A 72,089-nucleotide genomic window follows, 5' to 3' on the forward strand; every position below is an offset into this window, starting at 1 on the left:
TTCCATCCTTGCAATCAGATTTAACGATCTCATATTGTAAAAATGCTTTAAGTTAACTATATTGTAAAAAATGAAAATGTTGGGACTAAAATGAATCTATAGTTGAATAGCTTACCTTGTCTGAAAGCCATTCTGTCTCCATAATCAACCTGTTCATAAGTCTTCACATCAAAATCAATTTGGTTTCTTGATAAAATTGTAACGACGTTCTNGTGCATGTAATATATTAACATATTTTTTCTGTGATCCAAAAGTTGATAATCCTGTGAAAATATAGATATTTGTTAAGAAACGTTCCCTTATCTAATTTTCTCCAAACAGTTCAAGATTTTATTCTGTAATGTGAATATTGAAAGATTATTTAATATACATATACATATAGATAAAGATTTGTTTTCAATGCAGGTTTAAAACAAGAATATTCTCGCTTTCCATGTTTAGGGGTTCATGAATTATAATCGAACAGACAAAAAGCTACTAACAGAGATGTCTGTTTTATAAATATCGAAATTTTCTACAGTGGTAGGTGATAGTATCAATACAATGAATACGACTTACGATTTAAATTTTGATTAATATCAAGCTGTTAAACAGCATGGATACACATAAACATAGCTAATTCAAGAGAAGCTGTTAATTAAAAAAGCTTCTCTTTGATTACTTATAAAAACTTGTTAACAATCAAAACTTTAATCGCCTACCACTGTAAAATAAATTTGAGAAAAAATTGTCGTTTCGAATTCAATATGAAGATTCCTTTCTGGATTGTTTTCTAGCTGAAGATCTAGGCTGGGATTGTTCAGTATCAGAATCCTCATCATTTCCCTCAAAACTCCTGAAACAGGTGCTAACATAGATTTTTCCTATATAATATTTTCATTATTTTCTTAAACAAATTATGGAAGAAGACATTCTAAACTATTTACCAATTGTCCTATTTCGTGGGACACCCTGTACAAACAAACAAGATTACTATTTTATATATAAAGATAGATGTACTTAGTTTTCCGTGAGACCTTTATAGTATTTACTATTCTTTAAGAGTGGGTTTAATTATGGTAAGTTATAGAATAAATCACATTATGCTTGCTTATTCACTACAAAACGAAAATGTTTGATGGGATATGCTGTATTTTTCCAACGGCACCTTACAATTAAGAGAGAAACTTATTTTTGAATTTAATAATTCCTAATTGTATTTTTCCTAAAAAAATATTCCCTCGATAAGATTTATCATGATTATATACAGGTAAGGTAATCCATTATACTAAAGTTTATTTTGTCATTTGGATTATAAATCTCAAAAGTGTTCAAAGCTTCATGCGGCCATGCCTGGAATTGTAGGGTAAATACATGTTTGTAATCCCATTCGAGCACAAACAACTTTGCTTCTTAGTTAGGAGAAGACATTTCTCGTACCGGTAACACCATTAAAAATGTTTGATACGTTGATTATTTTGTGATCGACTCTGATCGTATAAGCTACAACATATAGTTTGGTTTGGCAAATACATTTAGAAAATTGACTTTGTAAAGTGTATTACGTCTTTGTTTGGAACTTTAAACATATCGTTGATATGAAGTATCTCTTATAATTATTATAATTAATAACTGTGTTAATCCTATATTTGTTAGATTTTGTATTTTATAATTTTACAGTGTTTATTTAAAGAAGCAGACGTACGTAACAGAAAATAAAGATAATGCTTACCCAGAGGGCATAATAGACCTGGATGCCATTTTTAGATTTTCTGAAAAAAATTTCAAATGTTAAAAATTCAAAAACGTTTAAATTTGTTTTGGATGTTTGGTGTTTTATAACAAGGTATAAAGGTAAAAACACTTTGTAAAAACCCCAATACAAATTATTGAGGTCTTATCAAATCTGTCTCAAAAATTCTTATTTGAAAAAAAAAGAGTTTGGCTTAGAATATAGGCTTAGAAATACACATGCTTGAAAGATTATTGTTTTTACAGGAATCTTTCTTTATTTTACGCTTCAAGCTTTAAAAGAAACAAATCTTGCAGTCTGAAGTGTCTAGCTACCCTACTCTACATTTTAAACATTCCTTTAAGTTTATTTTCTGACAGTTTATAACCTCAAATACAGATCTGCACTGTTAAATGTGGGTTAGTAAATGCAGGCTAGAGGATTAAATTGAACTGTGGATTTATTTCAAATAAAGCATTCAATTCGGCGCATAATAAAAACCACAAAAGTTAATCTATAATCTATTGTGTATTGTTGATGACGATATGTAAACAGATATTGGGCTTCACGAACAATGAGATTTTTTATGACAATTTTTAAACAGATTTTGGATTTTATAAACAATGCGATTCCTAGATTTACGATGTTTTAGACCAAGATTTAAAACTTTTAGATATGAATTTATTACCTGTGTAAAGCTTTAATTTCCTAAAAATATATGTAGAACATATATCTGTTATACAACCGCTGAAGAACCTTTTAATTCTGTTTATTAACAAAACTAAACTCATTTGTTAAATCAATATCATGCTTAGACAGATAGTTTTGCATAATTGTACACAAAAAAACTTTTAGTTAAGGTGTTGGACCGGACTGAGGATTATAAACTTGAATACCTCGATAAGGCAACTAAACAGTTTACAAATGAAACTCGCGGATTTTCCCAAAATAGTTTGCGAAATTTGTTTCAAACAGTTTTACAAAATTTTTATACGTTCTTGATTTAAAATGTGTCAGAAAACATAAACTTTAACGTTGTATCTAAAAAAATAAACAGCGTGTTAGTCTAGAGATCAACATTGTTTTGAGGTCCGTTTTAAACCTTTACGGGTGTTTCTTTAATCAATCAAAACGATATTAGTAATAATTTTTAAATATTGTTTTGAAAAATATCTTTGCAGTCAGAGTAAAAATTAATATAATTTAATGTTAACAAACTTGTCATGCATACAGTTTTTAAACAGGATGTACAACTCAAATTCTTGTAGAGCTCATTAAAAGTTGAAAACTTAAAAACAAACCTGAAAACGATACACACACACTGGTCACATTTCTATTTGAAATTGGATATTACATTTTACAAAAAGGTTCTTAAATGATACCAAACAGAAACTTTTAAAATTTGATTAACCTTAATGTGCTTGCTACTTTGTAACATCTATATAATGAGCAGTATTTTCGCATTTTTAATGTTATTGTAGATCTGTATAGGTAAATGTCTAGATTTCAACTGCTCTGTCTGTGGACTAAGTATCACTATAAATGCACCTACAGATATAAAAGAAAGAAAACTAGAACGTGAATTCAAGAAGAATTTGGGTTGCTAGGGGGGTTCACAAGGGTAACTGGCATAACGCCATTTTATAAAATATAAGACAAAGCGAAGGAGAAGTTATATAAATGCAATTATATACTTTAAAGGAACTGTAGACGTAATGTATGTGGACATCTGATTCGTCCTCAACCGTGAATCGGACATGCCAGTTTAAAATATTTCAACGTTCCCTGCAAATCGAAAATTTATGATTCTGTTTGTGTACTTTTAAAGTAGTTTTTGCCTTTGAAATAGTTGTTTAAAACAAACTCTCTTTTAAATTTGAGATTTGCAATTGCACACAAGACGCAGATTGTTAAATTTAGTTTAAATGCATAACGCCATGCAGACCAATTATCGTTTTCAAAATAACTAATTGTTTACTTAAACTCTCTTATTTATACTATATCTTTGCAACGTGATGAAATAAGACATATAAGCACAGAATGGCATTATCTGTTTTCTTTGACTTCAACATATTCAAGCGAAGAATTCTGCGAGCTCAAAAATGTCATAGTTTGAAAAAGCATAGATTTACGCCATTAAACTGCAAAGATAAAGAGAATATTATGTATAATGTGAGGGAAGTGTTAAATATTGTAAAAAGAACCTAAATTTCTTCCATATTATATTAGTTTGTTACTCAGAGTAGCTACAAGGTTATCCATAAAGGATTAGACTGTAAAGACGACTCAAAACTCTTTCAATATGACGAGCCCAAGTTTAAAAATGTCTTCTGTCTTGAATGCTTATTTAATAATTTGGGCTTAGACAGAAAGAGTTTAGTTGGAGGGAATCATGAATATATGAAATAGGCATTAAAATTTCCCCATAGCCGCGCCGTCTCTGAAGCTTCATTGTTTGTGGGTAACCCTGTAGAGACACTCTCCTGAAAAGTGGCTTGTTCGTAAAAGCTATGTCTATGATAGGCTTGATTTAAGGCACTAAGTTTAATTTCAAATGACCCACATGCAAAGATTATAACATAAGAAAGTATGAATTTTATCATGTTCGCTCGAGAACTCATTCTTTCTTCTGAAATTCTAAAAAACGGGAGTTAACTGTCAGAAAGGTTTCATAGGTAATATTGTAAAATTTAATTACTTTTAATTTTAACAGATTTATAGTCAAGTCACTTAGTTAAATAAAGTTTTTATTCTGTGTAAAATAAGTGTGTGTGTGTATGAGCAGGTAGGCAGCAGCTGGTAAACTGGCCGGCCTGTACTAGCCGGGGTGTCAGGTAGACAGATATCTCAGATACAATTTAACACTACAAGGGAGGGGGGTGCAAGGACGCCGTGAGCTCGGTTAAATGGTCTCGAAGTCTGTAAATTTGCAGATGTCTATCTAAAACGACCTGGCGCTTCCTTGATCCTAAAAAGTAATCTAAACAAATTTTAACAAATGTCTTCGGATATTAAGGAAACACTCTATTAATTCTTTTTAAATATTTACTTTAAAAATTTAATTTTTAATTTCTTTATATATTCTAACGTCTAGGGGTAGCGCCAGGTCATTTAAATACTAATCAGCGAATATCGAGGCTTGGAGACCAATTTCGCTGCCCAGCACTCCCGGCCTCCCTCAATCCCCTCAAAGTACACAGGTAGAAATCTATCAAAATCGTGATATAATATTACTTCACAATACTCCAAGTTTATAAATTTTAAAATTGTAATATGAGACTGTTAAACCAACACTAAATAAATAGAAACATCTCGTTCAGGAGGACCCAAATAATCGTGATGGGAAGCGACGGAAAAACAAATATGATTTTAGATTGCATACATCATTACATATAGCCATGGACATAACTGAAGGGGAAACGGGTAACACGCCCCCATTTGTTAATACAAAAGGGGGCGGGGGCCCCCCCCCCTGTTGGAAATCTAATACGATTATAACTCACGCTGCTGTAAATGGACCATCAGGTTTCAAGTCAAAACACCAACTTTTTCTGCAGAAGATGTTAATAATATTGATATGGAGTTATAACATCAATTAATAAAATGCCACTGAGGGAATTTTCAATCAAATTTATTTTATATTTATACAAGTGCATTTACAGGTCTAAAATAAAGCGTAACTTTTCATGAAGAGTCAAAAAACATATCGAAGTAAAAAAATCAAAGTCCAGAATCAACTCCTTACTGACTAGAATAACTAGATACGGCCTGAAAAAGTCTTCTTGATTTACACAAGGAATCGAGTTTTAGTCACAAACTCTGCATTTTTAATGTCTAATAAACTATGAATTCTGTATGATTAGATAATTCATATTTAAAATATCAAAGGCTTTTATCAGGTTGCACAGATTATAAAGTCTACAATTATATGTTCAATTATTTAACAATATCTGCCTTGTTCCATTTTGCAAATCTGTTGAATATTTTTTGTTTTTATATAGATGCCGTTCCTTCCATAAACTACATTGGTCGACAACTTGACGTCTCCTATTTTGGGCGTGAAATGTACGGAGACATATCTATCTGATAAGAATTTGCATGAGACATCTAGCGGCCAACATATCGTCCCCCAAAGTACGTGAAATACACGACCACTTTCTATTGAGAAAACGGGCTCTGGGTGTCCCCCGAAACATTAACAGTTGGTAAATAGTTAAGAATGTCTTCTTCCACAAGTTGTTTAATACCAAAGACAATAATAAAAATATCATAAAGGAGTCATATTACCGTAAAAGTAAAACATATTTTAGCAAAATATTTTTTAAACGAAATAAACTGCTAACAGCCTTTAATTTCTATTACAGTGCATGGAAGAAGACATTTATTTACCAACCGATATGTTTCGTGGGACACCCTGTAAATAAAAAACCAAATTGTTTCCAGATCTTCCAGATATTATTGTTCATTTAAACTGCTGTGTTCATATTTAAATGATATGAAATTTAACAATGAAATGATTGAAATTAAGTAGTTAAAATTCACGAATTTAAATTAATTCAGATCGAAAAATCAAAAAATTTCTTAACAAGGGGGCTTTGATCACCTGCAACCCCCTCGCCTCGTTCACAAGTTTCACTCTATGCGTCCCCCCCTTAAACTAATCACCCAATTACGAGCCTGACATTTACATTGAAAAAAAGTCTTTATGTTTAAGTTGGCAGTAGAATATTCTCTCAGGTTAACACTCAAAATTATAATCTTAAACAAATTTATTTCATATCTTTATTCATATATTTTACCAGTGGTTTTTTGTCTCAAGGGATTTCCCTTTCAGTCTTCAGGTTTGGCTAAAATAAAGCCATTGTCAGAAGAAGTTGGTTAACTTCAGTCAAGAAAATTTATGCTTTTAAAGAAGTCTTGCTAGTTGTTCCAGAGCTAAGTTTCTTATCGGTTGGTTTAATACGACGCGGCAGACTGGGCATGAACGAAGACGACTGCGACAAGATCCACACATCACGTGTCCATGCTCACATTGATAAACGTTACCAAGTGAAGTCTTGTAACAAACTGGGCATTGAAGGCTGTCAACTAAACTCCTAAACAGGTATATTTTTAAAAGAAGTCCAGAACAAGATCTCTTTTTTTTTTACCTGACTATGTCCTCTGAGCACTTGCAAGAACTAGTGCGCTTCTTTATCCGATTGTCCAAGGAATTCAGTCGCTCCTGGAGCATTTATTCTTTGTTTCGAGAAAAAATAATTTGAAAAAATTGTTCAAGTTTTACTTTGAAATGTTCTAAAATTATTTCGAATTTTCTTAATTACCTAAGAAAAAATTGCACCTGCTATGGGTGCTTGCTTCAATAAACTTTCTTACGGACAATTCTATTGAAATAATTAGTATACCTGGATAAAAGTATCAACTAGATCAAGATGATCCTGATTAGATGATTCAGCCAGTGTGTATAGATGAGCAGGGTACAGCAAGGAGGGTTCAATATCCTCCAATAGGTTAATAGATCTGGTATCATAGTCATCTTCTGAAGCAAAAACCTGTTATAAAAGGTAGAAACTTTTGTTCCACCAAAATGAACTTGTCTGAAGTACGAATCTTTTCAGCTAGATAAATAGCACATGGAATAGTCGGAGATGTCATCTGGAGGAACTGTGCCCAGCCATATATTTAGGATTGAACATGAAAAAAAATTTTCACGGACATGATTAACTTGAGGTTTGTACCTGTAATATGTAGAGATTATACCTGTAATAAATGTAGAGATTGTACCGGTACCTGCCATATCTGTAGAGATTGTAGCTGATAAATATATGGAGAGATACCTGTAATATGTGGAGATAACATATAGGATTGTACCTGCAATTTTATCTGAAATATATGTAGAGATTGTAACGGCAATATATGGAGAAACGTACCGGACATTTATGTGGAGAATACATGTAGAGATTGTACCTAGAATATATGTAGAGATTTTACCTGCAATGTATGTAGAGATTGTAACTGCAGTATTTGTAGAGATTGTACTTGGTAATGTATGTAGAGATTGTACCTGTAACATATGTACAGATTGTACCTGTATATATGTAAAGATTGTACCTGTAATATCTGTAGAGATAGTACCTTGAACATATAGAGATTGTACCTGTAATATCTGTAGAGATTGTGCCTGTAATATATGTAGAGATAGTACCTTGAATATATAGAGATTGTACCTGCAATATCTGTAGAGATTATACCTGTAATATAAGCGAAAATTTTACCTGTAATATATGTAGAGATTGGGCCTGTAATGAATGAGGAGATTGTACCCATTATGTATGTGGAATTTGTACCTGTAATATATGTGGAGATTGTAATGCTGGGAAGAGATTGCTCGAACTCCAATGGCGGGGTGGTTACAACAATGTCAGGAATCAGCCTAATCAAATTATAAATCTGTATTAAGAGTGACAATAGTCTCATATCCATAACAACTACCAATGTCAAAGATAAAAATTGGGAATTCCCCTATAATTTAATGAAATGCACAATGGCACAAGGGGACTCAAAAACCGGCATTAGAGTAGGTTGCCTTTTTACTCCTCTAAAAAAGACTTTGAAAGTGCTTAGAAAGATCATTTTAATTCATAAAGGGGTCTTATACTTAGTGTAAAACTAAGTCGAATATTTGAAAATCTTAAAAAGTTCGCGAAATAATATTGTTTAACAAAAAACAGAGACAAATATCTCCACTCAACCCCTTTTTTCCTGAGACTCTGAAATCCAAGGTGTACAAGTACACCTAATCCTAGGCCGCAATTAATGCAACCTTAAGAGAGGCATCAATTCCGGCCCAATGTTGGCAAAGTGCTCTGATGGACTTAAAAAAGGCCATTTTTTGGCAGGACAATAAATAAGACCTCTTCCGAGACTTTGACGAATATGAAAAAACCCGTACAAAATTTATATGATTATATTCATAATATATTTCATAAGCAGATTTATTTATTACTAAAAATTAAATTTAAATAAATATAAATATAAAAATGTTTAAAATAAAGAAGTTTTCGAATTAACGACATAATTACAAAAAATTACAAAGCATCAGACAAAAAAAATAAAGGTTTATTACCCCATTAAAAATTAACACAACATACTATATAGGCCGGGTAAAGAAACCTTGAATGCTCAAGGGACTGTAAAGGAAAAATAAAAGATGGGTAAAGGCTCTTGATCGCGACCCAAATAGATTATTAAGTACAATAGGTGGCAACAGAGAAATGGACAATTATACGCGACGTCACAAGTGTCAAATATAACAAGGAAAACGAAATTTTATCACATTAGTTGACATGTTTTCCAAGATTAAATAAACAAGTGTAAAAACAGAAAATAAGGATCCAATAAAATTTTAATTATGTTACTGTAAGATAAATACTTTATTCTAAAATTATCACTATTATTCATAATTTGGTCAGACACAAAAACTGAATGGACACAATTGTGACGTCAGAATACAGCTGTACTGAGAGTGTACAATTTTTCGTTGCCATCTATTGTACTTGACAATCTATTTGATCGCGACCCATGAAATTGATATAGGGTCTGTCCTAGTGAACGATTTTTGGACTCCCTCCCCAGCCCCCCGCACCCCCTTCTATCAATTTTGGACATGACCAAATGAGTATTTATTTAGTATTATTCAGGGTTAGGTTAAGACACTTTCTGGGCCGAGCGCTGCGGCTAGGATGGGTTAGGGGGCCGAGCGCTACGGCTAGGACAGGCTAGGGGGCCGAGCGCTGCGGCCACGGGTTAGGTTAAGTTATGACACTTTCTGGGCCGAACGCTGCGGCTAGGACAGGCTAGGGGGCCGAGCGCTGCGGCCACGGGTTAGGTCAAGTTAAGACATTTTCTGTAAGATCCATGTACAAAATTAAATTAAATTAAATCTGCCAAAAAAGTGTATTATTTTATCCAAGAACTAGCCAAGTACATAATATTTCTGTTATGGTATAATAATAAATCCAGATATTTTTCAAACATTCAAATTCAATCTTGACCGTTTCATGAATTAGTTTCATTTAAAAAACATGAACAGAGCTGAAAACTTTAGAATGGGATATCCTTGATCACGATCGGTTATTTAGTCTGGAGATTAACAACAAGAGGAGAACAAGCATTATTTAATCCGGAGATTAAGAAAAAGAAGAGATCAAGCATTAATATCAATATCCACCATTCTAAAGTTTTCAGCTCTGAAAAACAATTATTGAATAATTACAACATTGCAACCTTGTAATTTCTGTAGCAACAAAGAAGAATGTCAAAAACATAAATTCACCATTTAATGAGTTAATTTCGATTAAAAAATAAGTCTGTGGTTACCTCAAGAATAATATATACTTTGAGACCTGATCTAATCCTAACACATGTTTAGAATTTTAAACAAATTTGAGAGATTTCAGCGAACGAAGCGTAAATATAATAGTAAAATAGTTCACTATAAGTACTAAAACTAACCTATCAAACTCAGTCGAATTAACCATATTAGTATCTCTAGGGTTGTCAAGATTAAACTGATTGAACTGGAATGAATTGGTAAAAATATGAAACTATGTAAATAAAAGAGATGTACGGAGAGGAGTGATCAAAACCAGTTCTACTCTNTAAGGGGGGGATGGGGTGGTTTGCAAATATAGGAATGAGGATTCCCATTTGTCCAATTAAAAAGATAATGTTCGGGTGAGGGTGGGGAGGGGGGGGATTATAAATATTTTAAAAACGAAAGTAAGACTGCATTTAATGCCTTGAGGTTGGATCAAATATATATAATCCAGATTTATATCAAATCAAATTAAACAAAACTTTTATATTTTACATTATTTTATAGGTAAAATCTATTCTCCATGATAAAATAAAATTACAAAAAGGAAGAGTGTGAAAATGCCAGAATTTGCTATGGCTGGCCAAACGGCTGGACCAAATTGGCTGACATTTTTTTAAGGAACCCATGGGTACCCCGGATGTGACATAAAATCCCACGGGCAACGCAGAAAACTTCAGCAAAAATCATGATTAAGTACCAAGCACGGGAAAACGGTTGGAGTAACTATGACTATGATTAATAATATAAACCTGGACAACACCGAGCAGTCCAACTAAAAAATGCACATTAGACATAATATAAGACGCTCAGCCTCCAGGAGCTTTTTTTTGTGTGAAATTTGAGGTTTTCAAAATTTTATAAGAAAAAGCCTGACATCTTCAAAGTTAGATACAGGGTGTCCCACGAAACATGACAGTTGGTAAATAGTTTAGAATGTCTTCTTCCATAATTTGTTAAGTTGTTTAATACCAAAGACAATAATAAAAATATCATTTAGGAGTCATATTATAGTGAAATTAACTTCAAAATAAAATATATTTGAGCAAAAGATTTTTTAAACGAAATAAACTGGAAACATCCTTTAATATCGAATACAGTGTATGGAAGACGACATTCAAAACTATTTACCAACTGTCATGTTTCGTGGGACACCATGTAGCTAATGTTTTTGTTCTGGAGAAAATTGCACGTCAGACTGAAATCTGATATATATATATACATATGTATATATATATGGGTTTTTAATCTTAATTCCATTTAAAGAAGAGTTATTAAGAAGAAAAAATGTATTTTATGTAATTGCGTGAAATCAAAATAAAAGAAGCTACGAGGTCCCAAAGTCGTACACATGTAATGTCCCATTTTGTCTTTCTTTTGACAGTTCATAAACTTTGATAATTTCTTAACTAAAATAGAAATAAAACCATTTTAGAGAAGCATATTGTACAGAAATGTGTTGACATTGAACAGAAACCCTGTTTAAAATTCCTTGAAATTATATTTTTCCCAAATCATGAAAAAAAATTGATTTCTGAAGAAAGATTTATTATGACTGGAAACAGTGCGTAGAGTCTATATTCCTGGTATTTTAGTACATTTACCCCATGTGCTTGGATCCAATCTGATTTTTATACGATATATCATGTGGACAAACACGTTCACAACTTATACGTTCACAGTACCGGATTAAAGGGGGGGGGGGGGATTTCAAACATATAACGCAAAAAAGGCTAATTTTTACAAGTGTGCACGAAAACTGAAGCTTTTTAATTTTTAGAAAAGACATCCATCTATTTATTTACAATTCTTATTCGCTTATGATGGGCCAACCAATCAAAACAACCAACTATGGTTAGGCGGGTCCAAACTACATAGTAAATTGTGATTTGTTATTTGTATTATCTCGTGCTTTGTAGTTGAATAAAAATATGAAATGAGATACAGGGTTACCCACAAAGGATGAAACTGTAAAGACGACCGGAAGTTAAGTCCTATGCTTAAATAAAGTATTTTAATGGCTTATCTTATTATTTGGCCAAGAAAGAAAGAAGTTTACAGTTGAAGGGAATATAAAGAAACAGAAAGAATAAATTCACTATACAGTCGTATCTGAAGTCTCATCCTGTGAGGGTAACCCTGTATTTGAAGAATTTTTACAATACAAATTGTGTCATTAAAAACTTGAATCTTGTTTGTTTAGTAAAGATGACTGTTTGTCATTTTTGCTAAATATTAATGATATTTTTTGAGAATTAAGACTCATTGTAAAATTTAGATTAATTCGTGTAAGGCAGACGTTAAAAGTACGACAGAGTCATTATTTGAATCCCTTTTCCTCCAATACAGAGTGTACCAAATACTGACTCAAAATAGTAAACACCAATATTTCTTGGCCATAGAACACAACGACCAAAACTGTTAAAATATCTCAAAAATGTTTAAATATCAAAAGAGTAAACCCCACAATCTCAGCTGGAAGTCAATTAAAATAATTGTCTTTGTCTTTGTCTTCAGGACAATTCACGCCCATCTTCTATTTCACTTGAAATTGAGGTTCGGTGAGCATTTTCACTTCGTACAGTATAAAACAATAAAAAAAGGTTCGCGGATTTCATCATATTTAAAAATTTTTGAAGAAAAATTATTTTTGAAATTCTGAGCATTCATAAACCTTCCCTGGGGTCATGTAAGGTCCACAACAAATTTGGGCCCGATCGGTTTAGCCGTTTTGACATTTATTGGCTATAAACAAACAAACAAGCAAAGTATCATAGATATATTAAAGAACGACCTGCAGGATTTTAATGTCGTAAAATATTTATACTTATTCTTTAACGAGACACCCTGCATAAAGTACGTCCAAGATAAATGTACTTTATGTTGAGCGCATGTGAAAATGTAAACTTAGATTTCCTGGAATCTGTGAATTTGGGAACATGTCAAACATATTAATAATATTTATTAGCGTCAATAAAAAATGTTAGAAAAAGTTGCCGCTAAACTAATTTTCCTTGACTGAAGTGCATTGCGCTGAGCTCTAAGTACATCAAGAGTATTTGGGACTTTGTGCACGGTTGCACTTTCCTTCTAATAATATCGTTTAAACTTGTAATTGTGGATTTGATAAAACATCTCTAAACAATAACAGTCATGTTTTCCAATTTTACGCAAGTAGCATTTGTTAAATATATATTAAATATATATAAACAAAACAAATCTCGGGAAATGTCAGGTCCTTTAAAGAAAACTAATTGAAATGGACTGTGACCTAAATTTCAAGTGACCTTCCATGGAAAGAGGGGAATGCCAGATTAACGATACTCTTTTAACCTTTGACAAATGTAGGTGGGTGAAAAACGTGTGTTTTAGCTCTAAAATAATGTTCAAACAGTATGCCAGTAATAGTAATTAAATAATTTGAGAGAATCTAAAGGTAATAATTCTTTGCCACAACTTCTAATTTTCTGATCACTATATCTTTGGAACCAAATGTTGTAGACCTTAGATATTTCAAACTATGAATTCTGTTAGATCAAATAATCTGAGTTTGAAATATCAAAGGTTTCCAGCTTCGGGTTCTAAAGATATTGAGGTTTAAATGTTTTATTTTTTTCCAAAGACTCAATTCCTTTCTGCATTTTTAAATAAATAGGAGATAAGATTGATACGTACTTTTTTTTCTTTGAACGTTCTGACTTTTAAATTTTAGGCTTTCAGTTGGATCCAAAAAATCTCTTTTTTCAAGTTTTTTTTTAGCAATGCAAAATGAATGACGAATGAATGAAGAATTTAAAAATGTGTATAGGTAGATAATTCTATTTAATTTTGAAATTTTGAAATGAAAAATGTAGTAAAATTTCAACTTCACTAATACTCCATTTTGAACTATCTTTAAATACTTCTAATGAAGTACAATTCAAGTTTTCTTTTTGCTAATATCGGGATAAAGTCCAATATGCAAATAGTTGCAATTTTCCTTGAAAAACTGCGTCAGTTCGAGAAGTATTCAAAGAACATGTGTCTATTTATATTTTCCCTGTTTTGAAGAATCCAAGTTTTTAGGGGATTTTCAGGCTCCAAGGGGTGCTGATTCTCCCCCCCCCCCCCTGGAAATATAATAATTAAGCTAACCCCTCCAGGACAAAATCCCGGCCGTATACGCCCTTGCCCCCCCCCCTTCCGACGTCTTTCAGATTTGCAATTCAGTAACAAGTCTTGATCCACAGACATCCGAAATGCATTAATTTTTAAGACTGACTTAAGACGTTTGAAGTGTCACAACGCCGCGCCACGGCCTTTGCTTCTATTAGACTTACTTATGTTTACCCTTTTTTAGCTCTAGACATGGACATTTTAAAGTACTTGTTTTCAAGTCTTGTTTTAAAACCAGTTATTGCAAATCAATCTTTAAGCATCACGGTCCCTATAAACATACGATTTTGCCATTTATTGAATTTTCGTGGTTTCAGGTAGTTTTTAGTATAATGTTAAATTATAAAAACTGCATTACATAAGTAATAAAATTAAAAAATTAAATCTCAACGACATTGAAAATTAATGAATAAAACAAGACTGTCAAAGGTTAAATTATATCTCTGTTGTCTGTTGTTTGTTTGTGTGTCTGTTTAATCGGAATATTTCGTCAGATTTTATCTCTCATTCTAAATTTTTTACACAAAAAGCGTGAGAGTCTTTAAATACTAAGAGTGCCTAGCATAACATAAAAGTATAGACCGGGATATCTAGTTTACTGAGATATAAAAACAGTTACCTAAAAGTTCAGTGGTTTATATTGTAAATTATAAAACACTAGCTTGTAAACCCAGTCTTGCTTGGGAACAAAATTTCCCCAAAAAACCAACCCACTCCTATCCAGCCTATTTTATAAAAATAAAAACGTTCCCGTGGTAATACAAAGCAACCCAACCAAGGTTTGAATCAAATCAGTAAAGGGGTTCATGAGTTATGATCGGACATTCAAACAAACAAACAGAGAGATTACTACTTTATATATACATAGATTATCATTATTCAAAGGTTTTATTATATATTTCAATGTAAATTATGCCAGTGTATGTTGTACAAGCTAGGTTTTATGTAATAACATTATTGCGTTCAAGTTAAGCTTACGAAACAGGGTTCAGCCCAGTTCTTGTAAATAAAGTATTAAACACTAAACAGATTTAATTTTTCGCTTTGTATTATTAGAATACGAAGAAAAATGTATAAACGGTCATAATTATTCAATTCAGGTGGCAAGGGTTGAACTGTTAGTATGCAATGATTTAGTCACTTTTCATTTAGAATTATACAAAAGAATTTCAATTTTGGAGTAAAAATCTTTATCTTTAATTATGGTTTATTTTGAGTAGAAATCTATATCTTTATTTATGGTTTATTTGGAGTAGAAATCTTTATCTTTATTTATGGTTTATTTGGAGTAGAAATCTTTATCTTTATTTATGGTTTGTTTAAAGTAGAAATCTTTATCTTTATTTATGGTTTGCTTGGAGTAGAAATCTTTATCTTTAAAGTACAACACGTGGGAAAAGTAAAGCTAGGGGGAAATTTATAAATAATATTGATCAAATATAAAATACCATTTCCAGAGGGGTTGAGCGGTTATTTAGCAACTTTCTTTCTAGTTGTATAGTAACAATTAGTTCGGTCTCAGAGTGCAAGATTCGATCAGTATTTTGCCAACAACTGCTTTTGATCTAAAGTAAGAAACAAGTGCCCCTAGTTCTAAAATAACCATGTAGAGAGCTGCAAAAAGTATATCTGAAAAAATGAGAAAAAAAATAAAAGGTCAAGGCGTTGCATCACCTTATTAAGTCTACACCGACTTTAAGGTGATGCATCTTTTCAGAGCAGCCTGGATCTATGTGGTTTTTTGAGCAGCCTGGATCTATGTGGTTTTCAGATCAGCCTGGATCTATGTGGTTTTCAGATCAGCCTGGATCTATATGGTTTTCAGATCAGCCTGTATCTATGTGATTTTCAGATCAGCCTGGATCTATGTGGTTTTTTGAGCAGCCTGGATCTATGTGGTTTTCAGATCAGCCTGGATCTATAGGTTTTCAGATCAGGCTGGATCTATGTGGTTTTCAGATCAGCCTAGATCTATGTGGTTTTCAGATCAGCCTAGATCTATGTGGTTTTCAGAGCAGCCTGGATCTATGTGGTTTTCAGATCAGCCTGGATCTATATGGTTTTCAGATCAGTCTGGATCTATGTGGTTTGCAGATCAGCCTGGATCTATGTGGTTTTCAGAGCAGCCTGGATCTATGTGGTTTTCAGATCAGCCTGTATCTATGTGGTTTTCAGAGCAACCTGGATCTATGTGGTTTTCAGATTAGCCTGGATCTATGTGGTTTTCAGATCAGCCTGTATCTATGTGGCTTTCAGATCAGCCTGGATCTATGTGGTTTTCAGATCAGCCTGTATCTATGAGATCAGCCTGGATCTATGTGGTTTTTTGAGCAGCCTGGATCTATGTGGTTTTCAGATCAGCCTGGATCTATGTGGTTTTCAGATCAGCCTGTATCTATGTGGTTTTCAGATCACCCTGGATCTATGTGGTTTTCAGATCAGCCTGTATCTATGTGGTTTTCAGAGCGACCTGGATCTATGTGTTTTTTGTCCCAGGAAGCATTGACTTTCGATCACGTTTTTATCTCTTTGACAAAAATACACAGTTTTTATATACTTTTTTAATGAGGAATACATGATAAAGGGAATGTTCCCGAAAAATGAAAGGGGGTATAGACTTACGTGGAAGAGACACCTAGCTTACAAAAAATCGTCGTTTTAAGTGCTTTGTATAAAAAGCAAATATTATCAAATATCAACTATGTACGAGTGCGTCGAAAAAAAATCGATGATTATTGGTTGTAATATCATGATGATTTGTTTGGAATTAAATTAATTTTTTTACGATCCGAGTATAATATTGCAATTTTTGAATTTTTATGAGCAGTTTTTAACAATTTTCTCCTTATAGATGCAACAGATAGAAGTAAGATTAGAAGCAAATACCATCGAAAATGTTTCAAAGCAAGCCTATACCCGCTTTCATTTTTCGCGAACACTCCATTTAAAGAAAAAAGTTTAATAAGAAAACTTCGTAAGTTTAAAGATTGTTAAAATGTTGAATATAGGCAATTGAATTTAAATTGAAGAAACCAAACACACCTTGCCCTGACTGCATAGTCCGGGGTGAAATCAGTTAAAGATTAAAAAAAAATATTTTAAAAATATTTTTAAAAAGTTGCGCATCGGAAAAAAAGACTTTTTATTATTGAGTTATAAGTCAAAAATTTAGTTTACAAACTTTTGAAAATTGGTATATTATAATATGTGCCGCAACAGCAAATATTATTTTTGTTTTTGATAAATTATCTCATTGGTCCGTAGGGCTAAAAATAACATTTAAAAGCTTTTTAAAATGGATATGAAAAGGTGTGGCAATAAATCACAATTGTTTTCTGAACGAAATGTTTTCTTCTTTACGAAGTGCTTTTAAGGAAAAGCACATGGACCATCCCCTGCAAACATTTAGTCTCAGACAATCCGATGGCGAATATAAAAAGTCTAGAATTATTTATTTTTTAAAATAATTCTTTGATTTAGTTTAGAGATACCTAATGAGAAAGCTGTAATCTGTATGAGTTTCGTCTGCTATGTTTACAATTTGTTTGTTTATGTTTTGACTGCATACGGTTCACTGTTCATCGTGCGGAGACATTATAGACACATATATCTTTACAGTCTTTTACCGTTTTCATAAAATAAACTCTAGCAGACATAATAATATTATTGCTTTTGAAATTAGGTATTACAATGCTAATTCATAACAAAGACGATATCGAATTCGTCACTGAATTCCCATGTTTTTGGGACACCCTGTACCAACTTCACCATCGGCACAAAAAGTCGGTAAAAATGTTTCCTGGGTCTGAAATATAAAAATAAGAATTGCCTTTTTTTCAGATTAAGTTCTGGGTAAAAAGATGGAAAATAAACAAGATTTGTCCTTTACTCCTAAATGTTGCGTAGGTTCAGAGTTCAGAACAAAATACCAGGAAATGTGAATATATCTAAATACAAGCGTCTGATCAAAGATCAGTTTATTGCCTCGAAATATGTAAATAATGTAAACGATGAGATTCTGCCGAATTAGCGGGGTTAGAGTAAATGTTTCAGGGGTAGTTTTAGCAGGAGAAAAATTGTTTTATTTTTATTTTTGATGTAGTTTTAACCCTGCATTTGCTTACTTTAATTATATTTTCGGAAAATATTTTACAAATTTTTTTTTTATGAATATGCAAAAGCAAATTATATCGGGGTTATGATGATATATATGCAAAAGCAAATTATATCGGGGTTATGATGATATATATACAAAAGCAAATTATATCGGGGTTATGATGATATATATACAAAAGGTGTCCCACACCATATTGGATCGTGTATAGCTCTAAATTGCGATTTTTGGGCCTAGAAATCAGAAAAATTTAAGAGAATGAATCAGTTAAAAAAATTTGTAAAGCCAAATATAAAAATTTGTATGCAGAAAATACTAGTATTTTATGCTCGTATTTTGGCGTTAAAGCTTCGATATAATCCAATTGACATGGTACGCTCTGTATTTTTACATTCAACCTTACATTAAACGATTTTTTTTTTATCTTATAATTTATACAAATATATTTTACTGTCTTACTGTTGATAATATCTTTTTATAAAAGCTACTCTTCATTAATTGACGGGTATGTTTGATTTAATTGTGGTCTGACCGTCTGCTTTAGAAAAAATATGAGGGAAATTGTCAAAATTAAAAACTTTTTCAAGCTACACAAACGATGATATATTCCACATTAACAATCAGTAAAGAATTTACAGGGTACCGTTGTGAATCGGGCATTTATCTTTTTAAATGAAAGACACTTGAAATTGAAAAAGATTCCACGAGAAAATTTAAATAAAATCTGTAAACGAATATGGGAATCCGAAATATATATGAAAAGATGTCAATCTTTGTATTTTCTCTATAATAGTAGTAATCATTTCAAGCTCAAATAAAAGATAATTTACCTAGAAAAACATGAGTCTTATTATTTTTCTAAAATTTTCATTGAATTTTTAACTAACAAATTTCATGATTAGAAATATAAAATGTTATAAATTTTAACTCTTGCCAAGGGACATCGAAATTTCTATTTTAAAAATTTATATAAAAGAAAGTTTTTGAGGTACTATTTGTTGTACTATTTTCCGCTGTAAATATACATTTTATAAATATATTCAGAAAATATATTATTCTAAACAATTAAACAATTCTTAAATCAAATTATTTTCTTATTAACAACTGTATTTAAGTAAAACTGCATATCGTGTACCTACAGTCAAAACAATTTATAAAGGAATTGAGTCTTTGTCACAAACTCGGATTTTCTATTTCTTATATCTCTGCAACCCAATGTCATAGACCTTAGATATTTCAAACTATGAATTCTGTTGCATCAAATTATCTTAGTTTGAAATATCAAAAGTCTACAACATCAAGTTCCATAGATATAGGATTAGAAAATTTGAGTTTGTGACAAAGACTCAATTCCTTTGTATCACATTCTATACATAGTAACTGTATTTTATTTTATAAAAGTGTCATGTCCAATTCACTACAGTACCCTATCCACTACCTGCATAAGAATCAGGAATATTGACGTGTTTTTTGAATAGTGTTTAATTTTCTCAACTTCCTTCTTTGGCGTTGCAACATTACTCAGCAAGCAATTTTATAGGGACCGTTCACTAATTTGGGTGATTAAACTTGTTTTTTGAATATATTCCCATGACTATTGAAGGATAATTATGAGGTTACATCGCTTGATTTAAGTGGAAAAGGATTACAAGAAATAGGTATAAAACCATTGTGTTTCAAAAATATAGACATGTTTATCTATTTATTTACACAATTCAAAACTAAGTATTTTTTAAATTAAAGTTTTACTTAAATGCAGGAAAATGTTTCTGAGTATTCACTCGATTGTTTACACTTGCAGGCGTTCGTTCAAGTTCTAAATAGAATTAAGTTTTATTATTTAATTCAGTTTTATTATTTAAAAAAATAAAAATAACATCAAGAGTAAAAGTTTAATGTTTCTAGATAAACAAATTCTCTAAGCTGGAATATTCTACTGTTTCTAGATAAACAATTTCTCCATGAATTCCCTTATCTAGAATATTTCAATGTTTCTAGATAAACAATTTTCACTATGAGTTCCCTAAGCTGGAATATTCTACTGTTTCTAGAAAAACAGTTTCTCCATGAGTTCCCTAATATAGAATATTTCAATGTTTCTCGATAAACAATGTTCACTATGAGTTCCCTAATCTAGAATATTTCAATGCTTCTCGATAAATAGTTTTTCCATGAATTCCCTAAGCTGGAATATTTTACTGTTTCTAGATAAACAGTTTCCCCGTGAGTTCTCTATTCTTGAATAATTACTGTTTCTAGATAAACAATTTCTCTTTGGGCTCCCTAAGCGGGAATATTTTACTGTTTCTAGATAAGCAATTTCTCCATGAGTTCCCTAATCTGGAATATTTTACTGTTTCTAGATAAACTGTTCCTCAATGAGTTCCCAAATCTGGAATGGTTAGATCTTAGAAATAATCATCTTATTGCCTTTCCATCAGGAGTACAACTCAGGTATACACACCCTTTTGAAGAATACTACCCCTTTTTTTGAAATATACTTAATGGAGGTATACTTCCCCTTTATTGAAGTATACTTCTCCTTTATCTGAATATACTTCTCCTTTATTGGGATATATTTTCCCTTCATGTAGGTATACTTTTCCTTTATTGATCAATGCTTTTTCTGTTTTAAACAATACCACCCCTTCATTAAGTTATATTTACCCTTTTTTGATATTTACTTCCCCTTTATTGAGCTATACTTCCCCTTAATTGAGTTATACTTCCCCTTTATTGAGAGATAATTCTTACGGAGAAATACTTCTTACAAAGATATACTTCCCTTCATTGAGGTATGGTTTCCGTTTTTTGACCTCAAGAACTATTATTGTTGTAGCTGCAACAATTAATTGCACAAAAAAAATTGTGGAATTCTCTGCAATGTTTTAATATATCATAATTAATAACTTCTCTTCCGTATTTTTTCCCCGGAAATTTTCGCATTCGTTTTTTCGCGAAATTTTTGCATTCCATTTCTGCGAAAATTGTGCAAAAAAAGCGAAAATTTTCACATGTTTATCGAGCGTAACCCTTTCTTCCCATATACACAGAGTTACTACCCTTTTATTGAAAGTGAGTTAAACAAGAGATATCCAAGAAAAATAGTTTAATCGCATTCTATATACACTTTTTTCCAGTAAATTCCTCTCTATATATTCTATTCTTTATGGCAGCACCGTATCAAATTATTATGAAAATATCCATTAACTTTACTCTATATTCCATTTTACCCATCTGTGGAAATACGATTTCTACAGTGTGGAATTTTTCTACAACTGGACATTGAACTTCCATTTGTTTGTAACAACAACGGAATTTGATTGACCCAAATGGGAATATAGGTTTATTAATCTAAATATCCTGCAGTACACTATTTATATACATATAGACAATGAAAATGTAGGAACCTTGAAAAAGTTGCAGAATTTGTCAAGTTTTGGATAAACTTTAAAGTGCTGCAATGGGTTGGCATTTAAATTTACATCACTATAACTAAAATCACCTTTTTTTGCTATAACATTATTCATGTGGCATTTCAGAACTGTAAAGCATGTACATTTCAGAACTGTAAAACCTGTACGTTTCAGAACTGTAAAGCATGTACATTTCAGAACTGTAAAGCATGTGCATTTCAGAACTGTAAAGCATTCAGATTTCAGAACTGTAAAGCATGTACATTTCAGAACATGTAAAGCATGTACATTTCAGAACTGTAAAGCATGTGCATTTTAGAACTGTAAAGCATTCAGATTTCAGAACTGTAAAGCATGTACAAATCAGAACTGTAAAGCATGTAAATTTCAGAACTGTAAAACAAGTACATTTCAGAACTGTAAAGCATGTACATTTCAGAAATGTAAAGCATGTACATTTCAGAACTGTAAAGCATATACATTTCAGAACTGTAAAGCATGTACATTTCAGAACTGTAAAGCATGTACAATTCAGAACTGTAAAGCTTGTACATTTCAGAACTGTAAAGCTTTTACATTTCAGAATTTTAAAGCATGTACATTTCAGAACTGTAAAGTAAGTACATTTCAGAACTGTAAAGCAAGTACATTTCAGAACTGTAAAGCATGTACATTTCAGAACTGTAAAGCATGTACATTTCAGAACTGTAAAGCATTCAGATTTCAGAAGTAAAGCATGTATATTTTAGAACTGTAAAGCATTTACATATCAGAACTGTAAAGCATGTAGATTGCAGAACTGTAAAGCATGCACATTTCAGAACTGTAAAGCATGTACATTTCAGAACTGAAAAGCCTAGCTGTACATTTCAGAACTGTAAAGCATGTACATTTCAGAACTGTAAAGCCTAGCTGTACATTTCAGAACTGTAAAGCATGTACATTTCAGAACTGTAAAGCCTGTACATTTCAGAACTATAAAGCATGTACATTTCAGAATTTTAAAGCCTCTATATTTCAGAACTGTAAAGCATGTACATTTCAGAACTGTAAAGCCTGTACATTTTAGAACTGTAAAGCTTTTACATTTCAGAATTTTAAAGCATGTACATTGCAGAAATGTAAAGCTTTTATTTTTTAAAAAACGAAGATAGCTTGAAGTAGAGTTTTATATAAGAAAGTTGAGAACTATTCTGTTGTCTGGAAACCAACTGAAGGATCTTCCATCAGATTTGTGGAGATATGAACGCCTGGCTGCGCTTCAGCTGACCGGGAACCCGCTGGTTCAAGACCTAAACCAAGCGTATACTCAGGGAGCAAACATAAATTGATTGCAACCAATTTTATAAACATAAATCTTTTAATATTATTCTGGCCATTTTCTAGCTCGTCTGTGACTTTACAATTTCCAATGATCAATACTTGTAAAAAAAAAAAAAAAATTTTTAAATAATCTGAACAGCTACATGTTTTAACGTATTAATTATGTAAATCCATGCTATATGAAAATAAGCAACATTTTTCTATGATTGCTTATCATGTTAGGGGTTGCAGCATTTAAAAGCATATCTCAGGAACTTATAGCAAAACAATTTAACTTAATAAGATTATGGCATGTACAGTGTACACTGTACAGTGAGGGATACATCAATACATCAAAATGTTCCCGTGAAATACAGGAGGTTTTTTTAAACTTGTGTTTTAAGTTTGAATAAAAGATCTTTACAAATTTTTCAACATAGTGGGATGAGAGGTTTCTCAAAAATGAGAAGTATTTATCAATTATCATAAATAGTGCCTAATTATGACTAATAAAGTTGTATATAAAACTTTAGACATTTCTGACGCACAAAGGAAGATATTTGGAGAAATATTTCTGGAGTAAACTTTGTTTGTTTGTTGTAATCTTTGATTTAAACAATACATTTTTTTTGAAAATTTTTAATATTTTAATAAATTATATAAATTTTCTAGATTTAATTTGAACTATAAAAAAAGTAACGCCTTAATCAAAGATTATAAAAGATGAAATTAATTTAAATTTAAATTTATTTCTTTAAATATTTTCCTATTCATGGAAAAAATGTTTAAAGTCTTATATACAACTTTATTTGTCATACTTAGGCACTATTTATGATAATTGATAACTACTGAGACACTTGGTACAGATCTTGCCTAAGGCACTTGGTACAGATCTTGCCTAAGGCACTTGGTACAGATCTTGCCTAAGGCACTTGGTACAGATCTTGCCTAAGGCACTTGGTACAGATCGATCAAGAGCTAGTTTGATAGCCACTGCTTGTGTCCCTGTGTGACATTTAGAGCTCGATTAATAGCTTTTCTGATAGCTACGCTTATGTCCCAGTGTGACATTCAGAGCTTGATTAATAGCTTGTTTGATAGCTACGCTTGTGTCCTTGTGTGACATTTAGAGCTCGATTACTAGCTTGTTTGATAGCTACGCTTATGTCTCTGTGTGAAATTTAGAGCTCGATTACTAGCTTGTTTGATAGCTAAGATTGTGTCCCTGTTTGACATTTAGAGCTCGATTACTAGCTTGTTTGATATCTAAGATTGTGTCCCTGTGTGACATTTAGAGCTCGATTACTAGCTTGCTTGATAGCTACGCTTGTGTCCTTGTGTGACATTTAGAGCTCGATTAATAGCTATTATTCATATTGACATTGAGAGTCAACGAGATCGCGCCTAGTGGTAGTGGCGTTGATAGTTCACGAAATTGTAGCCGTGTGCATCCTGTCCTGTTTGACTTTGATAGCAGACGGGTTTTACCTGGATTGATACGTTCGAGGACTTGGAGTAGGCGTTTACTACAATATTACTGCATATGTAAAATAAGGTTCTTATTACCTGCTGCGTAGGTTAAAAACGATCATAAATACACGTTAATAAAGTAGATATGGTATTTATATCAACAGCAATATTTTTGAAAAATTTGGAATTGTAAATTTGCGATGTATAGAGATAAAGAGGAAAAAGAGAAAGAGGAAAAAGAAAAAATAGAAAAAGAGAAAGCTCTCCAACTTTCTTCAGTTCTATCTATAGACAGTGGCTTTGAAGAAATTAGTTACGATAATGAAAACGAAAAAGAGAAAGAAAGAGAAATAACTTGCAACACAGCAATAGACAACGGAAAAAAAGTTACAAGAGCAAATAAAAAATCGTTCAGTTATTCCGAATTTTCGTTCGACACAGTTGTGCACAAATACCAGGCTGGTAGATTCCATAGCTCACTACTTAACCAGGAATTTCATGGATTCACGCTCCAGACAATCTTAGAAAAAACTGCGGAAATGTCGACTTTAAAAACCAAACAATTGGAAAATATAGACCTAGAAAAAAAGTTACAAAAAGTGAAAACTCGGAAGAATATTGAAAAATGGCGGATGCATTCTAGGAAACTGCAAAAAGAATTAGAACAAAGAAAGATGAATGGAGAAGAGATTAATCTCATGAAGAATCCGCCATTAGGGATAGATCCAGACTGGAATATAGAAACAGGTCCAAAATTAACCCCCCCCCCCCCTCTCTCTCTCTCTCCTCAAAAGAGAGTGCAGAGTGCAGAAATTATGGATTAATTGATCAATGATCAATGATCAATGATCAATGATCAATTATAAATGATTAATGATCAATGTATATGATTTTTTAAATGTTTGTTTTCAGGTTCCCTGGGAGAAAATGTGAATAGAAAAACTGTTAGATCTCAGGCTGTATTAAAGGTTCAAAGGAATTAAATCTTTGTAACAAACTCTGATTTTCTAATACCTATACTTTTCAACCTGATGGTGTAAACCTTTGATATTTCAAACTTAGATTCTTTCATCTAACAGAATTCATAGTTTGAAATATCTTATGTCTACGGCATTGGGTTGCAAAGATATAGGATAAGAAAATCATAGTTTGTGACAAAAACTCAATTCCTTTATTTACAAAATAATGCTTATCTTTAATTCACAGTAAATGACTATTCTGTTCGTTCTTCCTTTTGATTATACAATTCTGCAAATAATTAATAAGTGGTTGAGTATTTTTAGATAAATAAGTTACAAATTATGACGTTTAAGAAAAATGAGTTATTTAAATCATAAAATTTTTAGACTAAAAAGCTACAAATCACGACATTTCAGATAAATAAGTTACAAAATATGACATTTTAAGAAAAATGAGTTACAAATCATGACATTATAGATAAATAAGTTACACATCATGACATTTTAGATAAATAAATTACAAATAATGACATTTTCAGTGACATTTAGTTGTTAAAAGAAAAAGAAGACAGCAATCAAAGTGATAAAATTATTATTTTAGGAACGAGAAATGATTGAAGAAATGATCGACCAGGAAGTTTCGAATGTTATCACAAGGACAGGCAGTCCCTCAGGCAGATTTCAAATATCAAAATATTAGAATTGTTTAAAGAAAAGTATCGACCTAAAATTTCATAAAATACATGGTTATCAGTCAGTGTGGAAAAGCTGGGCCTAGTAGGTTTATTGCAAAACTGTCCATGAGCCCTAGGTAAAAAAGATTTGGCTCGAGTCTTTGTAATTCCTTAGACCCAGGATTGTGGCTAATTCTTATTCTATTCAAATCCCTCGATTTCGCCACCTCCGGCCAAGAAAATTCACCAAAATTTAAAAATTAAAACGTGCCTTAATTTTCCGAAATTTTTTTTCTGAGCTAGTAATTTTTGAATCGAGGGCTCTGAGCTAATAATTTTTGTATCGGATTCCATACTTAGATGGAGATATCGTCCCGTAATGCCGTAATTGAAGGATTTAAGATTTAAAGGTTTAAGACACCTTTAAAGGAATTGAGTTTTTGCCACAAACTCAAACTTTCTGATCCCTATATCCTTGCAACCAAATGGTGTAAACCTTTGTTATTTCAAACGTAGATTATTTGATCTAACAGAATTCCTAGTTTGAATTATTTTAAGTCCACGACATTGGGTTAAAAAGAGATAGTGATTAGAAAATCAGATTTTGTGGCAAAAACTCATTTCCTTTGTCGCTGAATTCTTAGATTTAGTCTTTAGGCGGATATCTTACACACAAATTCACAGTTCAGTTTAAACAGTTAATGATTTTCAATATACACAACCATAATGTTGCCGACCCCCCCCCCCCTCAAAATATACCCAAGTTGCGGCAAAGGTCAACATTTTTCTTCTGATATTTCAAGTCTGATTATATAGGAGTACGACCGGAACTTACATCTCAGTGTATTGATAAGATTCAGAGGTTGGAGGGGAAACTACACAAGATGAAGATATTAACAAAAGCATAAATGTTTATAAATATTAAAATTATAAAAGAACTGAGTCTTGCCACAAACTCTGATTTTCTATTCCCTCTTTGCAACCCAATTTTATATACAGCCTTTGATACTTCAAACAAAGAATTCTTATAGATTGAAATATCAAAGGTTTACACTGTCAAATTGTAAAGATATTGGGATTTGAAAATTATAGTTTGTGACAAAGACTATTTCCTCTATTCAAACTATATACATTTTGTACCGTTAAAAATGATAAATTCTCAACAGTTTTAAAATGTTGAGAAGGATAGTTGAATAGTGTAAAAATTGATAAAATCTCAAACCAAGGGATTATAGCACCTAGTAATGTGCCTTCAGTTGATTCTTTGTTGGCTCGTTTTTTACCTAAATTCTCTTTCTGGGTCTTTGACAAAGTGTAAGAAGGGATAAATTTTAGATTTTCTATTTGAAACATTTACTTTTCTTACACTGTGTCAAATGTTGACTCTGCCAGAAATTATTGTTTAAAAAAACGAACCAGAAACGAACGTACTGTAAAGATCGTTTTTGATTCGTTTTTCCATTTTTTCTCGGGGGGGGGGGGGATTGCATAGTTTAATAAAAACAAACTCTAACATAAAACATTTTTAAAAACTTAGAATTTCTCTCAAATTTAAAAAATATTAAAGGAATTAATATGATTTTCTGTGTAAAATGTTGTCAGAAGCGCCACAGATTTCTACAGTACACGACTTATTGCATTTACGATCTGAATTTTTGAGGAAAATGTGTGAATGACATTATATTCGTATTTAGATTAAAAGTTCACAAGGCTAAATATTGTAAACTTAAAAGTTCATTCTAAGTTAAGTACATATATATATATATATATATATATATATTATGTAAAATTATCGGCGATAAAATAAATGAGTTAAACATTTCACCTGTTTATCGTCTCAGCAGATTTTATCCTGGAATTTAGTTGCCATTTTGTATTAGTCTTTGCTCTCGGAAATGTCGTTAGAGTTTCCTTATTCACATATTTGTACCTTATATAATATAGCTTTTAGTGACAAAAAAGTTATGGCTATTTAATATTTTGTTCTTTACCTATACATTTCTTTTCATGAAAAGTCATAAGATTTTACGGTGATAGTGTCAAAAATAAGATTGCATAGGGCAAAAAAAAACTAGAGGGGGCGGGATTTCAAACGCCCCCCCCCCCCCGCAGCCTAGTTGTTTAGGGTTAAGGAGTTTGATTTTCAGGAGTTTGTCTTTCAGGAATCTGTACTTAAGGAGTTTGTCATTAAGAATTTTTTTTTTAAAGAGCTTGTACGTGCAGTTTTGTTTACTGTTGTCTTTGTATTTAATAAATCTGTATTTAAGAAGTTTGTACTTGCAGATTTACTAATTATTTGTTCACAGGATCAATATTCTTGGAAAAACTAGAAACTTCTAGAATATACAAGAGGGTATGTTTACACAATTTCTGGTAACAGTTAGCCGCTATAAAATAAATGATCAAAACAGGGACAACGTTCATTTCATTAGAATCACATCAAATATGATTTCTATAAAATTGGCGGCAATTTTACATCAGTATAAATACGGGAAAAGTAGAAAACATTTCAGTTTATTACAACCAGCCAACACATCATTATATTTTACAAAGAAAAAAATCATAATTTCCAAAATGATTTTACTTATCCTTGTCTTTATCTTCATAGCCCTGTGCATGATACTAAAGGATAAAAGTAGACTACCAAAAAACTTTCCTCCCGGACCCCCCTGTCTTCCTGTGATTGGCAATGTTCTTTCAGTGGGATATGATTTGAAATCAGCATTCAACACATGGAGGGAGAAATATGGATCAATTGTTGGATTTAAACTTGGAAACCAAACTTCAGTTGTTATCAGTGACTTTGATACTCTTAATGAGGTGTTTAAAGATGACAGATATTCTGGAAGACCTGAAAACCTTCAAGAAGTATTCTCCGCATTCTTTGGAAAAGGAAAGGAGAAATCTACAGGAGGAATAGTATTCAGCCATGGAGACCATTGGAAGGAACAGAGAAAGTTTGCCAGCAGAACTTTGAAAGATTTTGGAGTTGGTAAATCAGGACTTCAGACTTTGATCAATGATGAGGTAAAAAAACTTATTGATGAACTACAGAATGATACTGGAAAACCAATTGATCTGCGTCTGAGAACAAACCTTGCAATAGTCAACACTCTTTGGCAAGTTCTTAACGGAGAGAAATCTGATCTGAACAATCCTAAGATGAAGAGAGTTTTCAAATCTACAACTGAGTTTATTGTCTCTAACTCATTGTCTGGTCCAGTTATGATTATGCCCTGGTTGAGACATCTTCCATACTTTAACTCCAAGTTTGAGGAAGCCCGTAAGTCTCCACAAGAAATGAGAGAAATAACATCAGAGTCCATCCAAAGACACAAGGATTCCTACCAAGAGGAACATCAAAGAGATTTTATTGACTGCTACATCAAGAAAATGAATGAAACAGAAGAGTCAGGTTCATCATTTTATAATGAAACTGTAGAAGGAAACTTACAAAGAACATTAATGGATCTGTTTGGAGCTGGATCTGAAACCACTGCAACTATACTCTGCTTTGCATTTAATTACTTGATTAGGTTTCCATCTATTCAACAGAAAATCCAAGAGGAAATTGAATTGGTGATTGGAAGCAGAACTCCATTACTAGAAGATAGACAGGAAATGCCATACACAGATGCTTTTCTTCATGAGGTTCTCAGACACTCTTGTATTGTGTATACAACTCCACATGCTACCACTGAACAAGTTAATCTACATGGATACACTTTACCCAAGGGAACAGCTGTTTATGCCAATATTTGGTGGATAATGAATGATCCAGAGCACTGGGATAAACCAGAAGAGTTTAATCCTCTTAGGTTTATGGATGAAGCTGGAAAGTTTAAGAAGAATGATCGTTTTATTCCATTCTTAATCGGTAAAAGGTATTGTTTGGGACAAAACCTTGCTCAACATGAACTTTTCCTCTTTCTCACTGGATTATTACAGAAACTGAGTTTCTCTAGTATTTATGAAGACCCTGGAATGGTAAATATCAATCCTATTGTTGGATTTATGCATCAATGTCCTGAATTTCAAGTTGTTATGAAGGAACGGTTATAGTTTATAATAACCAGTTCTATATACTTATTGTACCTTTTTATTTCGCTGCCTGTTACCTGTTTATTTTATAAATTGTTGTTTTTATTGTTGTTATTGTAGTTTTATGTATGATTTATGTACATTGATCTTTAGATCAAAAATAAAATTTTACAATCCTATTCTATTTAATACCAAGTTATCTGTAAAGGAATAATTTAGTAGGAAAATCAGATAAAAACTAGCGAAGAAAAGTAAAATCGAAGTTTTAGAAATTATATAATGAGAATATATATAAAAAGAAATCATTATACAGTTAGCCACAAGAATCTGTAGATTATGAAGCCAAGCCTTTTTGACTTAAGCTATAAAGATTTTGAATTATCCAATAACATGAAATAATGCATTTGTGCAGTTAACACAAATTGGTTTTCAAAGAACTGGAAAAACTAGGGGCAACACATTACTTATAAGTTTGCTGAATTATTGTCTTCCTATTCTACAGTTTTCTGGACCCACTATACTTGAAAATAAAGAAAAGCAAGATGAAGAGAAACATAAAAGAATGCGGACAGGAAGAAATGATTCTAAGAATATCATAGGAACTTGAAACAATATCTATAGAGTAAATATTTTGATGGAAAATGAGAAAGTGAAAGAAAGAGACTGTCCCCGTAGTTTTAGTAAAGCATTGTATTGTCCGATCCTCAAAGATAACATTTAAACCTTTACCTTAACAACAATTAGTAAAATATTGTTATTTTTCTCTCTTAAAATTATCAAACTTTTCTTATAGATTTTTGCTACCAAATCTGCTCGTCACTTTCATAAAGAAACAACAAATAAGAGAAGCGAAAAACATAAAATTGTAAATTTCCATTTTGAAGGGATTTTTCACATAATTCAAAGTGTCTCTTTATCTGATCAAAGAATAGATTTTAGAGGTATACTTGTTTTCTATCTGAAAATTGGTAATTTTTTATTTTGGTTTCTCTGAAAAGGGACTTGTGGATGTATGCAATAGAGAATATTAAGAAGAAATAGATCGAGTTAATCAATTTTAAGAAAGGAAAATGATGATGTCTTCATTGTTTTACTCACACGAAGGTTATAAGGGTACAGTTGGGAATCAGGAATATACCTCTATGCCATAATGGTATTTGAAATTACGTTTTCAAGCATTTTGATAAAGTGAAGGAAATGATTGAAAGAAAAAGAGAAAAAAGAAGGATTTTAAATATACAAAGAGAAAAAGGAGGATTTTAAAGGGAGTGACCGGCTATGTAAGGTAGTTTAACTGAGTATGCCGTTTTGTGGAAAACTTCTTTCGGATTCATTTGAGACATATTCAACTTTATTAAGGTCTGTAAATCCTGAGTTTGAGCGCAAATTCGATGTTCAGAACTCCTACTTTGGGGGTGGAGACGTTTTCAGAATTACTTTTTTTTTAATTATTAAATAACGACGACATAAAATGTAAAAAAGTTCTACAATGTATAGGAACATGTTGAGAAAATAAAAATTAATCTTATTATCGAAAATAAGTAATCTTGTTCAATTATTAGTTTCTATTATCTCATTATTCTGGTTTCTCATTATTCACAAAGATTTTCGCAGATTTTCTAGAATTATTATTGAAAAGACGACATTGGAAGAATTTGAAGAAATCTACGAATAAATTCAGAGAAAATTAGAAATTCAATATAATAATGAAAACGAAATAATCGATTTTAGCATTGATTTATTGGCAAATTTCTTTTCATATGTTTCTAACCATTCAATTAGATTACTGTATAATTTTTACTTTACTTTTCGTTGTCGTTAGTTAATAATTTTAAAAAAATAATTCTGGAAACGTCTCCACCCCCAAAGTAGGAGTTTTGAACATCGAATTTCCGCTCAAACTCAGGATTTACAGATCTTTAAAAAGTTTAATATGTCTCAAATGAATCCGAAAGAAGTTGTACACAACACTGTATACTCAGTTCTACTACCTTACATAGCCGGTCATTCCCTTTAAATAAAAGAAAAAGAAAAAGAAGCAAATTAAAAAAAAAGAGAAAAAGGAGGAAATCAAATAAAAAAAAGAGAAAAAGGAGGAAATCAAATAAAAAAAGAGAAAAAGGAGGAAATTAAATAAAAAAAGGAGGAAATTAAATCGCAAAGAGAAAAATGAGGAAATTAAAAAATAGAAAAAGGAGGAAATTAAATAAAAAAAGAGAAAAGGAGGAAATCAAATAAAAAAATGGAAAGCCAGATACAGATAAGAAATGGTAAATCAAGTAAAAAATATAAAACAAAAGTAATTTTCTCGGTAAAATAAAAGTATTTGACAAAAGTAACATTTTTAAGCCTGAAGATAACTTTCAGTCAAAAGATTGTTAAGGGCTAATATTAGATTATGTGTATTAAAGAGATTGTAGACCTAATTTCATGAAACCCTCGAATGACAAAGTGGCGTATGTCCATTTTACGATTGTACACTTTACGCCATTGTATGATCAAGTTTAAATGAGATAAACTAATTTTTCTAGCTGAAAATTCTTTATTTCCGTTATGTTGTTTCTTGGAAAATAGCTTAGTGTTCCTCTCTTTCTTAGATTCTTCCTTTATATTCAAGTTAATAATAATCACTTTATGAAAAAGGGATTTTAGAAAAAAAATAATTTCTTTTTTACGCATTTCTATTAACATTCCAATTTCTTTTTTACGCATTTAAAAAAAATTTCTTTCCTTCTTCAATTCAGATTCTCCCCTTGCATTGCATTTTCTCCATCTTTTATCCATCTACATACTTTTTTTACATTAAACTTACATTCTTTATCATTTACTGTGTTCATTTCAAAAAGATAAAAATTACGTAAAGGAAAAAAGTCTTTGCCACAAACTCTAATATTTTAATCCCTATATCTTTGAAACCCATTGCCGTAGACCTTAGACATTAAACACTTTGAATTATGTTAGATCAAATATTCTTTGTTTGAAATATCAAAGGTTTACATCATCAGGTTAGAAAGATTCCTCCATTTTAACATTCAAATTTGTCTTTTCTTTATCTTAATTCTTTTCTTTTATCTTTTACTTTTTCGATTTCAATTCTGGTGTCCTTTCTTCAACTCATTTTTCTTTTATTCCGTCAGACTTTTTTATTTCCATTTCAAAATTTGCTGCTTCTCTTACTTATTAGAGTTATAAAATTCAGGATTGTAAAACTTTATTTTTGATCTAAAGATCAATGTACATAAATCATACATAAAACTACAATAACAACAATAAAAACAACAATTTATAAAATAAACAGGTAACAGGCAGCGAAATAAAAAGGTACAATAAGTATATAGAACTGGTTATTATAAACTATAACCGTTCCTTCATAACAACTTGAAATTCAGGACATTGATGCATAAATCCAACAATAGGATTGATATTTACCATTCCAGGGTCTTCATAAATACTAGAGAAACTCAGTTTCTGTAATAATCCAGTGAGAAAGAGGAAAAGTTCATGTTGAGCAAGGTTTTGTCCCAAACAATACCTTTTACCGATTAAGAATGGAATAAAACGATCATTCTTCTTAAACTTTCCAGCTTCATCCATAAACCTAAGAGGATTAAACTCTTCTGGTTTATCCCAGTGCTCTGGATCATTCATTATCCACCAAATATTGGCATAAACAGCTGTTCCCTTGGGTAAAGTGTATCCATGTAGATTAACTTGTTCAGTGGTAGCATGTGGAGTTGTATACACAATACAAGAGTGTCTGAGAACCTCATGAAGAAAAGCATCTGTGTATGGCATTTCCTGTCTATCTTCTAGTAATGGAGTTCTGCTTCCAATCACCAATTCAATTTCCTCTTGGATTTTCTGTTGAATAGATGGAAACCTAATCAAGTAATTAAATGCAAAGCAGAGTATAGTTGCAGTGGTTTCAGATCCAGCTCCAAACAGATCCATTAATGTTCTTTGTAAGTTTCCTTCTCCAGTTTCATTATAAAATGATGAACCTGACTCTTCTGTTTCATTCATTTTCTTGATGTAGCAGTCAATAAAATCTCTTTGATGTTCCTCTTGGTAGGAATCCTTGTGTCTTTGGATGGACTCTGATGTTATTTCTCTCATTTCTTGTGGAGACTTACGGGCTTCCTCAAACTTGGAGTTAAAGTATGGAAGATGTCTCAACCAGGGCATAATCATAACTGGACCAGACAATGAGTTAGAGACAATAAACTCAGTTGTAGATTTGAAAACTCTCTTCATCTTAGGATTGTTCAGATCAGATTTCTCTCCGTTAAGAACTTGCCAAAGAGTGTTGACTATTGCAAGGTTTGTTCTCAGACGCAGATCAATTGGTTTTCCAGTATCATTCTGTAGTTCATCAATAAGTTTTTTTACCTCATCATTGATCAAAGTCTGAAGTCCTGATTTACCAACTCCAAAATCTTTCAAAGTTCTGCTGGCAAACTTTCTCTGTTCCTTCCAATGGTCTCCATGGCTGAATACTATTCCTCCTGTAGATTTCTCCTTTCCTTTTCCAAAGAATGCGGAGAATACTTCTTGAAGGTTTTCAGGTCTTCCAGAATATCTGTCATCTTTAAACACCTCATTAAGAGTATCAAAGTCACTGATAACAACTGAAGTTTGGTTTCCAAGTTTAAATCCAACAATTGATCCATATTTCTCCCTCCATGTGTTGAATGCTGATTTCAAATCATATCCCACTGAAAGAACATTGCCAATCACAGGAAGACAGGGGGGTCCGGGAGGAAAGTTTTTTGGTAGTCTACTTTTATCCTTTAGTATCATGCACAGGGCTATGAAGATAAAGACAAGGATAAGTAAAATCATGTTTATATATTAATAAACTTTAAGTTTGCTTTAGGATTGTTTTTGTTTTAGATTATGTTGCTTAACTGATCATACTAGAACTTACACTTCGTTTTATACAAATTAAAATCCGTTCTTGGAAATGCTGCGTCTATGTTGGCTAAGTACAACGTGCAGACTCATATTTGATCGAATTCTAAAGAAATGGACTTTGGTCCGTTAATCTGATTTTCCCTTAAGCGTACTCCAAACCCCATGTACTTTAGATCATATTATATTTTTATACATATATAAATTTTTCGCGTGTTTAGCTTTAGTTTTTCATAGGGTTTAAGGGCTAGAAAAATCATCAAAAGGAAAATTATTTGAATATAATTTGAACCATTTGCCCCCCCCCGCCATTTTTCTGTAAAATTCTCAATAACCCTAGATTTCTGAGAAAACTGCTGAATATAGTATTTCTTTTCTTGTATGATAAACATCACATGCTAGAGATAAACTTTTTTGGCGAATAGTTTATGGTTGTTTTATGGTTCATTTATTTCTTTTGCAGTTTGTTTAAAAAGAGATTAAAAGCGTACTGTGTGTTTGATAAAAAAAAATCAAGGGCCATATTAAGTTGGGATTTGCACTGGAGACGAATTAAATGAAAACCAAAATTTTTTATTTTTTTTCAAAGAAAGTTCAGTTTTGTTTTTACCTGGCTTTCCAACAATATTGGTTTTACGTCTGTAAAAGTACTTTAAAGTCATAGCTCTAAGATTGTTATAAACGTTTTTAAAAATCAAGCCCTAAATAAAGCCTTTTTAAATAAGTATGTTAAACTTTTAATGCTAAATTAAAGCATAAGAGTGTTTTCATGACCTAAATTATTTTTTAATATTTTCTAAAGTGGGTTTTAATCTTTCCTCAAATTTTACATGGACAATTTTCGTCTTACATATAATATAACTAGAAATTCAAGGCGCTTCGCGCCCTTCTTTTTAGCCTTAGAGGGCGCTTCGCGCCCATCTTCTAAATTAGTTGTGAACATGTTCTCTTTGTGTACATCGTAAAACAAAACAAAAATAATTCGCGGATTTTCACAAAAAATGTCGCGGATTTTCAAAATTTTTTAAAATTTAATGACGATCGAATTTTGATGGAGACAAATATTTGAAATTTTGATTTTTCATAAACCTTCCCTGGGGTCCCTAGATGTCCCACAAAAAATTTGGGCCCGATCGGTTCAGCCGTTTTGACGTTTATTGGATACAAACAAACAAACAGACAAACAGACACCCAGACAGACAAGCCAAATTTATATATAGATAAAGTGTAGGAATCTAAATTTTAGGAAAATCGGTCAAGGGGCTCATGAGTTATGATCAGATATAGAAACAAACAAATAGAGATTACTATTATGTTGTAAATGCCCTACTCCATAAGGGTTTCTCAAACCCGTATCAATCCAGGTACAACTCAATCTCACTTTACTATCATTGTCAAACCTAACACGGTCTATCTTTATCATAAACTATCATGTCTCAACTCGGACACGATCTATGAACTATGAACTATCAATCTTTAAGCTCGGACACGATCTCAGAGACTATCAATGTCAAACACTGGGCATGATCTCATAAGCTATCAATGCCAAACACTGGGAACGATCTTATAAACTTGTACGTTAAACAAGGGACAATTACTTTTTGCACAGTAATCAAAGCGTAGTCTAAATATATTTGGGTTTCTATGTTACAAGTTAACGTTAATCACAAGTTTTACGTCGATTTACATATATAATGTAGTTAGGCTAATCATGTTACATAGTTATTTACAGAGCAGATAAGATAAATCACGATATGGTTTTATGCAAAGGTTTTATTTAGATATTTACAATGTAGATAATTAATAATGTACAACGTAATTCAGGTTTATGGATATAGTGTTACACGATATTCATTACATATAGGTTACTTCATTCACTGTCTTAGACCATGAAACTTTTGGAGAATCTCTAACCTAACCTAACCAACAATTATTATAAATCTATAATGTTTTGAATTATAAATTTGAGAAAAAGAAACCTGTTTTGAATTTCTAATATGTAAACAAACAAATTTGCTACTTTCACTCTTTTGCGTAAAAATAAAGCTACGAGCTACGAGGTCACAAAACAGTACCAGTAATGTCGCATAAATTTGACAAAATTTAAACTAGAAGAATTTATGAAATTTAAAATTGACCGGGGTTTCTTTGATATTATCTATTTTGTATGTACAGTATCCAATGTGAATAAACTAAAGGTAAGGGTGATAGGATTTTTGTACACATTTCATTGTAACATATAATAACGACCATTAGATACTTGTATTTATCAAAACAGCAGATTGTAAATTAGTTTTCTGGGCAGGGAGGGAAGGCTGGTTCTTAGCGGTCCATAATGTGCACAAACCTATCCAACTCACCTTACATTTAATCACGTTGACAATATCCAAGATCTAGTGTTATAGTGTAAACCAGAATGATTCCAACACTTTTAATCTGTAATCTATATACATATATATACATATATATACATACATATATATTTCAGTTTTTAACTTCACATTTTTATTAAAAAAAGAATTATACTAAACATAATGTTTCACGTCTATCATGACGATCCTCAGTAGCTACAATTCTTTGAATACATATATATACATATATACATATATACATATATACATATATACATATATACATATATATACATACATATATACATACATATACATATATATACATATATATACATACAAATATACATACATATACATATATATACATATATACATATAATCTATATACAACGCAGATTGAAGTACACAATTTGATTCTGTTTATTGACCTAAATTCAGGGTTAGAATTGATAATCATAATAATAATAAACTATTTCACAATGGAATTCCTAAATATTTAAATCTTGTTGATATTCTAACTATTGCGGGGTCAGCTAGAAGGGACATGTACTTTAACAGACAATCTATATATCTATCCGACATACAAACATGAACATGAACATGAACATAAACATAATAATGAATATGAACATGGAAGTCTTGTACTGATGGGCATCATTTTGAGGGTCGTTTTTAAACATTTAAAGTATTTAGACTTTTAAGAATCTGAGGTGTAAATCCTATTTGAAAACGACTTTTAAACGCAATTATTAAAATTGTTTTCCGTTTTCCGTTTTGAAAAATCGTGTTGGCGAATATCTTGGACCAGAGAAAAAAATTCCGATAAAAATAATGAAAGCAAATATTGCAAGGGAATTTATAACTGAAATTTTTATCTCAAAACGGATACACAACTAGACCAAGCTAATTAGATAACATAAATTGTGTTTTTTTTTTTAACTCCAACCCGCCCAATTTCCAAGATCTGTTTTGGAACTATAAATGATAAATGTCTCTTATCACATTTCAAAGTTTTTAAAATCATAGTTATTTTTTTCCCAGTTGCCAGTGAGAAAAAAATCGATTTTCGACCGAAGGGTTCCCTCAAAAAATGTCAGCCTATTCGGTCCAGCCGTTTAGCCAGCTATAGCTAACATTATATACAAACTATTATATGTCTCTCAGAAAAGAGCTTTATTGCATAGATATAAATTATATAAGCCCAGATCTAGATAAGGGGAACTTTCGAAAAATAGAAAAATATCCAGATTGTTTTTTTTCAAACTTGAAAATATTTTTTCAAATGAAAATATTTTTATCTCTACGCATAAATCCGAAGAGAGTGGGTGCAGTGCCCCCTCTTCATTAGAGGGAACGCTTGAGGATTGTAAAAACTACACGGGGGGACACTAACTGAAAGTTACATGATTTTTTTCTTGGAAAACTTTTTTACATTGAATGTCTGGCATCAATACAATATAAATAATGTTATTTTTCAATATTAGGGTACAGTAAACATTAAAATATTCAACAAATTTTCTTTCTGCAATTAAATTCAAAAACATTTTTAATAACTTTTTGGATTTGATGACGTTTTTATTCTCAAATACAAAATATACATATATTTTGATTATGTCTGTTTGTTCGTATGTGTGCAAAGTACCTTACAGTGCTTTCAATTATTTTATTTATAAAATATAAATTAATACAAGTTTTTAAAAAGATTTTTACTGATCCCTATTCTTGATCTAAAAATAAACAGCAAATTCCTCGAACCTCAAGATCTGCGCAGAGAGGATCAAGTCTCTAATTCTGAGAAAACTAAATGCATCCATTAATAAGAACTTGGATCCACACTTTTAAACCTAACTTCGACTTATCTTCTCTTCATTCCATTTTCTACTGTTCCCCCATAATACAGCGTGTTTAATCTTTTTATTTGAAAATCATACTTTAGTTTGCCTGTGAGATCTTTTAGGAGAAACAGATAATGCAATTGAATTCTAGAAATTCGAATTCTACTGAAGAATTGGTTTTGTGATATAGTAGACTAGCTCCGACCAAAAATCATAAAGTCAGGGCTGGAAACTTTTGTCTTGAAAACTTATAATTCTGATCGCTTGATCTCGATATCCACTGTGGACACTTAATTTAAGGATCAATTTTTAATCTCTTGATTTCAGGTTACAAGCCAGATTCACATAAATCTTTGCATGAGGAAAAATTATGAAGATTTCCTAATATTTCTTTCTGAAAACTAATATTTTTATCTCGTAATAAACCTTTCAGAGTGTTTTTAAAGGTGTTTTAAATTAACAGCAGTGGAAAAAGAAAGTTAAGATAACTCCGCTAGGAAAACAAGGATATCTTCGTCATCATATATTCTATAACAAGCCTCGTTTTAAATCTGACAAACCACCTTTTAATATTTACCCCCCTCCCCCTCCCCAGTTCTTACCCTGGGGTGCAGTATTAAATATCAATATAATGTATTTATCACATTTTTAGAATTCCAAGAATGATTTTCCTGTTTACGCGTGGATAAAACGTGTATTTTAAGTGTGTTTGATGAAAATACATAAATCACATTATTAATTACACTTATATATACATCTTTATTTTATGTTTGTCTGTTTGTTTTGTTGTCACTTGACCATGTCCGTAGGAAAGGTTTAATATTGAAAAATGTGGCCTTCAAATAAATACCATCTGAAATATACGTTGAAATACGATTTACAAAGAAAATTGACTGCTTGATGAGCTTAAAAGCATAATTTTTAAAGATATTGGAAATCCGGTATAATAACAACAGAAAAATATGCAAACATTTGATAGTTGAATGTAAATTGTCCAAACTGGCAAAAAAAGGTTTCACTCTCACAGGTTGAAAAACTCGGGTTTGGAAATTAATTTCGATATATTTTATATCCTCATCAGTCCTACAGAAAATGACCAAAATTATTACAAATTAAAAATAAAGATAATGTAACAAATACTTGATAGTTGAAGTTCTTTCGAAATGTTTGTACAAAGTTGTAGACCATAAACATAGATTTATCTAGGACCTTTACTGCATTCTCAGCTCAACTACCATGTCTAACGGCCAGACACTCCTTTTAAAGAGGAAAATTAGAAAGGGAGAAAACAAACTGTGTGAAATAAGATTTTTAAAAAAATCATAAATTGGAAATATTTTGGATATTTACATTTCTTTTATTAATACTTTCCTATATCTTTTCAATCTGATGGCGCTAAACTTTGTTATTTCAAACTTTGTCTGTTTGATCATTCATAGCAGAAATTATAGTTTGAAATCTAACTTATTAGTTTATATACAAAATATTGATCGGCAAAATGTTAAAGTTCAAGTCCGAAAAGTCCAAAAGACATGAGTTCAAAAGTTCAGTAAAATGAATTACTACCAATCGTTATTGGGTTAATGATGATGAATGTTTCTTATTCTTTATTTCACGATTTTTGATCTTTTATTTCTTAACAATTGTTTTCTTGTTTCTTGTTCCCGTTGTTACTTCCTTGTTCCGGATATATGTTACTTCCTTGTTCCTTGTTTAATATTCGTTGATCCTTGAAAAACGGAACCAATATTGGTCAGGCCACAACATCGAATTCTAAAGATTCCATTCTAAAACCCCAAATGGACGGACAAAATCAAGAGATAAACATTCCAGAAACACAAGGAAATGCAAATATTTTACTTTTAAAATCTTGTTCTATTCGGAAATATTAAAAAGTTCTAATCATAAAAGTGGGGTTTACCATTGGTTTTAAATAAAGCTCTTCACTCATATACATATACTTGTAGATTAGGATATTTGTAAACGGCTGAACCATATTGCCTAAAAAGTTTAGAGGAAACCCAAAATTATAATTTTTTTTCTTCAAAATTCTAAGTTTTTTTGGTGGTTCTGAAATTCCAAGGGCAACGCTGGGCAATTCAGCTACAGGGTGTCCCACGAAACATGATATTTAATAAATAATTATTTTCAGTCAAACAAATCTTTTGCTTAATTATATATTACTTTGAAATCAATTTTAATGTAACATGACAATATTTTATTGATCTATGGTATCAAACAACTGAACAAATAATGAGAAAAAAAATTATAAACTATTCACCAAATGTCATGTTTCGTGGGACACCCTGTAGTAGAAAAATAAAACTTAAACAGGCAGTAACTTGCTGATTTGATTGAACTTTAAACTTCTTATTAAATGAAGATAATATCCTATGGCATTTTTATGTATCCCCAGATTACAATTATTTTAAATGACAAGATACGTTTTCAATTATTTTATAAAGCAGATATCATTTTTACAAAGTATACAATATATACAATGTAAATATATATATATATACAATGAATGTACGAATCCCACACAGATTTTACAGATAGGACATGCTACATTCATTATCTTTTCCTTTATGTGTGGACAAAAAGATTACAAAGAAGGCAAGTGACCATTTTTCAGACAAACTACAAATAAAGGGAAATAGTCTTCTTGATGAATATGAGATGAAGATGAGGGAGGAAGAGTGACCGTGTAAAAGCCGTAAACAGGGACTTGTCCAGTCAGTAACCCTATTGTTGTAATTTTACTGATATGTATTCAGTTCCTTGTAAAAAAAATGTCTGAATGAAAATACTGCAACTGCAAGAGAGCTAAACATAATTTCAAGGAGTGAAAAACGTCAGGAAAAATAATTTGGCTCTTTTATTGCTGTCATTTTTTTATCTTGTTTTCCAAGAACCAAGGGTGCAACTAAGAAGGGGTGGGGGAAGCACCACCGCTTGATTCTGGTGGTTCTCCTGGTTTTCCTAGAACTCTGATTATAGTGGTTATCCTTATATTCCTAGAACTCTGATTATAGTGGTTATCCTGGTATTCCTAGAACTCTGATTAAAGTGGTTATCCTGGTATTCCTAGAACTCTGATTCTAGTGGTTCTCCTGGTTTTCCTAGAACTCTAATTAAAGTGGTTATCCTTATATTCCTAGAACACTGATTATAGGGGTTCTCCTGGTATTCCTAGAACTCTGATTAAAGTGGTTCTCCTGGTATTCTTATAACTCTGATTAAAGTGGTTCTCCTGGTATTCCTAGAACTCTGATTCTAGTGGTTTCCCTGGTATTCATAGAAATCTGATTCTAGTGGTTCTCCTGGTATTCCTAGAACTCTTATTCTAGTGGCTATCCTGGTATCCTAGAACTCAGATTCTAGTGGTTCTCCTGGAGGAATAAATCGAGAGGATTATGATAAAGGAAGGATTATGATAAAGGATTAGATTGGTAGGATTATAATACAGGCTTAGATTGGTTGGTTTATGATGGGGGGGGTACTGGAGGGAGGGAAAAGAGAAGGAAGAGAGATTTGGACTTGGAGCTTTTTTTCAGTTGTGGAATTTCCTTTTTATGATATTAAAAGCTAATGATACAAATACATTATTGCTGAATAGAATTAAAGGTTCTGTAGAGGTAATCTCAATCGTTCCGTCACATTTTCACTCTTCAAAAATGAATGAAATACAAATTTTGTTCGAAAAAAATTATTTCTTTTAAATTTTGATTTCTTTAAAAAGGTTTGGAAAGGTTTGGAAATAAAAGAGGTTTAAAACAAAATTTGACAAATTAAAAGCGAATTAAAATATAAAAAATACATGGAAACTTACTTTAACCCTCTCCCGATTGGGCTATTTATGTCTAACATAGATTGTGTTGTGGGGGGGGGGTGGTTTCCATTCCCCCCCTCTATAATTTTTCCCTTAGAGTTAGAGATAGAGGAATGTGATACTAGTCCCAAGTCTAACTTTTCAAGGCCAACTCATTAAAAAAGTTAAATCTTCAATTTGAGTGCTTAGGGTGCAAGGTATGCTTTAAAAAAGTTCAAAAATTCGTCAGAAAAAAATGTTGAAAATTACTTTTTTACTCTTTACAAATTGTAACATGTGACACAAGGGTTTAAATGCATTTTTCAAGGGCTTTTTAAATATTTTGGATCTGTAGCTTTATTAATAAAAAAGTTTTTAACTGTTTTTGATTTTTTTTAAACGGAGCTGTCGATTGACCGTCAGCTCCACCTCACCTTATGAGATATCTTTTATACACTCCTTGACTTGACTTGACTACACTCAAAGGCGAGTTTTTCGTCGTCGCTGAGTTCTCATGTTTATTGGGACACACTGTATGTTCTTTTGAATAAATGCTTTTTGTTTTCGGATGAATAGAGACTAGATGGACATTTATGAAATCATTCAAGTTCACATTTTTTAACGACCATATATTTTCGGTCCACAGCCGGGAGGGAAATGTACTTTAAAGTAAGCCCATTGTAATGCATAGAGGATAGGAGGGGGGGGGGGGGTCATGAATAAAGATTTTTTAGTTTTTTGTTCTTATAGTTACATATATTACTACTGCGAGGTGTTTGAAGAGATAAAGTACCAGATTTTTTTTTTTTTAATAAGGAAGGCATTTATTATACCTTGGAGTTAACCCACTTTTTAGCATTTTTTAGACCGTGGACGTTTTATTAAATTTTCTTACAGAACATCAAAGGAATGAAGGAAAAAATTATATAGGTCGATGATCATTTTAACTATGGTTCGATCTATGTCATCTGTAATCTACAAGGTGTCCCTTAAAGCATTAGTTTTCGCTTTTGAATCAAATCAAATATTTATTGCATGAGGACATAATTTTTTTTGACAATATAATTATCACAAATTACAATAAATCCTCATGAGGGAAAAAGAATCTGGTGGGCCAGGTTTTCATCAATTTTCCTGTAAACAGCTTATAGTGTCACTTAGGGAGGGGAGGGGTGGGGGGGGGTCCTGGACGAGTGGACGAGAATGTAGGACGGAAGGACGATAAAATACACAAACATGGTTTTAAACGAATAATAATGCTTAGCCAAGATATCCAATTAAAGAATAGTATGAATAAAAATATGTGTCAAAATGCATTTTTCCCTTGTCTACAGGAGACTAGAATGCGTAGATATAAAAGAGAAGAACAGAAAACAAATGTAGATGATCAGATAAAAAGAAGATACAACAGTCGGGGGACAAAAAAACTCACTGCTCTTTTTAAATTTGTTAAAAATTTTAAATTAAACATAAATTGTTAAAAAAAATATGATATGTACTTAATTGGTCAGAAAGATACTTTTTTATCATGTTCCTAGTTAGTTTATATACATTTGAAATTTTACAAATCTAGGTAATAATAAAAACATCAATTATTATGCTAATGCAAAGTCTTTTTTGAACTGAAAATATGGTTCTATCCGACCTTGCATCACCTAGTTGGGTAAAACTGAAGTACATAAGCAGATTGAAACAAGGTCAATGGATCACCTTCAAAAAAGCATGCCCATGAAAATGTTGGATCGTTACAAAAGGTTGATATTGATAAAAATGCATTGGAATGCACTCAATATTTAAGAGACAAGATCAAGGGGAACAGATACAGATACAGATACAGATACAGATACAGATACAGATACAGATACAGATACAGATACAGATACAGATACAGATACAGATACAGATACAATATATTTAAATGAAAAAAGCAATTTTAGTGTTCAGTGAAAAGTGGATTCAAGAAAAACTTAAATCAAGAACTTTTAAATCCTTTACCAGTGATTTTATATAGTCATTAACCCTTATAATTTCAGATTTAAAAAAGATGTAAAAAAGAGACATATACAAAAATGTTAAAGATTTATTTTTTTATTGTGAGTACATTTTTATTCTATAAAAAAGTGTTCCAAAACTATGCCTTGAAAATAAATGATATTTAAATCGTCATTCATTTTTTTTCAATGACAATATTTGACGTTTTGATGTTTTTTGGGGATTAACGAAATGTTAACGACGATTTTTAAATACAAATTTTTTTGGTTTTTTATCAACTTTCGGAAATTAAAGAAATTTCTATTTTTATTGAGACACCCTTTTTATAAAAAGTATTAGTTTGGTAGGGTTATGATAAAGGATTAAAATGGTAGGATTACGATTAGGATTAAATTGGGAGGATTACGATTTGGATTAAATTGGGAGGATTACGATTATGATTAAATTGGAAGGATTATGATAAAGGAAAAAATCTTGAGGATTATGATAAAGAATTAGATTGGTAGGATTATAATACAGGCTTAGATTGGTTGGTTTATGATAATGGAATAAATTGGGAGGATTTTGATAAAGGAAGGATTATGATAAAGGATTAATTGGGAGGATTATGATAAAGGATTTGATTGGTAGGATTATAATACAGGCTTAGATTGGTTGGTTTATGATAATGGAATAAATCGAGAGGATTATGATAAAGGAAGGATTATGATAAAGGATTAGATTGGTAGGATTATAATACAGGCTTAGATTGGTTGGTTTATGATAAAGAAATAAATCGAGAGGATTATGATAAAGGAAGGATTCATGATAAAGGATTAATTGGGAGGATTATGATTGATGAATTCTAGACAAATGGTAAATATCTAGGTTTTGGTTCTAGTATCTGGTGTTGAACTAAACCGTCTGGGGGGAGAAGAACATGAACATCATCATGAACACGAAGAGGATCATGGTGTTCAAGCACATGAACATGGTCATGAACATGAACAAGAACCCCGAGATGGAAGAGCAGAATTAGGATTGGCAGATTTAGAAAACCAAATATTTAGTAAGTTTCAACACGTTTTTAAAATAACAAAATTTTGTGAAATAAAGTCAGATGAGATTGTGAAATGAAATAGGAAGACGACTTTTAGACTTAAGTTATCATTTAGTAGCAAAAAGTGAACCTCTTAGCTTTGTAACAACGTCAAATACAGGGTGTCCCACGAAACATGGCAGTTGTTGAATAGTTTTGAATGTTTTCTTCCATAGACTGTATTAGATATTGAAGAGATTTTGCAGCATATTTCGTAAAAAAAAATTTTTAAATAAATTTATTTTAAGTTGATATAAATTTTACTATAATTTGACTGCAATAGCATATTTTTTACTATGCATTTTGGTATCAACCAACTCAACAAATTATGGAAGAAGACATTTTAAACTATTCACCAACTATCATGTTTTGTGGGACACCTTGTACATATAAGATTGCTTAAATGTTGTCTTCCAATTCTATAGTTTTATGGTTTCCATTGTACAGTGTTTTTCTTATTTATCAAAAATTTACAGTTGAATACGCATCATCTTCTCAATTATTTTTATGATCAAAATTCAATAACTAATAATTTAGTAAAAAGTAACTTATATAATTATATATGTTCCCTAAACTAAGCTGGTTAAGATTTGCAAGACATTTCATAAGAAAAGAAGGAAAAGAAGACAAGCCTTCCACTTTTATTATGCCTTACCTTCCCCTGTTCACGCCCTACCTTCCACTGTTCACGCCCTACCTTCCCCTGTTCACGCCCTACACTCCCTACCTTCCACTGTTCACTACCTACATTCCATTGTTTTCTATATTTTCTAAAATTTAATGCAAACCGTATATTTTTCAATGCTAAATATTAAAATGGGTTTATAAAATTGCGATATCAATATTTTGTAATTTTAGACTCCGTTAGGACCCTGGATGCTTCATCAAATACTATCGACTTCTCAGGGTAAGATGATTGAATGCTGACCTGCTGGACAGTGGGCCACGTCAGATACAGTGATAACCAGAAAACTGTAGAATTGGAAGAAAACATTAAAGCAATATTGAAGTGCATTCGATGTTGTTACAAAGCAAATAGTTTTGCTGTAAGTTATGTAATCACTTATTAAGTCAAATTTATCTGTTTACACTGCACAATTCATGTGCCTCATGTTCATTCGACTTTTTAAACTCATAACTTGAATCTAAAAGTCGACTTCTTATTCAAGAGTTTCTTGGTTATCACTGTGTATATTTTTTTCGTGTTATAAAGTATTTTTTGTCTATTTTCTTGTGATTTTTACATTTTTCACTATTGATTTTGATGGTTACAATATTGTTAGAACTGAAAAGGTCGACCAAGACCCAAATATATTCTTTCAAATGTGAAACAAACACCTTTTTTAATCTGTGAGGTACGTTGGAGCATCATCAAGACCGAATTTAATATTTTTTTTATGGAAATAAGTTTTTGAATAAAACTACTTGTAAGAGGATGTTTTAGGTATTAATTAAAATAGATGCTTCATTTAATTGTCGAATATATCAATACAACGAAAACGACTGTCGAATATATCAATACAACGAAGACGACTGTCGAATATATCAATACAACGAAGACGACTGTCGAATATATCAATACAACGAAGACGACTGACGAATATATCAATACAACGAAGACGACTGTCGAATATATCAATGCAACGAAGACGGCTGTCGAATATATCAATGCAACGAAGAAGACTGTCGAATATATCAATACAACGAAGACGACTGTCAAATATATCAATGCAACGAAGACGATTTTCGATTTCAATTTTGAGTTCTACCCAGTTCTTTCGAACAGCTTGAATAATGGATATATTTTAAAATGACAACAAAGAAAACCTGTCAACTAACAAATTCTTTTAATGTTGAATGTTAAACTTGAAAAAGCTTGCTCGAAATTAAATCCTAAAATGAAATGTCGTCTTGATTGTTCCTTTTCCCATCCGTAAGGTAACATTATAGAGGTCCATCGAGTAACGATTCTATTTTAACTTCATACTTTTTTCCTAAACTGACATATATTTTTTATCAGGGCTGTTCCAGTATTACAGGCTGATGGATCAACAAAACTTTGTGTAGAGAAACTTGAAACAAGAGAAGAAGTAAAGTAAGTGTCATTCTCAAATTCATAAATTGTTTCAAAAAAATAACCGAACTTTCTTCTTAACTCCTCTCCTTTAAAATTTACATCTAATGCAAAACAAAAATTTGTTAAAAATTCGAAAAAATTACGATATTTACTATTTTTTGCTGCAGCAAGTGATGTGCTATTAGTTGGTTAGTTTTTTGATAGTTTTTTACTATATTTTCTTTCCCGCGGTCAAAATTTGGCAAAATGGGAGAGAAACTATTTTTTATTCAAAACATTTGATTTTCTTCAAGTAATTCAGATGTTGACCCTGGTAGAAGATATATGCAAACTCATAAACGATCCCAAACTGATGCAAAAATGAACGTGGTGTAGCGATTTTTATTGATTTTTTTCTAAAAATGATCTAAAACGATTAACGACACTAGGCCTGCATTAATAATTTTTAGATCAATATTTATTCGAGGAAAAAAAAACTGTATTGAAAACAAATATCTTATTAACTCAACGCAAACTTGTTCATTAAAGGTTACAAAGATATATTTTTCAACAAAATTTGATAATATGCATATAACTGTGCAAATATATAGTTGTATACAGGAATAAAACAAAAAACCTGTTCTCTATAGAAATAAAAAGACTGTCAGATATGAAACAAATCTGAATCCTAGATATCCAAAGGATGTAATGTAACTGAATCCTAGATATCTAAAGGATGAAATGTATCTGAATCCTAGATATCTAAAAGATGAAATGTATCTGAATCCTAGATATCTAACGGATGAAATGTATCTGAATCCTTCATCATTTTAAGAATGTACTCCGAAAGAATCATGTTCTCCGTCTCCATTTCTTCTTTTTCTGATCGAACCTTTTCCAATCTGAAAAATAGTTCTTTAATAAATGCAAAAAAGCTGGAACTGAACTCTTTAAAATTGAAAAATTATTGATAATTATGTGCCAAAAAAACGTCAAAAAGTAATCACATTCGGACAACTATTGAAGATAATTGGCAGAGTCTTCTTTTAATAATTAAAAACGAAAACAAAACATGAAAAAAAGCATACAGTGATAACCAGAAAACTCTGAAATAGGAAGAAGACTTTTAGAATCAAGTTTAAATTGAACAAGTCCAAGTGTCTAGTAAAATGAATAACTTTGTAAAAACATCAAATATTACTATACTATTGTCTTCCTATTCCATTGTTTTATGATACTCACTGTATTACGCTGTCTGCAACTAAACGAACCTTTTTTCCAATGCCTCCACAGTGTCCCTAAGCCCAAGAATCTCTGAGATAAGTTGAGACCTATCCTCGGACTCTATAACCTCGAAAGTTAAATCGTTTGAATCAAAGTTTTCTTTGTATTCTTCTACTTCGTGTTTAAGAGCTTCTTTAGTTCTTGTATCTCCATCTTGTATTGGAATCTCGGTCTTGGTCAATTCTTCGACTTTATTCTCAAGAAAATCCGGGTAATCAACTTTTCTGTCGTCTTCAACACTTTTGGAAGATTTTTCCATTTGATTCTGTGGATTCTGTTTGTATTCCCCGGTACTGGTGGGATGACCTGCCATGTCCTGGAGCTCAACCATGTTCCCCTCCCCAGAGGGTAGTATGGAGTACTCTCCCTCGCTCCTAAACTCTTTCCCAAAGTGTCCAAAATATTTGAAATAATTCATCTCTAACAGATTTACACCTCAGAGGATGTTTCGTGGACTGGTGTGATTTAGCTTGATAACTTTCTGCGAATTCAGACGGTCATTCTAACCTCAGGAGGCGTAGTTACCCTCCCCCCTCTCTTCCCTAACCAACGCATCCTATGAAACGTCCCCCCCTCCCTCCCTCTTCTCTAATCCTTCGGTTGACTATATTTAATCATCCCGGCCCTGTTCTACCCCCCCCCCTCACAGATTAGTTACATTACATATATCCTTCACGATGAACCCAAGTTTGATGATTTTATTTTTTTCACCGTTGACTTCCGTTGATTTTGAAAAAGATTCAAATGATTGGCAATTATTTACCTACTTTCTTCTTCTAAAGAAATACCCGAACTTGAATAATGTTTTCGTCTAAAAAATGTTTTACACATACTGAGTTTTTTAAAAATATTGGAAGAAAATAACGGATAAACCAAATTGATCAAGATTTCAATCTAATAACGTTATTTTTATTCTTGATCAATATTTAACAAAAAAAAGTGTTATATATATGTGCAGAAACTAAAAATGCAGTTTAGCTTCTATTTTGTTCGTGTTCAAGTTGGCACCATGCGCTAATGTGACGACAGTTCGGATATAAATCTGATAATAATAAAAGTATTACGAAAGGATTTACAGTCAAAATACGATCAATCCTTTGCACTCTAAAATCGGAATTTAAGACCAATTGCGGGTAAACGGCTGGAGTAACGCTGGGTTCCCAAGCAGCCAATATTGTATTATAGATATATATATATATATATATTCTGCTGAATAATGTCAAACATGAAAAACAGTGTCCAGCAATAACCAATCTTAATAAACAATAGAAAATGTTCTAAACTAAGATATATATATATGATTTTTGATTGAATAATAAATTGATAGGCTGTTTATATCATGTAATGTTTCAGGAAAGATCCCCTGCTGGAGTGCGTACATAAATCTGTAGAGAAATGTCATTACACGTACAAAACTCAATTCGTGCCTGTACAGGAACAGGTACAGGAACAGGAACAAGAACAGGAACAGGAACATGATCGTTTAAAGGGACTGAAGAGTGAAGATAGAGATTGACGCGTTCGGTTTTTTCATTTCGTTCGTTCATCGTTCTTGAATGAACCTTTTTGTTCTTTTTTTCAATCGTTCAAAAAATTTATTTTTTTCATTCTCAAAATAATGACATTTTTCCATTTTCTCACTGAACGATTGTTCAGTAAAATCGTTCGTCACATAAATTTTTGTTTTTAAAAGTTCATTTGAAAATATTCGTTCATTATAAAACGATAGTTTTTAAATTTTTGGAAAATTCGTTCTTTCAGTTAAAGGCTATCGTTTTTTAAAGCTGTATTTTTTTCTTTCTTTTTTAAAAAACGGTCGTTTTTCATTTCTTTAAACAATCATAGTCGTTCGTCCATCGTTCCTTTTTTTACTGAACAACACCATCGTTAACGAAAAATTTTGTTCATTAACAAAAATGATGCCCATTTCTAACTGAAGACGTAATTTCAAATGACTCCATTTGCAAAGTTGCATGCCCAATTCACAAAGGTATCATGGATGATTGGATGATCCTAGAATATAGTTGATATTAAATATTAGATATTATCTTGAAGGCAGATCGCATAAAAAATGTATAAACATAAAAAATAATGATCTTAATTATGTTTGCTTACACAATTGTTTACATTTAGGTATGTGATGACAACTATGTGAAGCATTGTACAATTATGTACAAACAAATCGCTACAAACGAGACCTACACTCACTGCTACAAACCCCTTGTTAAAGACTGTACAAAATCGAATGGTAATTAAAATTTTTTTAAAAAAAGAATACAAATTTTTTAATTGTGTTTACTTTTAGAACCTGCGGAGGAAATCTGCAGAGATTATTTTGAGTCTTCTTGTACAACAAAGTAGGTTTATAATTTCATAAAGTAATTTGAATTTGTGGAATGACTGTTGTCCTTTTTTCTTTGGCGAGTTTTACTGTTATATGCTACTAACGATGGGCAAAAGCTAGATTCGTTTCACGGAAACTTTTTATATTCTTAGACTTTTAAAAGATTTTACGACTCAACGATTTAAAACTGTCTTCTGGAGATGTTTGCTTTTATCAAACATGCAAATTTGTTATCCTAAGTAAAAATATAAGGCAAAAACGAACCCAAATCATCGTGTTAAAAACCCAAAACGATTGTTTCAAAACAATTATTTTTGCCTAATATTTTTTGAGGGTAACAAAATTGCATATTTGATAATAGCAAACTTCTACAGAATAACGTTTTAAAATGTTGAAACCTTCTCATATTGTCGGAAAACCTTTTAAAACTCAAAAAACGTTTTCCGTAAAAATATTTCTGTAAAACGAATATGCCTATTGCCCATCCCTATATGATACTCGTCTTTGCTTTAGATAGTCAAGTTTCTATGATATTTTTTTAAAAATAACTACAAAATATTTCGTACTTTCCTAGAGAACAAAATAATATGTTTCATAAGAAACACTGTTAGTCCAGACAAAGCGCTTGATAAAACGGAACTAAGCTATTTAACCTTCTGTGTATAGGTATGTGGAAAAGTCTCCAGGGAAGCACGTGGCTGATACTTCATGCGAGAAGATTCCGGTCAGACTGTGTGGAGATTCTAACTGTAGGATGGTAGAGGGGAAGGAAGAGTGCCATGACAAGGTTAGGTTTAATCCAATGACAAAAATCCTCCAAATCCAAAGAAATTTTTTTTTAAAGTAAAATATAATAAAACCAAAACATATACAGGGTCATTAAGTTATTTTAAAAAATCATTTTAAAACTGTATTGAATGCAGAAGACCGAATCTAACAGTTGGGTCGTATTTTTAGTCTCATCTCTTGGGGAGTGAGGAGGGAGGTGGGGAGGTGGGAGGGGAAGGGGAGATGCAAAAGGGAAAGGTTAATAAAGGGAGGGGGGAAGTAAAAATAAAACCAATTTCAAACCAATTCAATTCATTGGGAGGAGTATAAACAAATCAGATAAACTGATCAGTACTAAACAAATCACCTATACTGATCAGCACTAAACAAATCAGCTATACTGATCAGCACTAAACAAATCAGCTATACTGATCAGCACTAAGTAAATCAGCTATACTGATCAGTACTAAGTTTGTTTGTGTTCTCTCAGAAACTGTATAAGAGGTGCCCTAATAATCAAGAAATATTTTAAAAATTACATTAATAAAAAATTGTATTCCAGGTAACTGTATCTATAGTTGACCAGCCTGAAGAGCATTGTGATTTGACCCCCCAGAAGACCTGTCGACATAAAACAACCCTGGTACCTAAACTTCAGCCTTCTCATGAATGTACTAAAGTACCAAGAGAAGTTTGCAGTATAAAGTATGTTAACACTAGGGTGGAAAAGGTTCCCTTTAAATCTCTATGGTGTCAAGATGAGAGTGAAGTAGAGACTGAAACAGATGTATTATCCGAAGGTATTGAACTACCCGAAGAACCAGATGTCCTCGACGGATACGTTTACGAGGTTCCTGAAACTCCTCTTCAATCTTATAGACCAACTGTAACAGATCCTGCAGAAGCATTTACACCACCTCCACCTCCTCCTGCAACGTCTGCTCCTCCAACCACTCCCAGGGTACAAGTTGTAGCACTTACACCTGAATCTCTTGAGGCTGCTGTTCTGAAAGCAACTAAACAGGCTATAATCAATGCTATTACAGAAGCTACTGCGCTTGCCGATTCCTCAGAGAGTAAAAGAAGGTTAACTGTAGCTGTTACTGATGCTTTAGTGCAGGCGGTGAAAGCCTCCTTAAAGAAAGCGGTTGCCTCCCAGGTAAGTAGTAACAAACCTCCTTCTGCTAGTTCCTTGGAGATTACTTTGCAACAGGGTGTTAGAGCAGCTGTAGAGAACTCTGTTAGGAATGCGGTGGCGCTGAGATCTGATAAAATGTCTTCAACAATGGAAGCTGAATTACTCAGCATGAAAACCAGTATCGAACTTGCTCTTATCAATGCAGTAAGGCAGGCTGTCCAGAATTCAGTTCGGAAAGCTTTTCAGACAAAATCAATTAGCTCCCAAACGGAAAACATTGTTGAAAACACCGAAGGACAAAATCAGCTGATTGAAAATAATGTTGTCAATGTTAGTAACCAGAACAATGGCAACCAAGCAGCCCTCTCAGCCTCAATACAACAAGCCGTTTTACTAGCTGTACAGCGGGCTGTAAAATTAAGCCTTCAACGTCAGACTGAAGTTGACAGTCAAGGGGCACGCTTAGCAATACAACAAGCAGTAAACCAAGCAGTTGCTCTTGCAATCAAGAATAGGCTCAGTTCAAGCTCTTCTGTCGCATCAGAGCTAGATATAAAATCAGCTGTTGAGAAATCTGTTATGAAATACCTAGAGTCAGCTCTTCTCGAGACTACAAGTACAACTAGAGCCACCAAACAACAAAAAGATGCGCTAAGTACAGCGCTAAGACAGGCTGTCAAGCAGGCTGTTGAGAGATCTGTTACAACTGTAATAAAATCGAAAGCGTAAATTATGAGATCCTTTTCTTTTCATAGTTTTAATCCTGGACTGTCTAAGCCTAGTCTTTCACCTTCATAGTTATATCTATTAAAAGCAATCCTAGTCCCCAAACGGCAAACGCGTTTCCTATCTGTCTAACCTTATTATTTTATTCCATTTATTTAAACTACTTTATGCACATACCCAACATTTTGTATTATTTCAACAAATATTCATATTATTTAGCACGATGCTTTCCATACGAGCCATTTAATATCCAACCCTACTATTTTATATCCAATACTTTCTAAACAAACCAATATCCAACCCTACTATTTTATATCCAATACTTTCTAAACAAACCAATATCCAACCCTACTATTCTTTATATCCAATACTTTCTAAACAAACCAATATCCAACCCTACTATTTTATATCAAATACTTGCTAAACAAACCTATATCCAACCCTGCTATTCTTTATATACAATACTTTCTAAACAAACCAATATCCAACCCTACTATTTTATATCCAATACTTTCTAAACAAACCAATATCCAACCCAACTATTCTTTATATCCAATACTTTCATATTAAACATATATCCAACCCTACTATTCTTTATATCCAATACTTTCTAAACAAACCAATATCCAACCCTACTATTTTATATCAAATACTTGCTAAACAAACCAATATCCAATTCATACTATTCTTTATATACTTTCTAAACAAACCAATATCCAGCCTTACTATTCTTTATATCCAATAGTTTCTTATCCAACCAATATCCAACCCTACTATTAATATCCAATACTTTCTTATCAAACAAATATTCAACCCTACTTATTCTTTTTTATTCAATATTTTATCGTCCAACAAATATTCAACCCTGCTATTCTTTATATTGAATACTTTCTACACAGACCAATAATCAATATCCCTTTTGTTCTTTCTTCCAATTAATATCCAACCCTTCTATTCTTTATATCCAATACTTTTTTATCCAACAAATATCCTATCATAGTATTCTTTATAACAAACATTTTCTCAGCCAACCTTTAATCAACCCTACTATTTTTTATTCAAATTAATATCCAACCCTACTATTCTTTATATCCAATACTTTCTTACCCAAACAATATCAACCCTACTATTCTTTATATCCAACATTTTCTCAGCCAACCTTTATTCAACCCTCCTTTTTTTTATTTCAATTAATATCCAACCCTACTATTCTTTATATCCAACATTTTCTCAGCCAACCTTTAATCAACCCTACTATTCTTTATTCCAATTAATATCCAATCCTACTATTCTTTATATCCAATACTTTCTAAACAAACCAATATCCAACCCTACTATTCTTTATATCCAACATTTTCTAAACAAACCAATATCCAACCCTACTATTCTTTATATCCAATACTTTCTAAACAAACCAATATCCAACCCTGCTATTCTTTATATCCAATACTTTCTAAACAAACCAATATCCAACCCAACTATTCTTTATATCCAATACTTTCTAAACAAAACAATATCCAACCCCACTATTCTTTATATCCAATACTTTCTAAACAAACCAATATCCAACCCTACTATTCTTTATATCCAATACTTTCTTACCCAAACAATATCCAACCCTACTCTTCTTTATATCCAATACTTTCTTACCCAAACAATATCCAACCTTACTCTTCTTTATATCCAAATCTTTTTTTTAAACTAATAGCCTACCTATCCATCGTCCAAACCCAACCAATATCCAACCCTGCTTTAGTCTTTATATCCAAATCTTTTTCTTCAAACTAAGAGCCTACCTTTCTTTTTTTCTATCAAAATCTTCCAAACCAAACCAATATCCAATCCTCTAATTTTTTCTATCCATGTTTGTCAACTTAAATGTTTCTTCTCTAATTCATTTTTGATCTATTTTTCTACTTATTAATGTCTGCGAAAATGTATCATACATTGTCAACATGTAAAACGTCAATTTACATACTTTAATTTATTATTATTTATTATTATTTATTATTGTTTGTAGTAAGAGTTACCACCTAGAATAAAGTATAAAAATGACTAAGATTATTATTACTCACATGAAAGAGGAAAGAAATTTAGTCTTTGCCACAAACTCAAATTTTTTAGTCTCCATTTATTTGTAACTTTTGATATTTCAAACTTCGATTATTTGATCTAACAGAATACACAATTTAAAATATCTAATGTTTACACATCGGGTTTGGGTTGCAATGATATTCATATAGCTGGTTTAGAAAATCGGAGTGTGTGGCAAAGACGCAATTCCTTCATGAGATTGTGGTGACGATGATGGGATGGGGGGATTGGGTGGAGGCTAAGGTAGGGGCAATGCAACAATGATTTTTTAATATTTATTTTTGAACCTACTTTTTAGCTGATCATACACCTGTTTGCTGTTCATCTCTGGTAGATCTACGCATTTTAATCCCATGTATGCAAGAGAAAATGCATATTTCCGCTTTTTTTTCTAATATTACGAATATTGTCCAGATATGAATCTCTTTTTTGCAATATTTTTTTCATACTATTCTTGAATTTAATATCTTGTTTTCACTTGAAAATAAAAAGCAATTTTGATTTTTCAATATTTTCTAATGTGTTTTTTACTTGTTTTCAATCAATGTTTTGAGACACAGCGATTAATGGCTAGACTGTTTTCATTTTCCAAAAATACAGTAATTTTGTGAACAACTGCGGCCCTGTAAATAAAAAGCATTAAATTAAGTAAATCCACCCTATTTTAAATAATTAGTTTACGAAACTTTGATTGAGGTAATAGTTTTTTTTATGTATCTAATTATTCAGTTAGGTAAACACAAAATTATTATGTTTTACAAAAAAGTTCTAAAACACACACAAGGTAACTGATTACTCTCCACAAACTCTAATTGCTTTATCCTTGTGTTTGTACAACCCACGAGAACTTTCCTAGAAGGATTTGGTTCATTTGGTGTACCGTCCCGTTTTGCCTGGTATAATCTGTATGTGTACTGTACAGCTCTCTCTAGCTAGTTAAATGTCAGCCCAGTTCTTGAACTGAACCAATGTTTGAGATATTAAAGGCAATTACATCTGAATGTTGCTATTTTTATCCTCGCATCGTGTCATTTAAAGAGTTTCAGGTCATCGAAAAAATCTCATCCTTTGTGGGTAACCCTGTTTTGTGTTTTTTACAAAATACAATTTCAGGGGAGATTAGTTTCAAAACATACGATCTTAGCTCTTTGGGCCAAATCTACAAAGGTATCTTTTCCAAGCATACATATTTTTAAATCCAAGCCAAGTTAAACAAAACTACACCATTACATCAACTTTGAACTGATAATAAGGTGTGAGAATTAGTTTTTAATGACACTTGATTTCATTTTCGAATATTTCCCTATTTTGAAATTATTACCGCATTTCAGCTTATGTCGTGTTTTTGGAACATGTCGCGTTTTGAGACAATTATAATTGTATACTCGAATTCAAATCAATGCCAATTTTCAAGCATTTACGCACTTACGTTACAAAACCAGATTCTTTGATAATGTGAAATATAAACAAAATAAAAAATATACATATTATGTTCTTTTATAATTTAAAAATTATTTTAGCATAGAGAAATAAAAATCTTAGTATTATTTTGTCCTTACAGAAAAGATTTAACTAGTAGTAGTAAACCGGGAAATTGTTTATATAAAATGCGGAAAAACAAATCAACATTATTCTCTTTGTTAACAGATAAAATGGGGTTTTAGAATTTTTTACTTTCAGTAGTTTATTTTGTAAGTTATGAAAGTGAGCTTTTGTTCTGAAAAGCAGATTATACTCAAAAACAGGAAAGTGGGGTTTGTCTCAAAAACTCGGCAATTTTCAAATTAAGAAATTATAAAAAGATCTCTTTTGATAACTTTGGTTAAAAAAAATAGTTTTTAATTGTTAATTGTTGTCCTCGTCATGCTTAATAAAAGGTTGGTTATAGTTTTTATTATCGATTTTTACTTTCGATATGGGCCGGGATCCTAAAAACCCAGTTTTTTAATTTTTTCTCATTTCTAACACTCAGTGTTAGAAATTGACTATGTGTTAGTTTTGGAACTTATATCCCCTGAATTTATTTATTTTGATTTTTTCCCGATTTTTTTAAAAACAAATTTATTGATACATCTATTTAATACAGAATGCAGATAATCCGTTTTCCTATCTTCTTATTTTCTGGCTGTCCTGTTTTGATGATCTCTCTCAGAAAAAGATTTATTAAGATTCCAGAGTAACGCAGTTTCTGAGTTACACTATATTTAACCCTGTACTGTGTACATTACAGTTTTATTCGCAGTTTTGTATCAGGCATATTTTTATTTATCTAAATTGTCTTTAACTTTTTAAAGAAATTATCAGAGTTGGTATTTAATGAGGGGATAAGCTGATGCTTGAATTCCAGGCACAGAGCTTTGATATCCCAGCAGTAGCTAGTAGCTGAATATAATGTTTGAAAAGAGTTTATGCCTTTAATACCTCCTTTACAGATATCTATAAGATTATGGATGATTTGAAGACAGCCTCGACTTTGAGTTTTCGCAACGACTTTTGGCTTTTGGTTTTAACTCACCAACTCGACTATACTTTATAGCCTTGGGCATGTTCAATTTAAAACTGCAATTTTCTTGTTTCTTTCTGCAATGCTTATTTTGGTTTGCAAATTGCATTGCCTTTCATTAGCCGCAAAATTAGTTTTTTTTAGCGCGATTTGATATTTTGAAGATTTGCTCGTCAAAACATTTTTTAGATGTGAAAAATATCATTTAAGGCCGAGTTTAGAAGAAAAAATGGGAAAAGAGGATGGTAATGTAATACCTTTCTGCGCGCATCTGTCACGTTTTGATCGTAATTAAAAAGTATTAATATTGATATTTTATAGATATATACATAAATGATTTTGTCCGGGGATTGGAAAAAAGAAAGTACTTACACAATCTTCTATATCTTGTAGCAAAAGTAGTAGTAGTAGTATTTTCTGTAGTTGTAGTTGTAGTTGAAGTTGTAGTTGTAGTTGTAGTTGTAGTTGTAGTTGTAGTTGTAGTTGTAGTTGTAGTTGTAGTTGTAGTTGTAGTTGTAGTTGTTGTTGTAGTTGTAGTTGTAGTTGTAGTTGTAGTTGTAGTTGTAGTTGTAGTTGTAGTTGTAGTTGTAGTTGTAGTTGTAGTTGTAGTTGTAGTTGTTGGACATCCATTAATGAATCCAGAAATTCCCTGCTTGTGAACTGGAAGTTGATCTCCTGTTTCGTTCTGGAGTAAACATTTCATGTTTTTGTCCCAGAAAAAGCTGGTGCATATCCTATACATCCATGAAAAACATTTAGCGCAGAAAATTATAAAGCACTGCGGCTAGAAAGTACTGGGGGCTAGCGAGTTGGCGTGGATAGGCTATGGGTGCTACTGCTAGGCTATATATTTTAACATTAAGCTGGGAAATTTTGTGTTTAATACCAATTGTCGCCAACGCTTGACCTCGATATCCACGTCGGGCACTTTTAAATTCAAGAATCAATGGTTGAAATCAATCATTGATTTCGTTTTCTTAAATACAAGAGTTCCCACATCAGATTACATTAAGTGATATAGATGGCAAATAGCAATAGATCAGATGTCAGACCTGCATCTACAGAGAATCTTTCAAAACATCGAGAACAACTGTTGGTCAATAAAATTATAAACTGTTTGGACTACCCACGAAGATCTAATGTCCAACTGCTGAAATATCAAAAAAAGTTTAATTTTGTTTTTTTCATGGTTTTATGTTTCCTTAAGCGACTGCATTGGCATCCACACAGGTCAAAGGAGTAAATTCCAGCAACTAAAATATAAACGCTTTGAAGGTTCTGGATCCCTCATCATTGTGCAATTTTAAAAATTATTAACATTTTCAAAATCTATGGATTATTTCGGATGACTGTCCATATGACAAGTAAAAAAAGAATTAGCATTACATTCATATTTATTTCAATAGATTGTAATAAGAGTTCACAATTACGCAAAAATTATTATGCATATTGATATAATGATAATTCACTTAAAGGGACTGTAAAGGAAAATTGAAAGGGGGTATAGGATAAAACCTGAGAATTTCAGGTTTTGAACGATACCTATAAGACATCTATCTTATGTTCCTGTTTCGAGAAATTGACATAAAATTGTGTCAAAATTATACCAAAAAGGACATATGTTAAATTGTGTATAAAAGTTGTAACATTAAACAGATCATATTCTACAATTACGCAACCAATCTGAAAACGACTATATCTCTTGCCAGTTATAGATTGCATATATAATAATAATAAAGATTTTAAAGGTTTGTTACAAAGGTTACCTTCTAAGAAGGTATTCCCATTGTATTGTTTATCAGGTTCAGAACAATACTGTCTAGCAGGGCAGTCTGAAAATTAGTCTAGAGTTAGAAAGGAATTGAGTCTTTGCCACAAGCTAAATTTTCTAATCCCAATATATTTGCAATCGGATGGCGTAAACCTTTGATTTTTTGATCTACTAGAATTCATATCTAAGGTCTTCGACAGTGTGTTCAAAAGATATAGGGATTTGAAAATTTGAGTTTGTGGCAAAGGCTCAATTTGATTGTGTATATATTTTTGAACTAGGTAGGGCCGGTTCAACTACTTCGCTGACCAACAGCGAGAACTAGAAAACTGTGAAATAGGAAGAGGGCATTAAAGCAATAATTAGGTGTATTTGATGAAAAGGCAAATAGTTATAGTAGAAAGTCATTAAATCACTTATTTAGTCAGTTGGGCCTGTTTAAACAGCTATGTTTCACGTTCATTGGTTTATTTAAAGTCATAACTTGAGTCTAAAAGTCGTCTTCCTATTTCAGAGTTTTATATGGTTTTAAATGTATCCATCTCAACTGAAACCAATCCAATACTTGTGAGACTTTGCAGTTAAACTAGAGACAGGACTGACTTTGAAGTGTCGACGTGCCTTTTCCCTTGGTTTGACTTCCCAAACCTTTTAATTTTTGTAGCTTGGATATGAATATTTCAAAGCAGTAGAGATTTTCCTTTTTTGGGAGGATTTTTATAGATGTGGGCAGTGGCAATTAATGGAATTAAACATTTCAGTTTTTTTCTGTATTTGAATGAAATATAAATGGTGAAATCGAACTTCACAAAGAATCGCAGAAGTAAAAAAAATGTTTTCCTTATAAAAATGGTTCCCAAAAGTTTCACGGTTTTGCTTCAAACTTAAAGGGACTGTGACCGTAATTTCACGACCCTCCATGCAATATCCGATTCACATTGGTACCCTTGAAAACTTCAACTGATCAATAGTGTGGAAGCTATTGTCATTGTTGTAGCTTCGAAAGTGATTAATTATTGTAAGTTCTATATGTTTTTCGTGGTAGAAATGCACAAGAGAAACCACTATTGAAATCAGTTTTTAAAATTATAAACATTGATATCTAATTAATACAGACAAAGATTTTTAAAGTACCGTTATAAATCTGGCATTTTAATCTTTGCATAGAGGGTCGCTAAAAATTACGCCTATACGTCCCTGTAAAGAATAACCTTTCTCCCTGAGGTTTATATCTTCTAGGGAACAACCATAAACTCCTGTTATACAAACATCACATAATTTGTGAGGATTTCCAGGCGTCTTACACCAGCAACCCTGCCCTTTACTGGTGGGTAGAAAAGTAAATTTATTACTTCCACTAAACCATTATTTTTTCAAAATATTGCTGATACATTGTTAAGGAATTTTATATTTGCCACAAGTCTGATTTTTAAAAAACTTTCTTTTTGCAACTCAATGTGATAAACCTTAAATATTTTTCAGAATTTTGTTAGTTCAAATAATCGTAGTTTAAAATATCAAAACTTTACACCATCAGGTTGGAAAGATAAAGATTAGAAAATGTGGCATGACTCAATTTCTTTTGTGGACATCATAGAAATATGAACGCTTAGAATTGACAGCAAAATAAAAATAAAAAAAACATTTTTTAGTTTTAATTATAAATCTTTACATTTTCTTAGGTATTAATGTAAGAGAATTCTCCAACCATTTCACGAAAATAGCTAGCCGGAACTGACCACTTGCTGACCACTCAAATTGTCTAATCTTTATATTTTTTCAACTGTTCGCCAAAACATAATTCTGCAGATAAAATATATCTGGAAGATCTAAAATTTCAAAGGTTTAAACAATTTGGTTGCAAAAATACAGGAATTTAAAAAATTTGAGTTTTTGGCAATTTTTGAGTTCTTTTCTTGCTTGGGAAACTTACTTTTTCAAAATCATATTTTAGAATTTAATATTTTTCAAGATCAATTTAAATTAAAAAAAACGATTTATCTTATATTTTCTAAAAAGTTGAAACTTTGAAAGTGAGGCAACTCAAATGGCCCAAGGGAAGGTATAAAACTGGTTTAAAAATGTGTGCAGGAAAAAAAGTCAAAATTTATTATTTTTTGATTCACCAGTTTTTATAAACTCTTATTTGTATGGTTCATTTCATCCCATATGCATCCTGATCAAATACTGAGGGGGGAGGGGGAGGGGGGGGGGGGCCAAGCCTATTCGACGACCCTCTCGAAAAATAAAAAATAATTTGTCAAAAAAGATTTTGGGGAAAATGAAAACTGTAACGGTAAAAAAGTCATGATGAACTATAGTTAACTATTTGTGAATATATAATTATAGAAATGCGTATTTAATATATCAACATTGCTTTCTATGTTTAACATTGTGTTAAAATTTATGGTTTACCAAATGGAAAGTGGAAATTTTACTGTTACATTACGTACACCGGAAAATTTTCCGGTAATTACAAAATGGAAACTAGAAAATTTACAGTTTCCATTCCGTAAACAGGAAAAATTTCCGGTTTACGTAACGTAAACCGGACACATTTCGGTTTCCATTTGATCAGGAATCATCCCGGAATTCCAGTTTATGCGACAATTTTCTGGATCATTCCATTTCCTAAATGGAATTTTTTTCCGGAAAAATGGAAACCCTATATTGATACTTATAACTTGACAACGCTAAATATTGAAAAAAATATCCTTAAGTTACGGCATAAGCAACTACACTCGGAGGGCGATGTGACATTTGGATCATCTAAACAGTAATAATTGGACTATTTTAAAAAGTTTTTACGTTAAATAAAATATCTATAACTTTATATTTTATATTTACATTTGATGTCGTTGCCTGGGAAGTTTATTCCTGGTAAATAACATTCATTTTGTGCACAGCTTTCTAAAACACAATTACAAACGTTGATTAAAAATTATTATCTATACCGTTTATAATGCTAGAGATAAGAATTACAAAATATCCCTAGCCCTTGCATTTACAAAATATGGTCTGTATTTTTGTTATTTTAATATTACCCATGATTTCGTTCAGATTAAAAAATTTTGAGTTTTATATAATAATGAAATGTACATTTGATTCTAAACAAATTTCTCAAAATCTTCCGTAATATTGACAGCCCAAATAATATGCAAAATTTTAGAGAAAAAGTTGCAAAAATTCATCAAAAAAGACTAAATTTTGAGAATAAAAGAAGACTCATTTTCAAAGAGGAATTTATCCACGAGCCCAATTGATGGATTAGCACAAAATATTAATTGCTGCAGCAACAAAACTCATGGTTTTCACAAAATTTTCGCATTTCACGAAAATATTTCGCATTTTCATGAAATTTTCGCATTTCGCGAAAATATTTTCGTCCGCTGGAAACCCTATTATGAATCCTCAACTCTTATTCACTAGAAATTCCGAGCGCATTTTCTTTTTTGAGTCCCATTGCGATTTCCTGCATAGTTGATGATAATTTGCAAAATACTTTGATTACCTTTAATAGATGTTGCGGGTTTCCATGTCGGTAAAACTTCTGTCGGTGGAACTTCGGTTGGCGTTACTGCTGCCGATAGAACCGCTGTCAGTGTTGTTTCTGCTGTAGATATCCAGAATAATATTGTTATGAGAAACAATATGTTGATTATGTGACCCAGCATATCCAAACCCCGACTAAAATGAATTAAGTTTGTAACCACACAGTGCAAACAGAGGCCGAAGTCCAGTGTTTGTATTTCAAGCAATTCAATATTTGCACAGTAAAACAAAAAATTTTGATTTGTACCCGTAAAACATCAAATGGATTACCACCATGGAAGAGCTACAATTAAACCCTAAATGAGCCATACATCGAAATAATTTATCAAATGTCGTTATGACAATTTTTCAATGGGTTTTATACTATGTTACGTAAATCTCAGTATTTGCGAAAATAAATAGATACCCATGAATATGCGGGAACAGTTTTAAAGAGCTTCATATGTTCATTTAATTTAAAAAAAAAAAATATCTGCAACATTCCATTATCAGAAGGTGAAGAATACGACATTTGATGAATTCTTTCTGTGTGTATTGGCTTATTTAGGGTTTAACTGTATATATATATATATGTATCAAAATGATAGTTCTTTATTGAAAAAAGTTCATTAAGCTCCAAGAGCTCCTTTTCCACTTGTTCTACTACTCCTAAGGCCATTAGAGCCTTGGCTCTTCTTTCCTAATTAGTTGAATTTACGAGTGCTGACCAATAGACAGAGAAATGAACAAGGTGTTTTTTATTAAAGTAAGATACCCTGGGTGCGCTCCAGTGAACGGAAAAAGTTGTCCAATTGCAGCACTGGAAACTCAAAATCCACGTTACGTCATATGAAGATTTTGATTGTTCATTTCTATGAAGAAGATATTTCCCGTATATTGGAGTGCATCCCGGTATCTAACCTTGATAAACATCCTTGGGAATGGTAGACCCAGCTGACCCACTAATATATGGTAGACCCAGCTGACCCACTAATATACGGTAGACCCAGCTGACCCACTAATATATGGTAGACCCAGCTGACCCACTAATATATGGTAGACCCAGCTGACCCACTAATATATGGTAGACCCAGCTGACCCACTAATATATGGTAGACCCAGCTGACCCACTAATATATGGTAGACCCAGCTGACCCACTAATATATGGTAGACCCAGCTGACCCACTAATATATGGTAGACCCAGCTGACCCACTAATATATGGTAGANCCCCCCCCCCCCCACACTGAGCCGCCCCTTCTTCCTAAATATACTAATTGTTTTTATTAGACAAAAGTTCCCAGGAATTGACTGAACTAAGACGATATTTTAAAATGTGCACAAAACGACAAGAAATTCGGAAACCGAAACTTTTTAACCCTGAAAAAATCGGGCGTAAATAACTCTCCCCCTATTTATTAAGTTCTAAGCTAAGATCTTTCTTTAACTTTGAATGACATTCATGTCTATTTTTTCAAAAAGTAAGGACTAATAAGTAGTTGTTGAATTACGGTCGCCAAAAATATACAGGGTGTCCCACGAAACATGACAATAGCAAGACGACTTGAAAGTCGTCTTTAGTATTTGAATTTATTTGTGACATTTAATTTAGTCTTCTATCTACTTTAACATGTATGATTCTTGAAAAAATTATCACATAATTCTCCTAGCCCTGGCATTTCCAAAAAGTGGTCTGCGTTTTTTGTGCTTTCAATATTACTGGAGATATAAAGAGTTTGGTTCAGATTTCAATTTTGTTAAATAAAAGCAAAATTGTCGAAATCTGAACGAAATTCTTCATATCTCGGGCAATATTGAAAGCACAAAAAAGGCAGACCACATTTTGGAAATGGCAGGACAAGGGAAATTTTGTGATTATTATCTCTAGAAATTTACTCCTAAAATTAGGTTGACAAATAAACGCAGCAAATTATATCAAAAATCAAGACGACATTCAAGTCGTCCTGCATACTGTCATGTTTCGTGGGACACCCTGTATAAAAAATAAATTGAAATCGAAAGTCGTCTTCATGGTATTAGTATATAAGACGACGACTGTAGCACTAAAAACGTTTTTAATCCATTTGGTTAGTTAAATTAACGAAATCTGTTCTGTTCGTTTTTTAATACGTGTTGTTTGTTCAAATAGTAGACTTAATATATAATACCAACATTTTTAAGGCAAGGGGGGAGGTGTAAAAAAATGTTTGCGCTTCGTGGGAAATCTTCCCCCCCCCCCCTGCCTAAAATCCTGTATACGCGCCTGTGTACAGTTCTAATTGTAAAGCCTTTTGCCAGTTTTGTAAGGAATAAATGGAGTTTCTATGGAAAGTTTGAATACACAAATTGTGATGGCTGATGGAGATTAAAGATACAATCCTGGTTTCTATTCAGAAATTAGCATTAGGAATAGTTCCGTCTGATTTGGAGTTTGATAATTCCGCCATTAGGAGGGTCGGGTCGAAGGTGTCGGGTAGGGGGGGGGGGAGGACAAATATGGTTAGGAGAGTTGTGTGTTAACTGATAGTCAACCCTATGGATAGAGATGGACCACCTTGACTTTGATTACATCAAGAACGGGGGGTTTGGTAGAAAACATAGGATTTTTTGACGAGGTTCAAATTATTTCCTTAAAATATAGTTCGTCAAAAAAAACGGCTGATAATAAACGTTAGATGGTAAAACGGATGAAAATAAACGTTAGATGGATAATAAACGTAAGATGGTAAAAATGGCTGATAATAAGCTATAGATGGTAAAAACGGCTGATAATAAACGATAGATGGTAAAAACGGCTGATAATAAACGATAGATGGTAAAACGGCTGATAATAAACGTTAGATGGTAAAAACAGCTGATAATACACGATAGATGGTAAAAACGGCTGATAATAAACGTTAGATGGTAAAAAAAAAGATTCAATTTGACTAACACAGAGTAAATTGTACAATGTATATATTTTGCATTATTTTGATGGTGGCTAAAGGTTTACAAATTTCATATGGGATTTTTGAAATAAAGTATTGGCACTTTTTTAAACAATATTTTTGTGTAAATCAAAACACTAACGTAACATTAATCATGATGGAGGATAAAATATGCGTCTTGAAACACTGAGTTCAGAAACGTTAGAACAACAAGATGTTTATTTAGCCTTTAATCAAACATTTGTTAAATATTAAAGGATAAGACTTCAGAGACGACTGTACGGTATGTAATATGTATACTTTCTATTTCCTTATATTTATTATTCTCTGAACTGTGTAACTGAATGCAGTTTCTTTCGATGTCATTCATTAAATAGGTTATTAAAAGACAACACTCAAAGCAGAAGACTTAATTTAATCTTCTAGTCGTCAATTTTAAAAGCTTAAGCTCGTCTTTACAGCCTCATTATCAGTCAGTCACCCTGTACTTTATNTTGAAAAAAGAGTATTTTTGCTTCGCCCTACTTTACTGTTTATACAGATACATCAGCGATACAGACTGGAATTCCCCTACACTAGCGAGCAATGAGTTATTAACCTGTATATTTAACAGTTTACCTTTCACTGAATACACCCCCCCCCTTTTAGCCCCCTTCCCCCTATCCCTCCCATCCCACCCCAGAAAAAAATTCTTTTTAATTTTCAATATTCGCTTATCTAAGATTTTTTGCCATCGTTTCTTTCTCACATCTTTCACAGGGTTAAAATATGAATGACTAGCTTAGAGAGCAAGCTTTGTCTAAAATCTAAATTTTCGCTATAAAGTCAATCCCCTCAACATAGAAGTTTCAAACTAAGCTAAAACGTTCCCGCCGTGGTTCTACCAAGTTCAAAATCTGGGGCAAAACGGTCCGCGCGGTTAATGACATCCAAACATCCAAACAAACTGAGATTACTGCTAAATATTATATATATATAGATTAGCAAATTATCTCATGATTATTTAGCGAACATTGAACCAGAAAGGAATGAAGTCTTTGTTACAAACTATGATTTTCTAATCTCTATATCTTTGCAACCCAATGCCGTAGACCTTAGATTTTGAAATATTTCAAAACATGAATTCTGTTGGATGAAAAAATCTTTGTTTGAAATTAATATCAAAGGTTTACACACCAGCAGGTGGAAAAAATACATGTAATAGAAAATCAGAGTTTGTTCCTTTGGGATATTTTCAAACTAAAAAGCACTTTTTTCTAGATTTAGTTAGATTTTTGTATGAGAGCTTGCAACCGTTTAATCGTTGTAGAATTTATTATACGCTTCAAACTAACTTTCTATTTCCCAACTAAATCTCTACTTCCCAACTAAATCTCTAATTCCCAACTAAATCCTTATTTCACAACTAAATCCCTATTTCCCAACTAACTTTCTATTTCCCATCCCAACTAACTTTCTATTTCCCAACTAAATCCCTATTTCCTAACTAAATCCATATTTCCCAACTAAATCCCTATTTCCAACTAGATCTCCATTTTCAAACTAACTTTCTATTTCCCAACTAAGTCCATATTTCTCAACTAAGTCCCTATTTCCCAACTAAATCTCTATTTCCCAATTAAATCTCTATTTCCTAACTAAATCCCTATTTTCTCCACTAATTCCTATATTTTCTCAACTAACTTCCTCTTTTCTCAACTAATTTCCTCTTTTCTCAACTAATTTACTAAATTCTCAACTAGTTTCCTCTTTTCAAATTTATTTTTCTTTCCAATCTAGCAAAACAAATGTTAAGTTATTAAATAAGACATGCCCAAAGAAAGAACTAACATTATACAAAAGAAATTTTTCTCTTTTTGCCCAGAAATTTTTTTCCCCGGGAAGGTTCTAAAATCTAACTTGAAATACAAATAAAAAGCACTTTTTTATTTGAATCATATTTCTAAAATTATCTTATTCGTTTCATTCTTTTCTCTGCGTATCTGCAGTATAAAGTTTCTAAAAGTATGGCTTCCAACTTATAATCCATATTTTCATGATTCATCTATCAATTTTTTAAGCTTTTTAATCTTTTGTTAATCTGCAGAATACTTTATTCGATATCCTGCAGTTCAGAAGGGATAACTGTTACACAGGGGCGTACGAGGGCTTTTGTTTAGGGGGGGGGCACATGTAACCCCCCCTTAAAAAACCCTTTTTTGAAAAAATATTAATACCTTTTTTAAATTTTTTTTGCCCCACCTCTCCCACCTGGACTTATTTTGGTCACCATAAAAATACACCAAAAAGACTACTTTTTTGGGTGTTACTAACAATATATCAGTATAGATACTATGCAGTGTCCAGGTATAGTTTACAGTATATCAGGTGTTTGTTTACATTATTCATATAAACAATTTACTTTACACACTCTACACTCTTGTAGGCAAACGCAAATGATATTTTTTTATTCAAAATTTAAGTTTTTTAAATTTCAAATTCATTTATTCTAATATATGTAACCAATGTTGTGCTAAAATCTTAAGTTCCGAATTTAAATAGTAAAATCTACTTTGGGGCTAAATCAGCTCGCTAATTTTGAACCCCCCCCCCCCTCTTCAAATTTTATAAACTTAAATAATATTCTTTTTACAACGAAATCACAAACCATTGTTTGTATTCAATATTCACCGAGTATTATTAAATTAAGATTAATAGAAGGTTTTTAAACGATTATTTATTTATTCTATTTATTGATGTAATCAATTGTGTACAAAATTCTTTATAGTTCCGAATTTAAAATCTAATTTAAAGTCTAAGTTGAATCTTGGTTGAATCTAAATTGAGCCCAATCATAGCTTGAAGATTGCCCCCCTCCCCTCCTTCAAATGTTATACATTTGAATGCAAGGATACAGTGCATGATAACTAGAAAACAATAGAATAGGAAGACGACATTATGTCAATACTTACTTGTATTTGATGTTGTTACAAAGCAAATAGACTAACAATTGACACATGAAATCATTAATTTATTAAAATGGGTCTGTTTACATTGCACAATTGTTGTGTCTCCGCTCATTGGACTTTTAAAGTTATAACTTGGCTCTAAAAGTCGTCTTCCTATTTTAGAGTTTTCTGGTTATCATACAGTGAAACCCTTAATAACGAATACATCGGAAGAATTTATCAAATGTCGTCTTGACAATTTTTCAATGAGTTTTACACTATATTTCGTAAATTTCAGTATATGCGAAAATAAATAAATAGCCATCAATATGAGTGAACAGTTTTAAAGAGTTCCATATAATCATTTAATTAAAAAACTATATATTTGCAACATTACATTATCAGAAAGTGAAGAATACGACATTTGATAAATTCTTCGATGTATTTATTACTAAGGGTTTCACTGTATCACAGAACATCTTAGTTTCATGTTTTACATGTAAAATGTTAAAACCGTATTTCGAATAGGCAGAGATAAAACAATTTCTGTGTGAGCCGAACGCTTCAGCTATGCTATCAAATATATTATATCAATATCGTATTACAATACTTTGTTTTGTGATTTATCAGGACGACACTGGGCATTAAAAGAAAAATGAAAACCTCAAGAATTTATATTTTTGGTTTCCACTGTAATTTTTAGAATTCTGATGGATTCACATAAAATACAATAGATATAAATTAGAAAGGTAGTTAGTAGTTACCATATAAAAACAATACTGAGGCCGAATTTAAAGAATTTGAGACGCGGCTCAAATATGGTTGGTTCCACTTAAAATGGTATTCAATGTTTTAAGATTTAAGCCGGCGCTCAATTGAAACCGGTTTTTGGATGATTTGAGACGCGGCTCAAATTAATTGAATTCGTACTCGAGGTATTTAAAGAAATTATATGTTAATCGTATAGTAAACGATAAATAAACGCAAAAACTGCTAAACAAATTCGGCCAACGAAATTATGCAACTTACATACATGAGTATACCCCAGAGAAGGTTCATGGATGCTTGGAATTTCAAAAATTTGTCTCCATTTAATTTTCATGTAATTTAGAAAAACCACGAAAAAAGATATGAAATCCGCGAATTTTTTTGCTATTGTTTCATATTTTACTTGTTGAAGTGCCCGGCGATTCCCGTGGAAAAAAAAATTGAAAAAAAATGTTGATAAAAAAATTTCAAATTCTTTTAGCCTATAACACCCCCCGGCCACCCCTGAGTGTCCACAACAAGTTTCAGCACAATCGGTCCTGCCGTTTGGCCGGCTATAGGCAACATATATATAAATATATATATATATACGAATGTCTTGTTTTATTAGATAGATGAAGAGAATATGCTCACTGATAGTGTCACAATTAAAACTAAAATAGAAGATGGGCGCGAAGTGCCCTAACATCCTAATTAGCTAGGTCTAAAAATGTCTGAACTCAAAGATTTTGAAAACTTTTCATTTTCAAAAATTTCCTTTATATCAGGGTTAGAACTGAAAAGATGTTGTTTAAAAATAAAAACTGCAAAAAAATTATTTTCATGAACAACCTCGTTAATGCAAAAAGTTTGTCTGAATATGATTGACAGGATCGAGGATTACATGATAAGGGCCTGCTAATTACAGGGTGAATTCCAGGTTAAAATTATTTTACAGGGTGTTTCCACTCGAGAACAAATTACAGGGTTACACACAAAGGCTGCCGCTACAGTAGAGACGACTGTACAGAATTTTTTCACAGCTATAGTCTGTAGTTCCTTGCAGCTGTAAA

The 72,089-nt window shown here is 31.9% G+C and overlaps 7 protein-coding genes across 16 annotated transcripts in view; 3 read left to right on the forward strand and 4 right to left on the reverse strand.

The window, feature by feature from the left end:
- LOC111696879 (AMP deaminase 2) overlaps window positions 1–2,620 on the reverse strand; it is a 33,121-nt gene extending 30,501 nt beyond the window's left edge. For 4 of the 6 annotated variants that reach the window (XM_023466637.1, XM_023466639.1, XM_023466640.1 and 1 more), the window contains exons 1-4: window positions 2,400–2,599; window positions 1,712–1,751; window positions 757–835; window positions 116–161 (exon numbers count right to left, since the gene is read on the reverse strand). In XM_023466637.1, coding sequence (XP_023322405.1) covers window positions 116–161; window positions 757–835; window positions 1,712–1,751; window positions 2,400–2,502 — 268 coding nt within the window. In that variant the 5' untranslated portion in view covers window positions 2,503–2,599. The other 2 variants (XM_023466641.1, XM_023466638.1) reach the window with 2 other exon arrangements.
- A 3,842-nt stretch (window positions 2,621–6,462) lies between these two features.
- On the reverse strand, window positions 6,463–10,333 carry LOC111696906 (E3 ubiquitin-protein ligase SINA-like 5). Of its 4 annotated transcripts, none has more exons than XM_023466684.1 (5): window positions 10,226–10,333; window positions 8,059–8,144; window positions 7,117–7,247; window positions 6,862–6,935; window positions 6,463–6,807 (listed from the first exon to the last, which is right to left on the reverse strand). In XM_023466684.1, exons 1-5 carry the CDS (start codon window positions 10,249–10,251, stop codon window positions 6,618–6,620), a joined length of 507 nt encoding a protein of 168 aa, XP_023322452.1. In that variant the 5' UTR covers window positions 10,252–10,333; the 3' UTR covers window positions 6,463–6,617. The 4 variants fall into 4 exon arrangements, with proteins under 4 accessions (XP_023322452.1, XP_023322451.1, XP_023322453.1 ...); XM_023466683.1 differs by having other exon boundaries at window positions 7,117–7,250; XM_023466685.1 differs by lacking the exons at window positions 8,059–8,144; window positions 10,226–10,333 and adding an exon at window positions 7,549–7,585 and having other exon boundaries at window positions 7,117–7,250.
- A 14,450-nt stretch (window positions 10,334–24,783) lies between these two features.
- On the forward strand, window positions 24,784–27,086 carry LOC111696896 (uncharacterized). Its single transcript, XM_023466673.1, has 4 exons — window positions 24,784–25,292; window positions 25,458–25,513; window positions 26,106–26,178; window positions 26,995–27,086. The coding sequence occupies exons 1-4, from the start codon at window positions 25,085–25,087 to the stop codon at window positions 27,084–27,086; spliced, it is 429 nt and encodes a 142-aa protein (XP_023322441.1). The 5' UTR covers window positions 24,784–25,084.
- A 1,603-nt stretch (window positions 27,087–28,689) lies between these two features.
- LOC111696904 (cytochrome P450 2C31) lies at window positions 28,690–30,397 on the forward strand. The gene has a single exon (XM_023466679.1). The coding sequence runs from the start codon at window positions 28,753–28,755 to the stop codon at window positions 30,238–30,240; it is 1,488 nt and encodes a 495-aa protein (XP_023322447.1). The 5' UTR covers window positions 28,690–28,752; the 3' UTR covers window positions 30,241–30,397.
- Window positions 30,398–33,413: 3,016 nt separating this feature from the next.
- Window positions 33,414–35,113, reverse strand: LOC111696905 (cytochrome P450 2C31). The gene has a single exon (XM_023466680.1). The coding sequence runs from the start codon at window positions 35,059–35,061 to the stop codon at window positions 33,574–33,576; it is 1,488 nt and encodes a 495-aa protein (XP_023322448.1). The 5' UTR covers window positions 35,062–35,113; the 3' UTR covers window positions 33,414–33,573.
- Window positions 35,114–45,191: 10,078 nt separating this feature from the next.
- LOC111696901 (uncharacterized) lies at window positions 45,192–56,115 on the forward strand. The gene is made up of 9 exons (XM_023466676.1): window positions 45,192–45,223; window positions 45,990–46,170; window positions 47,059–47,107; window positions 48,221–48,295; window positions 50,894–50,981; window positions 51,674–51,788; window positions 51,846–51,897; window positions 52,551–52,671; window positions 53,215–56,115. Exons 1-9 carry the CDS (start codon window positions 45,200–45,202, stop codon window positions 54,517–54,519), a joined length of 2,010 nt encoding a protein of 669 aa, XP_023322444.1. The 5' UTR covers window positions 45,192–45,199; the 3' UTR covers window positions 54,520–56,115.
- On the reverse strand, window positions 48,800–50,027 carry LOC111696902 (uncharacterized). 2 transcript variants are annotated; one of them, XM_023466678.1, is made up of 3 exons: window positions 49,528–50,027; window positions 49,052–49,158; window positions 48,800–49,018 (listed from the first exon to the last, which is right to left on the reverse strand). In XM_023466678.1, the coding sequence occupies exons 1-3, from the start codon at window positions 49,956–49,958 to the stop codon at window positions 49,011–49,013; spliced, it is 546 nt and encodes a 181-aa protein (XP_023322446.1). In that variant the 5' UTR covers window positions 49,959–50,027; the 3' UTR covers window positions 48,800–49,010. The 2 variants fall into 2 exon arrangements, with proteins under 2 accessions (XP_023322446.1, XP_023322445.1); XM_023466677.1 differs by having other exon boundaries at window positions 48,800–49,158; window positions 49,528–50,024.
- Window positions 56,116–72,089: the final 15,974 nt, after the last annotated feature.

Source organism: Eurytemora carolleeae, unplaced genomic scaffold, assembly GCF_000591075.1.
Source record: "Eurytemora carolleeae unplaced genomic scaffold, Eaff_2.0 scaffold186, whole genome shotgun sequence".
Classification (NCBI taxonomy): Eukaryota; Metazoa; Arthropoda; class Copepoda; order Calanoida; family Temoridae; genus Eurytemora; species Eurytemora carolleeae.

What these genes read in the sequence shown, in the direction of transcription:
- LOC111696906 (XM_023466683.1), bottom strand. Translation starts at nt 10,251, where the DNA reads ATGGTTAATTCGACTGAGTTTGATAG. An exon ending in AATCTCCACATATATTACAG is followed by an intron (nt 7,251 to 8,058) that starts GTACAAATTCCA and finishes TTTTTGCTTCAG; the next exon opens with AAGATGACTATGATACCAGA. An exon ending in TAGTTGATACTTTTATCCAG is followed by an intron (nt 6,936 to 7,116) that starts GTATACTAATTA and finishes TAAATGCTCCAG; the next exon opens with GAGCGACTGAATTCCTTGGA.
- LOC111696896 (XM_023466673.1), top strand. Translation starts at nt 25,085, where the DNA reads ATGTCGACTTTAAAAACCAAACAATTGGAAAATATAGACCTAGAAAAA. An exon ending in AGACTGGAATATAGAAACAG is followed by an intron (nt 25,293 to 25,457) that starts GTCCAAAATTAA and finishes GTTTGTTTTCAG; the next exon opens with GTTCCCTGGGAGAAAATGTG. An exon ending in GATCTCAGGCTGTATTAAAG is followed by an intron (nt 25,514 to 26,105) that starts GTTCAAAGGAAT and finishes TTATTATTTTAG; the next exon opens with GAACGAGAAATGATTGAAGA.
- LOC111696904 (XM_023466679.1), top strand. Translation starts at nt 28,753, where the DNA reads ATGATTTTACTTATCCTTGTCTTTATCTTCATAGCCCTGTGCATGATA.
- LOC111696905 (XM_023466680.1), bottom strand. Translation starts at nt 35,061, where the DNA reads ATGATTTTACTTATCCTTGTCTTTATCTTCATAGCCCTGTGCATGATA.
- LOC111696901 (XM_023466676.1), top strand. Translation starts at nt 45,200, where the DNA reads ATGTTAAAGATTTATTTTTTTATT. An exon ending in GAAACAAGAGAAGAAGTAAA is followed by an intron (nt 48,296 to 50,893) that starts GTAAGTGTCATT and finishes GTAATGTTTCAG; the next exon opens with GAAAGATCCCCTGCTGGAGT. An exon ending in AGACTGTACAAAATCGAATG is followed by an intron (nt 51,789 to 51,845) that starts GTAATTAAAATT and finishes GTTTACTTTTAG; the next exon opens with AACCTGCGGAGGAAATCTGC.
- LOC111696902 (XM_023466678.1), bottom strand. Translation starts at nt 49,958, where the DNA reads ATGAATTATTTCAAATATTTTGGACACTTTGGGAAAGAGTTTAGGAGC. An exon ending in GTGGAGGCATTGGAAAAAAG is followed by an intron (nt 49,159 to 49,527) that starts GTTCGTTTAGTT and finishes ACTATTTTTCAG; the next exon opens with ATTGGAAAAGGTTCGATCAG.